General features: G+C 39.0%; 1 long non-coding RNA gene across 1 annotated transcript; it reads left to right on the forward strand.

Annotated features, from left to right (window-relative positions):
* The first annotated feature begins 4,941 nt into the window (after positions 1-4,941).
* On the forward strand, positions 4,942-55,581 carry LOC126913685 (uncharacterized). Its single transcript, XR_007709355.1, has 3 exons — positions 4,942-5,080; positions 5,178-5,240; positions 55,557-55,581. It is a non-coding gene; the product is annotated as an uncharacterized LOC126913685 (long non-coding RNA).
* Positions 55,582-72,089: the final 16,508 nt, after the last annotated feature.

A 72,089-nucleotide genomic window follows, 5' to 3' on the forward strand; every position in this document is an offset into this window, starting at 1 on the left:
CAAAACACAAGACTTCACGATGTACAATTTAATACTGTACTAAACATTGAACTGAAAGAAATGTAATGATTAGAAGTAGAAAATGTCTAGTCTTTTAATCCTATCTGTTAAACACAAATGTTATTAAATGACACTGTAGTTACCTAAATGATTTAATATCTGTCTTAGATGGCAATCAGACAATTTAATCTAATTAAAAAACAAAAATGTACCGCTTTTCCTGTTTGGAAAAACTACTATAGAATGTAATGGGAGAAAGACAAGACCTTATTTAGGTTATAAAATGCAATGAATGATATCTGACATGTAGAAGATGTTGTGCTTTCCAGTAAAAGAATAATAAGAAGTATGGCTAATCTTTCACTATTTAATGAATTGATTTATTTCTTTAAATTGTTAGAAAGTGCATGGGCATCATTTTATTACTCTGCTGTTTTAAATGAAACGTCTAGATCCTTAGGACAGGCTCTGTCTTCCAGTGATATATATATATAAAGGTTGGTCCTCTGGACTTGGACTGCAATTTCTAGGCACTGCTATGCTGCAAATTATAAACATCTACGAGAAAATGTTTCTTATAGAAGCTGTTTGGCTCTGAATCAAGAATGAATAAGTCACTTCTAAAGATTCCAGCAAATAAATTGGAACTCCAGTCGCCTCTTGTACACATGCTCAGCTTCCAGTAATCTGCTAATTACTCTTAAAATTAGCACAGTCTGCAGCCTGCAGGGAAATATGCAGTAAATCTTCAGTCACATGAACTTTTGAACCCAGACTTTTAAGAAATATAATGAGATGGTCACTTAATAAAGACTTTAATCAGAATTTTAGTGTGCTTCATTCTGCACTAAAATGCAGAGAGAATTTACAAATAAGGAAACCAAATTGTATATAATGAATTGGGAATAAAATATGGCTGATTATTCCGGCTTCAGACGGCTGGAATAGAGCTGTGAGAGAACATTCCTTACCAAAAATCCTTAAATCCCCTTATATTCTTCCTTGAAAAAGTTGAACTTCTATTTCTGAAGAAACCCCTTGAAGTCTATTAGGCGACTCCATCTTATTCCAAAAATTAACTCCAAGAAAACTGCTGACAAGACATCCAATCACCCTCTTAGAAAGAATTAAATGCACATTTTCAAGAGGGAAAAATACAGAGGAGCTTTTTCTTTCATAAGCTGGGAGAAATGGGAAGACTGCAAAGAGGCTTTTATGACGGTATGGAGTACAGCATTGGGGTGAAGTGGCTGAAAAGGATATAAGAAATTAGTGCTGTATGGACTGCCATACCACAATCTCTGATTTTTTTCTTGTGGTACCCTACTGGGATGATCCAGTTTTGAAAAGCTTTGACATGACACTTCTGTTTGTACTCACATTCTTGTTGGGGTATACTTGCATTATGCCCTGTACCACCATCCCCTTCCCTTTTCCCTCATTCTCACTTCAATGTTCCTGCTTAGTCTGGATCTACAGGACTACGCTGTCGGGAAAGAGGCATCTGGTGCTGAAGTTCTGCTAATGTGGATCTAAACCCAGCCCAGATCTTTTGTACATGGTAGTAGAAAATCAGGCTGATTCCCCGGGCACTCACACTCTCAACATTTTAGCCTGGTAAACATTTATCTAGTGTTCAGTATTTTAAAGGAAAAAAACACCAGGAAGCATTTTAAATATTGGGAATTCAAAATCTGGTGCATGGTATCTACCATGTTTGGATCTTGAGCCTGTTTCAACTGGTAGGCACGATTCCAATCAAAACAATTTGTGAGTAGAATCAACCTTTGGCAAGGTTTCAACTATTTGAAGATTTAGCTAGCTGGAACTCTATTTTTACAGCTGCTTCCATATGAATTTACGGATTTGAAATAAACCCCTTTTTGGTGTATAAGCACTGTTTGAAATGGCATCTTTTGGTCCCCAGTTCAGAGTTTCAGCTAGTCTTGAGCAATGCATCTTTTTCAACTCTGTGCAATTAGTATGTATAATTTTACAGAAGCAGCAGTCTAAAATGTAAACCGTGTCTGTGTTATCATGGCAGTAATCATTTGATCAACACTGGTCTTTTGAAAGCTTTTTAGACTTTTTCTCAAGCTACGAATACCTAAAGGATTCCTGCTTTTCCTTTTCTAAAATACAGTTTAAAAATTATTATGTTGGATTTTTTTCCTCTATTCAGCCACATATTAAAAGTATTTTTCATCAGTTCTGCTAGTGTTCACTTTAGAATTAAACCTGACATTACAAACACTGAATGTACTTGTGTTAGTAGAAGTCGACCTTTTAAGCTTTCATTTTTCAAAGTGTCTGCTTGTCAAAAAACAGAAAGAAGGCGGGGGGGGGGGGGGGGGGAGGGAACCACATATTGTATGGTAACAAACAAAAAAGCAACACAAAAGATTTTTCTTTTGAAACCTGGCATGTACTCCAGAATAGTTCTTGCCATGGGAACATTTAATTAATCTCAGCAGCTTCCACTTTTCCCAGTTGGGTACTGTCCTGTCACTTCTCCTGGTAATTGCAAATACAAAGCTGTTTTACATACAATAATGGGTGAGTGAGTTGGTGTTCCTGCTCATTTTGCTAAGCTGCAGAAGCATATTCTCAAGTATATTGCACATTCCTGGAGAGTGCATTTACCCAAGGGAAAATATGCCCCAAAATAATTTACGATCAGCCCAGTTCTAGCAAAATGCAAGGAACATATTGTCCTCTATGGAGCAGTGACGCAGTTTCACTGATATAAAATTAGATGAGGCTGAGACTGGGTGCTCTGAACGGCTGCATGATGGACATGTGGCTTTGAGTCCTGCACTGGGTTTGTGTTTTCTTTGGGTGCATTTAGCACAGCTGTGGGGTGAGGACCCAAGCCCATCATACAAACACGGGTTAGTAATGCCAGCTTCTGCAGATTTCTTATCAAAAGCAGTGGGAGGTTCATGACCTGAACGCACACAGAATGAGCCCCATAGGTCATTTGATTGAATTGGGTAATGGTCTGATTTTTGGGGTGAGGGGGAGAGAAGAGAGGTAGAGAAAAAAAGAAAGAAAGGGAGAGAAATGAAAACAATCTTCCTCTGATACCTTCAGCCTTCAGCAAGAAAGATGGGGCTACCTGTCACCTGTCTTTCAACTCTTTAAAACTGACCTCTCTAAATTCTTATATACAGTGAGGACTTAGACAAGAAATTAAACTATAAAGATATAATTACTGGGGAACAGTGTGTGTGTATACATATATATATATAATTATATATACTTGTATATAGACTACCTAGATAATACTTTTATATACAACTATAAAATAAAAGGCAGACTTCACTAATAAAAGAGAAGTGTCAAATATTTCCAGGGTTCTTCCACTATCGAAGCTACTGCGAATCAGTATACTGCTACAGAAAAGCAGGATAATTAAAGTGTTAATTATTGGGTTAATCTACCCTGAACTGCCTACTGGAGTGCAGTGTTGAGGCTTGACCATGGATGACCATTTGGAAAACACAACTGGAGTGTGAGAGCTGACCTAGCTGCCTCAATCTTAGGTGTTCCTAAGATTGGTGTTCCTGGTGTTCCCAGTTGTAATGATTTTTTTTATTCAATTTAGAACATACAAGAAACCCTCAAGTATGCTTAATTACACTTTCTTATAACACAAGAACCAGCTCTTTTCAGTTCTTTTAATTAAGAGATACTTAAGGAAGCAGAAGCCAATAATTTTATGTGTGTGCTGGGCCTGGTCTCGGAAACCGGAGCTATCAGCTGTCCACTGCGAAGAACTCCCTACTTTCTACTGCTTTCCAAACTTTCATTGTGTGGGTTGAAAGAAAGGCAGGAGCTTGCCTTAGGCTTCAATTATTATTTTTACTGTAGCGTCCCCAATAGCGTTTGTACACATCATAATATGATCTTTAGCAGTGCAGTTACTTGTTCTTCTCTTCACCGCACATCTTTGGATGGGACTTTTGGGGCAGAGGAGTGGGAGGAGAAAGGTGACAGCACACCACTGTCCTTCACCTGTCTTGGTGCTGGTGTTGGTGTTCCCAGCCTTGCCCTGTTGTCTTCTCCATGGAACTAGGAAGAAGTGATTGCTTTGCATGGGGTGGCCAGGGGTGCCGCCCACAACCCAGCTCAGGAATGCACATTCTTCACAATGGTCATAAAGTCTTTGGGTCAAACCCTCTTGTTTCTGAGCTAACCAACATCAACTTCAGGGGGCTACCCAAAAGATGAGGAGCCACTGCCAGAGGGGAGCAAGGGGAGACAGTATCTGGTGTAAAGGAATATATAATTATGGCTTGCTTGTACTTGCTTCCAAAAAAAGGTATATTAACACATGATCAATGCTGACCAGCAGAATACATTATCAGCCTCAAAAGCTGTGCATTGAAAGCTGTGCATTGAAAGCTGTGCATTGACTGTTAATGATGTTGTAAAATTCTGTGTAATATACAGTGCATAAAAAATCACCATTTGTAATAAAATACAGTAGAAAATAAAATACAGAAGCAGAAATAAACATACTTCTTTTCAAAATCCGAAAAATGTTTTTATCTTTCTTAATGCATTTTTTTCCCTCCTCTCTGCTTTCCACCCACTGATTTTCCACCAGCAAAATGACAGTTTGGGGCAAAATGTTGGGTTGACAGAAACCAGCTTTGCATTTATAAACCTCAAACCACAAAAACACCTCTGAGACTTTGCATTTATGCCCTGTAGGAAAACAGGATTTATTTTGTTTTGCCTTTTAGAGTAACAATGATAAATGTTAAAATGAAGCTGCTTTTAAGAAGATGTGCCTTCAATACACTGTTTTAGGCTATTACAGGAGTGAAATACTGCAGCCTGGCTGAAGGAGGGCTGGTCTTCATGATGCAAGAGCCCTTCCTGATTTTATCAGAAAATAATGATCTAATTGTGGTGAAACCATTGCCAGTCTGAAGTTCATTTGGATGGATTAATTGGTCTGGATTCTGACCCTAAAGATGGAAAAGTCACCTGAAACTTTGTCATTGTTTTTGAATGAAAAGTATGCTGATCCAGTCCATGAGAAAACAGAAGAGAAAATGACTGAAGAAAAGTAAGACCAGCTACACTGTTCTGTTTGTAGAGATGTGAATAGTTGTGGGGAGGGACAGGACTAACACAGCTTCACCTCCTACCTCCCTGTGCTGCAGGGTCTCTCCTCCCAGCATCTCAGCGCATGGCCACTCCAGCTCTGAAAAGTGAATGTAAATAAGGTAAGTGTTAAACAACTGAGGAAGGGGGCTTTAAAAACAAAACTTAAAGCTGTGGGTCTAAAAGTCTATGAGTAGCTTTTCATTAAAAAAAAAAAAAAAAAGACTTTTTTTTCTTTTTTTAGTGTGGCATCTTATTTGCCACTGCTGATGCAGGCCACTGCAAGTGGCATTTTGGGGATCCAGCTGGGACCAACCCCATCCCTGGAGAGATCAGGTGTTATTTTATCGTTCTGCCAAGAAAAACGTTTTCAATAACAGCCTGGCCTCTGTGGGAACATTACCGGCAGGGGCTGTCATGAAGATATTTAGATGTTGTGCATTTCATCCCCATCATGTTCATGATCTTCTTGCTGATTTGCCTTGGGCTGGTTTCTCTCTTGCAGAAGGCACCTGTTTTCCTTCATTTCAGTGCTTTCCAATTTGTTTCTGCTTGAAAGTACTAGTCTATAGTTTAGAGCAAAGTGAATAGCTAATATACATTTAGTTTTGCTGGAAGAACAAGTATTTTTTTGTTTGATTTGTACTTGACCCAAAATAAACCATTTTATTTTACTTTGGAAATATATATATTCCAAAGTGTAGCGCCTTTAAAAAAATAAATAAATAAAATGAAAGTTTTAAAAAAGTGAGAATGATTTTTTTATGATAGTCTTTCTCTCTCTCATTCTCTTTCTCTCTTTTCAGAACTATTCAATAATTCAAAATGAACTTTCACATATTATAATTAATTAAAGTCTTCATTTCTGATGAACAGAGGATCTGTCTAAAGAATGTGACCTCCTTCCATATGAAGTTTTCATGTTAGAGAGCCTGACTTGATTGATTGTTCTTTTTGATTGTCATGGTGTCTGATAACTTTGGCTAGGATTCTTTCTGCTTGCCTGAAGGGAAATAAAATGTATTGGGCTTTTGGGCCTAGAATTACTTTACATGCCAGACCTTCTGGTGTGACAGCATGCCATACTCCAGAACATATGCCTATTCTTTACTGATTTTCTTACCGGGAATGTTGGCTAATGGTAAAAAACTTTTGACCCGGGGGGTTTGCAAATTTAGACACTATTCCTAATTGCTTTATTTTATTTGTGCTTATATTCTGTAAATTTTCTGGATATTCAGATTTTCTACAGGACTTTGAATAGATATATCTTCCAAAAGATCAAGTACAGGATTTACATGTTTCCTGTTTTTTTTTTGTTTGTTTGTTTTGTTTTTGTTTTTCCCAAACCACAGCTGCACATTAACTTGGGGACTGTTCTATTTTTTTAGCAGCCAGTAGCACAGCTGTGCCCTGGGGAGTATTTAGCAAATACAGATTACCGGACAGCTCTAAATTAGTTCCCTGTGTATCACGATCTCTGCCTCGGGTTGAAATGCCCCATTATTAACTGGGACTATATTCTATTCAGATTTAATGTTTACCTTTAGAAGTAATGAATAACAAAGATAGTGTGGATTCAACAAATTATTGTTACAATCCTATTATGTAAAGTGGCTATCCTTCACATTTTTCTGAGGTCAGACCATGCGGATATTTACAGTGACACTCAAAGCCAGTCTAGCCTTCTGTACTCAGAAGTATGGCTATCGTGACCAAAACGTTGGTCATTACTTGATGGACATCTATCCAGCTTTGTGTTAGAAAATAGGGAGAGCCCAGACATACATTTCAGACCTGTCATGTAAGAGGGGTGCTTGTATTATTGTTATTTGGTGGTTACTCCATTCCATGTGACAGGAAAAAGTGCTGGAAAAAAAGCATAGTAGAAAGGGATCTCTAGGCTGAATCTCAGTTCATTCTCCTAGAATTAATTTGGACACTTGTGATGTGAAATCATTTCAATTCATCAGGCTATTTCCTATCTATTATCTATATCAGATTTGATGAGAACTTCTGTGTCAGATTCAATATCTGAGCATCCTAAGTGTACTGCCTAGAAAACAGTTTATATTTGAGATAATACATTTCAGCTGATGAAATCCAAGTGTATTTGCAATACTGTTTTTTCTGTTTCTAGGAATTTGACCTAACCTATTTGATATGTAACACGGAGTTTAATTCTACAAAGACTGAAAGCATAATCAAATCATCTTGCAAGCTCAATATCAGTTATTAGAATTTTTTAGTTAACCACAAGCATGGTAAAAAAATTCTTTGCTACTGTACCTGAACCCTAATAGTCTAATGGTTAACCAATTTTTAATTTAATTAATTAAGTTTATTTAATTTTAAACTTTGAGTTTTAGGTGTTGTGCTTGGAAACGGTGTAAAAAAATGTCCCTTAAACATACTGGCTCATCTGATGGAGTTGCCATAAGAATCCTTTAAACACTTCCAAAGTCCACTAGTATTTGCACCTTGGTGCAAATGGAGCAACACCACAGAGCAGCCCCAGTTATGGGTGCATGGGGAGAAGAAGGACAGGGCTGCTCCTTGGTGAGGCTTTTGTGGAGGCTTTACCCAGCTGGGCAGCTGAGCTCCACCACAACCACTCTCTCACTCCCCCTCCTCAAAAGGGGTAGAAAATATGACGGAAAGGGCTCAAGGGTTGAGATACGTACAGGGAGATCACTCAACAATTATCATCATGGGCAAAACAGGCTCAGAGTAGGGAAATTAATGTAATTTATTACCTATTACTAACAAGCTAGAGAAGTGCGAAATAAAGAAAACAAACTGAAAACGCCTTCCCCCATCCACCCTATTCTATATCCTCCTCCCTGAGTGGCACAGGGGAACAGGGAATGAAGGCTGCAGTCAGTCCCTAACACTTCCTCTCCACTGTTCCTTCACGGTCACTCTCTGCCCCTGCTCCACGTGGGGTCCCTCCCACAGGATGCCATCCTTCCTGAACTGAGCCTGCGGGGGCTGCCCACAGGCAGCAGCTCTTCAAGAACTGCTCCCACATGCCTCCGTACCACGGGGTCCATCCCCCAGGAGCAAACTGCTCCAGCACGGGTCCCCCACGGGCGGCAGCTCCCCCCAGACCCCCTGCTCCTGCGTGGGCTCCTCTCCACGGGCTGCAGCTCCGGCCCGGGGCCTGCTCCTGCGGGGGCTCTCCATGGGCCGCAGCCTCCTCCAGGCCACATCCACCTGCTCCACCGGGGGCTCCTCCATGGGCTGCAGCGTGGAGATCTGCTCCATGTGGGACCCATGGGCTGCAGGTGGACAGCCTGCTCCACCAGGGGCCTCTCCACAGGCCACAGGGGAACTGTTGCTGCATGCCTGGAGCACCTCCTGCCCTCCTTCTGCCCTGACCTGGGTGTCTGCAGGGCTGCTTCTCACTCCTCACTCTCCCAGCTGCTGTTGCACAGCTGTTTTCCCTTTCTTGAATCTGCTGTCCCAGAGGCACAAACAACATCACTTATTGGCATGGTTCTGGGCAGCAGCAGGTCCCTTTGAAGCCATCTGGAGCTGGCCCTTATCTAACATGGGGCAGTTTATGGATTCTTCTCACAGAGGACACCCCTGCAGCCCTGTGTTACCACAACTTTAGCACACAAACCCAATACAACTTGGGGCATGGCTCGAGGGAGAGAGAACAGCTGAGGATGACAGTCATGCAACTATTTCTAGCAGCTGGTTTGGGGGTTCACATTGCCTTTAATAGCCACCTGTACTGAATCAACTCAGATTAATACTAGTACAGGCTCTTTCAGTAGTCCTGTAGACAACAAGTCCTCTGTGGGACAGAACCTCTTTGTGTTCATGACACATCACCTAAATTCACAGTCTGCTCTCATATAGTTTACAGCAATTTCAAGCTAGACCAAATCTGGAACTGTATTTTTCTTAATCTGATATTTGTTGGGCTCTGTTTATCAGTATTTTAAACACGGGATCCTTGAATAAATGTATTGAAGCTGTTTGCATAATAGAAACTTAATTGGAGCTAATTAAAACTGACTAACATGAAAGATGAAAAATATAAAAAATATATTCTCTCAGCAGTGCCTCATTCTTCAACATTCATTGAATTTATTTGTATTTATTTATAATATATAAATGGTGCAGGACTGCCTATACAGATAAAAGTGAGGTTTTGTTAAGGGTTTCTAAATATCATGTATGGTCAAAAAAAGCTCAGATGGAAATGCATCCATGGATTTCCTATTTCTATGTCAAAGTGAGCATTCAGATATGTTCAAAAATATATTTTTTTAATTAATGCATTCATAAATGCATCACTGGATTATTCATTTCTGAATGCTACATCTGTTTTGTACAGTAAACATTCAGCTAATATGTTTTCACTTGCTAAAAACCCTCTAAAATTGTATACCCATTAGCAATTGTTTAGATAGATATGACAGTATCTGTAGCTGAAAATATTCAATAAAATTCCCTTATTTTAATCCAATACAGATATAATATGGTATGAAAATATTTGGTTGAAAAATGTGTATGATGTGGAGGCAAGCTAGACCTGTGTCATGCTTCCTTCAATGTCTGGACCACTCTGAGCTCTCTCAGTTGGATGTGTGCAGGGAAAACACAGCATTACACAAGGAGAAAAAGTCATGAAGGCATGAGGAGCTTTGGGGGCATAAATAATGTTAGCATTCTGCAGAAAGGATTAATGCAATCGTAGAATAATTTTGGCTGGAAGAGACCTGTGGAACCACTCTACCCAAAGCAGTACAAACTTCAAAGCTACACCAAGTTGCTCAGGGCTTTTTTCAACAATTTTATATCTTCAAGTGTAGAGATTGCACACCATTTCTGGACATTGGTTCCAATGCGTGGCCACCGTTATTGTGAAAGCTTTCATCTACTATGTAACTGGATTTTCTCTTTCTGTGAATCCTTGCCTAAATTTATCCATCTTGATGGCAATTGTCTAGTTTACTTTTGCAGTGAATAGAAAGAAAGAACCGCCTCCTGAGGCCTTTGGGGATAGCATTTAACACCCTCAGGAGATGTCTCCTCTTCCTCCTTGACACAGGAGACCATATAACACAGAGAAATGGTCATAAAGCCCTTCCAGGAGGTCAAAGCAGGTGAGGAGTATTGCTTCTGGTCTGTTGTAGACACCTCTGCATCTGCTGTAAGTAGACTCTCATGAAGAGTAGTATTGTAGCACCTTCTCACTGGGTCTAAAGGACTCTATCTATTACTCCAGCTAAATGCAAAAATTTCTGCTGTTTGGATTGTTTCAGTATATTGCCTTGTTTTTTTCCATCTTAGTTAGCTCCCACTGCTTGACTCATGAGCCCTCATGTAAGATGGTGGCTTCTTTTTTTCTTGGCTCTCTGACTCTGAAACCTTAGTTTTTACAGAATAAGCAGTTGATGTGTTCCTCCACAAAATAAGTCTGTAATTTGGAAGTCTCTACCTTTTCTAAGTAGCCAATTTTTAATGGGATAATTATTTCATTATACAGTCCATTTATTACTCACTGATGCTATAAATGGCTCAGTCTGTGGGTAGATACCATATATATTAGTATTCTATTGGAATACTCTCAATGCTATTTTTTGCTATTTCTTAGTGCTTAATTACATATTGTAGTCCATACTGCATGCATATTGCAAATGGGATCTTTGTTTGTTTGTTTGTTTACCATTTGTTGATTCCTTATACTTTATTGCACATTCATTTCTGTTTCATCTCAGTGTGAAATTCTCCAGTACTGACAAATGAGTGGTACAATTCGTGTCACAGGTCTGAAAGGATGAGGCTGAGTTTGGTATTCCTTCTTCTACTAGCAAAATACTTTTAGTTTTAGTCCAAATAGTCTTAAAATCTTTTTTACTTGCTTCATTTTCACACAAAGTATTTCATCTACAGAGGTTTTTAATTAGAGGAAAAAAGGTTGTTTATCAAGTAGTAAACTACTGGAGGAAAACCAGAAAAAAGTAATCAGAAAGGTAGAGGAAGAAAGAGGCACTGGAACAGCTGTTGAGGAAGAACTGGAACAGGAGAACAGTGTCATCCAAGAGCTGAAAACTCTTGCAGGAGCATGGTTGCCTCGACAGAAAAGCAGTGGTGCCTGTGTTTTCAGGGGAGCATCCCTTCTGTGGCAGATCCAGGGAGAAAGGACCATCCCTGTGAGGAACATGCTTTAGCCACAGGATATGGGCATCTTTGGTTTTCTTTTATTAGTAGGAAAAGTAGTCTCATACTGCTAAACATGGTTTGACATTTAAGGAGTTTAGGACCTATCATCAGCATGATAATAACAATAGAGTCTTTACTCAAATGTCTCAAAAAATCAAGAAAGCTAAAATCTGTGTTGGGCTGAATTATGAAGTTCAGGCTGGATTGGGTTCAAGGGCAGCAATCCAAGTTCTACTCTTTCTTCTCATTTACATATTTTATAGATTTGAGAAGGCAGTTTGTTAACCTGTTTAAGAAACAAACAAGCATCATACAAGACCGTATAGAAAATGTTGATTTTTTTTTCTTGTGTGTGTGTGTGATCTGAATCTACTTATGCAATGACAGATAGTTTAGATGAAAACTTCAGCACTGCAAATTTTAAGATGTTTGTCTTTGACTTTAATTTCTGGGTAAATGTGCTGACATTTAATTCTTTGCTTGAGAAGCCATTTGGGTTTGTTTTGTTTCATAGTTATGGTTGTTGTTTTTGTTGTTGTTGTTGTTGTTGCTTTTTTTACTATCCTCTTAGGTACCAGGAAGCTTAATTAAACAGAAACAAAGAAAATGGAAATAAAGCAAATCTGGAGTTGATAGTCCAGATGCATTTGTGTTGGAAAGGGGAGAATAAATTACATCACTTTTCCAGCACAGGGCTCTGAGGAAGGATCCATGGTGTTTCCAACAAACAGCTCTCATTACTGCTTCCACTTTTGGAGGCAGCATCTGGTTCTGGATTGCACTCTGTGTTCAGCCTGCCAAATTAATATAACGAACACATCCATTGCTCACAGCTGACATGGTCCTGGCACAAGTAGTGCAGGTGAGTGGAGGGACTGTGGCTGAAGTCAATGCATGCTTCATCTCCTCCAGGCATGTATCCTTGTTGCAAAGGGGACAGGGGGGAGAGGACATGTCCTTCTTCCTCCGTCCTTTCTGCTCAGCCTCTTCAGTGCCAGGCTTCCACTCAGCCTGGATGTATCTGTCCTCAACAATATACCCAGGATCCTTATGTTTACTCCAACTCCTTTCCCCAGTCCTTCAATGTTACTATTGTCACAGCCATTTCAGTCTTCCCTGAGCCTTCCCAGATGAACCCCTCATCCTTTTTATCACAGTCCCACAACTCCATTTTTTGTTGCTCCATGCAACAAAAATGCTTTTTGCCTTACTTATGGCAGTATTCAAACCAATATTTACAAATTACAGTGAGGGCAAAACAACTGGAAGAAGTAAAGGCTGTTGGTAATTCTAAACTGCTTGTTCAGACTGGTGTGTTGAAACATAAAACCAGTAGGAACTCCTGTAGGAGAAACTTATATTTTGTGTAAGTAAGACGTGATGGTCCGCTGTGGGAAGGTCTAATGTACTGCAGTTATAGATCTACCCTAGGCTTTCACTGTCATTATATTTTCCAGAGAACACAGTCAAGTTTCATTGGCATTACAACAGAAATCTTTTGAAGGAAAAATCAGACACTAGAGGTTGTTTTGTGGCCATCCCATATGTACCAGTCTGGAAATAGCCAGGCTCATGGACCCAGGGTCCAGAAACAAACAAAAAAAGCCAAATAAAATCAATCCTGCATCAGGAGGTACACATAAGCCAATCTATTGGTCTGTGCTCTGTTTGGAGCAGAAGATAAAATGTATTATGATAAAATTTATTATTAGTATTGATTTTTTTTATCATAAGCTTTATAGAGAATATCATCAATAATATCATCTGATAATACTGACTTTTCCCTTCTGTAACATTCAGCTTTGCATGAAGTCTCACCTCATTCCCCAAACAGTTCACATGTTACAGGAAGGTAATGGAAAAAAGATAATAGGATAGATAATGTGTTTCTCTCAGGAAAAGACATTCATAGCCATGCTTGAAAATCGTACGGTATTGCACATAGATGCACATGAGGCATCTAATATTCAAGCCCTTAAGTTAATTATATATGTTTAAGATAAGGCTAATTTAAATAATATCTTGACTTGAATATTGAAGCAATATCCAAAACTTTTATTAAATTAAAAAATAAAAGACCTTAAAAGACCCAGAGAAATTTCAAAATCCCTTATTTTTCTCAGAGAACAGCTTTGAAGAGCCTAAAGCCTACATATCTCCTTCATATTCAAAGTGATCTAAGTGTCTACATTTGAAAGACTTCAGAAAATCTTACTTTAAAGCCACATAATCAGGAACTAATGAGCTATTTCTATCCTACTATGCTGGTAGAGACAATGTTTAAATACAGCATCCCCATACCAGAATGCCAACGGGAGGGCAGTTTAAAACTTTTTGTCTTAATTCCTTGTCCTCAAAACCTTGGAGTAGAACAGGCTTTTTTTATTTATTTGCTTGTTTGCTTGGTTTTTATTACATGACCTGTAGTTCCAGGGATCGGTTGAGATTATCATAATGATTATGTTGGACCATAATGTGTGTTAATCCCATCTGAAGTCCTCTGGTGCTTGATATTTTCTTATCAGGCACTGTGCGTATGGTGTATGCTGTCAGCAGAGACAGAGCTGTAGTGGTACTCTTTAAATAGAAATGCTTACTTTGGCACATGAGCTGGTGGCTCATGTCTTCTTTCATCAGTCTTTTTTCCACTCTAAACCTTAAGGCAGTTATATATATAAAACAACATTATGTGCTTATTTAATTACTTTGCATTATTTTCATTACTTTGCTGACCATTAAGTTATTCTTGAGAAGAAACAAAACAAATAACTCCTAGAAGAAGGTGATCAGAGCAGGATTGGAATAATTCAACATTCCTTAGGAATCTGGGAAAAATCCCTCTAAGTCCAACATTAACAACATTCTGAGACAAGGTTTGTAGACTGCTGTAGCTATGGCTCTACAGCAGCCTACCAACAGATTTAACAGTACGAAGAGATGAGAAAAAAAAAAGATGTAGCTGTAGTTAATAAAATTCTTCATGCAAATAATCATTGTAATGCTAACTTCAGTGAGGAATTCTGACTTTCAGTACAAAAGCGTGTGCAATGTCTGTTGTCAAATTCTTACATGGACATGGTATGGCTGATGAAGATGGTCTAGGGTTTGTGATGACCAAGTCTTAATAATTTATCTATCAAACTCAAAATACTTTTATTATTGGGCCCACAAGATAATCCTGACTATAGAAAAATATTTTGGGCCATATGTATGTGGTACCTAAGTGAGCGTGAACTGTGAATAAACAAAGAGTTTTTATGTATAAATCCAAGGTAGCTACCAATAATATTTTTTTTCTATAAAATATTTACATTATATAAAGTTATGCATTTATCTTTTTATTCCATTTCCAATTCCATGATCTTTTTTGTGCTGTGTTCTATAAAATATTTTGAATATTGCTTGTTCAATTGCAAAAGCAATGTACAACAAAGTACAAAATAATAATGGGTCTCTACTTGGCCTAACTTTTTAGATTTTTGCCTTTTGCCATGTGTAATTCTTTATTTTATATCTGTCTTCAAATCACTCATTTCAGAGCTGAATGTCTCAGAAAATGAGTAATCATTTAAAGAGGAAATTTACTGGAAATATTTAATAGCTATTTGGGCTCTGTGCAAAAGCATCCCACTGACAGGACTGCTTGTGCATTTCTCTGTGATAATATTCATCCTCCTTCCACTCTTCCTACTTGTTTGTTACACCTAAAAACTTTTCCAGAAAAAAATAAAAAAAATCCGTGTGTTCCACATCCCATGCTATTGGAGGATTTCTTTCCATTAGATTTTTTCTTCATCATTTGTTGTGAACACCTCTAACAAGCCAGCTTCCTGCAGGAACGCATCAAAAATCTGTAACTTTCATGACATCACCCTCTATTACTGTGGCAAATGACCAACATGACATTATTACTTCAGAAAATAAATGAATTACAGAATTAATGTTATAGAGAAATAAAATTAATAATAATAAAGCAATCCTTCCTTTGAGCAGACAACTCTCTTTTAGTATGACATAAATTTTCCCCAAAGTCTACTCAATAGCAGACAATTCCCCAAATTTACCAACATTTTCCTCAGGGCATAAACAAGGACTGAAGCCAAAAACCAGTGAAATGCAAATGGATTCTGTTGATCTGTCTGTAGTCATTATCTTGGAAGTGCAATTTGCCCTGGTTCAGCCATAAATAACATTTATAAGCAGAATAGAAGAGAAAACACAGAAAAGCAGCAGCCATGGTGGCTCTGCTGTTCTTGGTGCAGATACAGGGGCAGAAGGGGAGAGATGTCTGGCCTCAAATCATGGTTCCACGCAGAAGCATCTGAGGAGAGCTGCACCTTCCATGCCAGATGCCATATCCTCCCAGAGGCCACCTGCCCATGGCTGCCTGCCTGTCCTGCTCCACAGCTCCATTCTGTGGTGTCATCTGCACAGGATCCTTCAGCTCCCGGCCTCTCCTGCTGTGAGTCCCTGCTCATCTCCTGCCAGTGTGCCATTCCAGAAAAAGGGGCTCCTTCCTATCCCAAAACTCTTCTCTCCCAATGCCATTCTGCCTCTTTTAATCACTTCTCCAGCCTTTCCTCTCCTGCCTCTTTTGCTGTTCTCAAATGATATAACTACAGGTGGAGTATTAGAGGAAGGAAGAGAGGAAGAGAGAGAGGAAGGGTTGTTCCCTTTGCTTACTTGTGTGGTGGTAAGCACATCCTCTGGGTCATGCTGTCAGCTCCAGGGCAGGCTGAGGAAGGCCATCTACATCTACTTTTCTTTTGATGTTATTCCTAGGAAGGAGAAGTTTCAGAAAGGATACATGGATAAATTTCAAGTCCCAGAAAACAACACAAATGCAAGAAAATTACTCAGTTCCATGGGTTGTTTCTAAAGTCCTGAAGAAATTCCCAAGGGGTCAATTCATGTCTGTTCATGGCTATTTTGATCAGAATGGATTTTCTGGTCACACTGATACTGACAGACTGTGCAGAGCTCATTTTGATGGGAAAGCTTTTCTTTTGATTGCTGTGTACAGTTTCTCTTCCCCTTATGTTTTTCAAGATTCTGTGTTCTTCTGCTTCCTCTGTAATGTCTTTATTTCCAAAGCAAACTCAATTTGATTGTTGGTCTCATTTGATATCTGTTCATGGTTTGATAGTAATGCAATGTTTCTTTAAACTTATTTTGGCATCTTAATTATTAGAAATGTAAGCACTTTTATCTGTAATGCAACTTCAGTGTATGGGTTCAAGTATTTCAGGGAGAACTTGCTTCACACCATGGACATCCACATGCCATTCCATGGAAAAATTGAAGAAACTAATAGTTGTTGAACCATCCCCAGAAGTACTGCAAACACTAGACAAACATTTTAAGATGAGCAATTGCCTGTTGGCAGTTGAAATTTTCAGATAAGGTGGACCATTTAGGACTTGATAGCTCTCAGCTCGGGAGTTTCCAGTTTGTTTTATTCTGAAATAAGTGATGCGAAACCACCAGTTCCTGTTCCTTTTTAACAGAAGAGCATAGCATAAGGGACCCTAGGGCTTGATTTAAGCAAAAGTTTGATTTAAGCAGGGGCTTTTTTAGCTTGAGCAGCACATCCCTGTTTCTTTGGTATAATGGTATCCACACCTGTTCTCTTATTGACACTATGCTTGAACTAATTAAGTTGTTGCTCAGTCTGAACCATCACTGAGCAAATTAATAAAAAATGCTCTTAAACATGGGCCATAAGACTCAGTTTGAGCACAGTGGTTACAAATGCTACATATTGTTTAAAGTCACCTTATCTTTTTAAGTATAATTTCCCTACGGTATTCTTTACAATTATATTGTAAATTTATATCATTTTTCTGATTTTAATTTAAATTATTATTTTTTTTGCTTTTATGTTTCATGGGAAATATCATTAAATTTTCTTATGTCTATTTGTTTATTGGAGAATTAAAAGCTAAGAGTTACAGTGAGATACAGTCTAAATGACTGAATTTTTCTGAAATTGATGGGCAAAGTTATAATTAGCCTGTCCTAAGCACACTTCCATTTGCTTCTTTGTTTCTCCAAGTTAAATATAATAGAAGTTTCAAAGTATTTACAATTAGAGAGATGAAGTTAGCCAGAAATGAAGCTCTTACTTATCTCCTATAAATTTGGTGGTGAAGATGCAAGAAGCTTGTTTAACTAATTATCAATATTTCTTCTTTGTAATTGAACAGTCTATAAATTCTAGTGACCTTTTAGACAATTTTAACTTTTTGCTTCATAAACCTCTCCAAGGAATAGATAGTTCAACGATATGATTACTTTATACAGCTGAGGATCAATAAGGGAAATAATTCTGAAACTTAACTACTAATTGATCAATGAAATAAAATATTACAGACTCATTAAACTGTTGAGATTAGGATTATATGATGGCACTATTAAAGGGTATTGCACTCAATTATTCACAAGGTCTTTTGATATCCTCTGTTTTAAATGATGTATCCAGAAGTTAGCAACTGAGAAATCTTTCCTTTAGTTGCTATTAAAAGCTCAGAAGCATGGACATCTAAGCAAATCTTTCAGCTACTTATAATGATACTTATGAGTATGAAAGGATGTCTAAAACATATCCTTATATGTCGAAAATATCCTCTCTGTGACTTTGTCATTCTTGGCTCTGTGGAAGAAAACACTCTCTTACTCCACAGTGTGATTTAATTTTTTTCAGTATCAGGAATGCTTCTGAAGCATAGTAAGTGGAACAGCTTTGAAAAATGAAACTGCTTGTAGGCAGGGCTAGCAATATCTCTGTGGTGAGACTGTATAGTACTTCCCTCATCATGTTGTTTTGAGCACCATCAAGCAATACTAACAGGAGGCTGCAGCCCTTCTCCTTCTGTCCGTATGTAAAACCACTCCAATGAGTGTCCACTTGGACTGCTTGTAAATGAACTATTTGCCCCTGAAAGTAAGTCAGTTGTTTCCTCAAACCTGCAAACACTTCTCTCTTGGTGTATTTCTGTCTGGTCAGTTCTACGTCCAATTTCTCTACTGCATGCAACTCCAAATTCAATCAAAATAATCATTGATCACAGGAAGTATGAATTAAGTAGACTGTACTGAAGAACATGGGAAAATAAGAACATAGACCTGGTCCAGAAAAGACAGTTTAGTTGTCATCCGTTAGACCTCCATCTGTGCTGTGCAATACAAGAGGTGTTTGCACTGTGGGGGCACTTAGCATCTTGATATTGCTGTTCCCCAGACCCTTCTTCAGTGCATCCTTGAAAATTAAGTAATGACATTATTAAACTTAACGATGTTAAGTAATGATGAGCTACTTGGTTTCCATCTTCTGAGCAAACTTGATAAATGATCTGGTCACACTTGCAAGAAGGAGACACAGCTTTGACACTCTGGTTTGAGAGGTTTCAAAGCCATCTTCCCATGAAGATGCTGCAGTCAGAGGATGGCAGGTGGGCTGGTTAGTAAAATCTAGATTCTTTGAATGAAATGTTTGGTCAGGAAAGCTTAGGGAATGTAGCATTAAGTGGCTAGCAAGGCAGATGTCTAAGAACTTTCCCCCAAGTACCTAGATTGTTGGCCTTATGTTAGTGGTTAGTAGATGTGCATTTATAGGCTTATGAAGGCTATGAAGTCTTTGTATAATTCAGACAAGGAGAAAAGACCTCTAGGGGCAAAGTAGAGATGTATGTTTTCCACTCCTAGAATAACTTGTATACTTGGAAATTCTCCTGCAAGAGCCAGGCTTGAACTTTCCTCAGGAACAAAATGAAATTTGGGGCCCTCAGATTCTGGTTGAGTACCAAGCCCCTTTTTCCTGTTGCACACACCACAAATACAGTCAGGTACTGTGAAAGTTGATCTTTGGTCTTGGGACATTCTGAGTTGTTTTGGAGAGGTGCTAAGGGAGATCGCTGACACAGAAGGGATCTGGGTGAAAATGTTTACCTTGGCTTGAGTAATCTCATGACAAAGATTTGATTCTGTTTTGAAAGTCAATCAACCTCTGCTTGTGAATATTAGCTGGAGAGCGTACATTAAAACATCCCAGGGGAACATTCAAACCATTTGCAGTGTTATCCCTGGCAATTTTCAGCTCAAAGTGCTTTGTAAACATTAAAGCCTAGTTTTTGTGTGAAGCATGTAGAAAGAGAGCTGGTACAAGGGTTGGATTGCAGCCGGTACTCTTGCTGTCAATGCACAGGTGGGCAAACTGAATGCTTTCACCCCAAACATCAGTGAATGGAGATTGGTGTAACAAGAGTTTCTACTCCCAGAAACTGGTTATGGCCTGCCAAGGAGGTAATATGTTATCCCACTGCCTTAGATTTTGGATTAGGCTTAGCCAAAACATGTCTTCTGAGGAATATTCCCATCCTTTCCCCACTGGGAACAGTGGTTTTCAACCATGGGTGGTTCTGAGTTATTCAACCCACATAGCCAGTACAGCGTCTCATTTTTTGTAGCTGAACCTTATCTAATCTTCCGTGTGTTTTTAGGAACGTCAGTATTTGTTCAGAACTGGAATGAAATAATATCAAAACTTCCTTAAAACCAATAATTCTAATTCTTTACTGCTGTTACAGTCCAGGAATGCTTGCTTCATCTATTATGGTTGTATCACATAAACTTTGTTTTGAAGGGGTTTTAAGTCCTGAAATCTCAGAACAGGGCTTATAGGATAGATGTGTGCTCCTCTGTGTACCTAGTTACACATTACATCCTTATGCTTTACTCTTCTTAAGATTTACTGATTTGTACTGGACAGAAACATTTGAATCCAGGCAACAGGCTTGATGACACGTTGCATGAATATGCTGCTCTTGAGAAAATACATTCACTAGCTCACCGTGTTTATAAGAATTTTCATAAAGTAGTAATGTTTTCTCCAGACTGGTAAATCCTTTTGAGTCACATTATTTTTCCTGCTGAGAGCCTCATGCTGTTAATTAGTGCTTTGTTGACCCAGCTCTCTCACAGTGTTATGGGTAAGGCTTATATTCTCTGTATATTTATTTTAATACCTTCTTAAAAAAAAAAAAAAAAAAAAAAAAGTTTAATTTTTCATTATATTGCTTAAACAAATTCATAAAATAGCCCATGAGAACTTTGTCTTGTTTTGTTGTGCTTTTCCTGTGCTTCTGGCATGATGAAATTATTCAGATTTTTTAGTGCACTTGTACAAAAGCATGAAATGATGACAGCAAAAAATATTCTCTATGTCAAAAAGTAATCTGGAAGAGGTCAAAAAGAATGGCCTTCACCCAGTGTGCAAAACACCATAAATGTCATGAGTTGAAAAGTTCCTCAGTATTTTCCAAAACCTCATCTGAGCAAAAAGTTAATAATAGAGATGTTTGACAAAATGCCATGTTCTGAAAATTAATTTGAGAAAAATACAAAATTAACAAATATTCTCCTTTGAGATTTTACAAATTCCAAGTTTTTTGGTTCACAAAGAACTTTTCAATATAAAATCTAACGAAGCCAATCTTAGAAAAAAAAAATCAATGAAAGCAAATTGCTGGACCTAAAACACATTTTTTTGGGGTGAGGGCTTCAGCCATAAACTTTTAGTGTATTTCATCTTTTTATTCCAGTTTGGGATAGGAGAAAGATGTGAAATCTCTTAAAATCTTCTGGGATAGACAAGCCTTTTCCTCTGTGTCTCAGCTGATCCACCATGGTATATCAGCTTCATTGGCATCTATATGCTGTCCTTCAATCGTACAGAAAATGGAAGAATTAAATCTTAAGAATTTTTGAGAGCACTTTTAAAGTATAATTGTAAAAATTAAAATAATGAAAATAGATATATGATACATGTTTTGATAAAATCTAACATATAAAATGTATTTGAATGTATCGAAATAACCACTGTGTTCCCAGGGAAAATGAATTTACGTAAAATACTATTTTAATGAATTGGCATTTGAGTTTCAAGCCAGTGAAGAATATGGTCCATTTACTCTGTGTGATACTGACTTTTTTGATCTTTTTGACTGTGCTGTTGTCTATTTCTTTGTTAATGGATCTTAACTTATTCTGAAAATTTGTATGGACTTAAGCATGAAAGTATCTTAAAACTTTGTCTTTTTGTTTGTTTGTTTTTTCCTCTTGACTTCCACAATACTATTTTCTTTTACTCTTTAAACTCCTGAAAATCTGAGATTGGATTTTCTTGGGAATGTCAGGTCTTAATTTTTATTTAGTTATTATCCTCAGTTGTCTGAGGTTTTAGTAAGAGAACAAGCTGCAAAACTGCAGATCCTTTTACTAAAGCCTTTCTTTTTTCATTGTTGTGCTGTCAGACTCTGCTTTCTTCCAGTGACATATATCACAAATTTATGGATAGACAAACATCTCAACTTCAGCTACAAAACAAGATGTTTATAAACCCTTTGAGGATAAATTGAGGGACAAATATGAAAGGGTTTCTGCTGCTGCTTTAGGATTACTTTAGGACTCGTTCTTATCTAGCCAAACAGAAAAGTTTTCAGCCATGGTGACTAAATGACAAAGATTGGTGCTGATGGCATTGGATACTGCTGTGTGAATAGTGCTCAGGCAGAAATGGATGGCATAGCATAAAATAAAAACTGAGTAAACATTTATGCTTTTCTTGTTTTGTCAGCCAAACTATAGAAAGGCAGGGGGAGGGAAAGAAGAGTGACTTGGCTCAAACCACATGTTTGAATTCCTCAGGATTTCTGTCCAGAGGGAGGGACTGGAAAAGAAAAAAAAAAAAAAAAAAAAAAAAAAGAAAGGTTTAGTGTTTAACAATGATCTCTATCTACAGAGGGTTGGAGGAAAGCACCAGCAGCCCCTGCCTCTCCTGGTCTCCCACAGCCAGCATGCTCAGACTGGGGAAGGTGGGCTTGAGGAAAGGGACTGCGCCCTTCTCAGATGTAGCTCCAGGCTTAGTGGCTCTCACTGCCTGAAGGGCACTTACCCCTTTACTGCCCTTCATCCAAAGTCAGGCTGAAGGCTTTCAGTTCTTTTTTTTTTTTTTTTTTTTTTTTGCATTGCTCAGCTAGGTGTTATGATGCAAAAGCTCCTTGTATTCAAGGTTAAGGTGCTGTGGCCTACCCACACTCTCCACTGGGCCAGAAAGGGAACATGGCTGTGTTGGTGAAGATGGCACTACCTAATAGAGAATAGGACATGGACTAGAAGACACCGAGAGCACCCAGAATTATCTTCATATAATAAAGATGTGGTTTCCAGGTCCTCAGCCACAGAGAGACTCAGTCTCTAGATACTTATTGAGAGGCCTAACTCCTTAGCTTTTGGCACAGTCTTTGGATCTGTCTGGAAAAGTTTTTGAGCTAAAGGGACATGAGGAATACAGCCCACTTTTGTGAGTGTCTTCAGCATCATCAGAACAGCTTTTTAGTGTATATGCTAAAAATAAAATCACTCAGCTTTAGTCTTGTGCCTTTGTTCCTTGCTGCCATCAGTTGTGGGATTGCTTCAGGGCAACCAGCAGCATTTCACCTAGTCACTAGACAAAGTGTCCTATCGTAGGAAATTTTATAAAGACTAAAATTATTTCCTATGTTAGCGAAAGGTACACTGAGCAGAGAACTGCACACTATGTAAAAGGTCCAGAGGAGTAAATCTTGTTTTTCCTTCTGATGCTGGTGACGGTCTTTGCAAAACCTACCTAATCACTTCCGTCTCAGATCATGGATGAAGTTTCAACTAAGTTCTGAACAGGGGTGAAAGCTAGTCTTCTTTCTCTGAGTCCCCAAGCTCTCCACAGGAGATGAGTAATGGTTTTGTTCTAGTAAGCTACTGTGCATATCATCTCTCACATATTCTGTTCTTTTGTTTCTGCATCATACAGAGAGAGCAAGGAGCAGTGAGAGTGGGAGGACAACTAAAATGAATGGTTTGGAGACAGTAGTCATCAAGTCTGAAATAATGGTAAAAATTATCATATTTGCTACACCAAACTTAAATATTAGGGTCAAAATCCTTGGAAGTGGAAAGGATGGCAATCTTCCCTCTTTCTTTTAGCTTCTGTCCTATGGGTAGATCTGAGGTGTGTGTGATGAGACAGAAAAACATCACAATTTAGCAAAATCATCAGCTATACTAGTGATTTCAGAACATGCATTAACCCTTCTTAGCCTGGACACTCTCCCAGACCTATTAAAACATTTCTATTAGAGGCAGTAGTGCCTCAAATGCCTCAGTAAAATTCTGCATAATTGGGGTCCTGCTTCCCTATGAGGAAGTTACTACCTCAGCCAATATTACTCAATATCCATATACAGCAACGTAAGCAAGGAACATTTATTTTCCTTAGGATGTGACTTTTCCAAGTCTCTTATATCTTTTTTAAATACTGAAATGTTTGTCTATGTAAGTCATCAGTTTATTGCTAAATGAAAACTGCCTATTAATATAAAAGAGAACTTGCTCCTGTATGCTTAATAATTTTTTTTTTTGTCATAGGCAGTGCAAGTCAGTGGAAAAACAAACAACCCCCCCCCCCCTCCCCAAAGGATACATAGAAAAGAAAAAGAAAAAAAACGGCTAACTCCATAATAAGCCAGTCTAGCTGTATGTGTATTAGGGTTTTTTTTGTGTTTGCCTCAGAATATAAATATTATAATAGGCCATGATTTGTTCTCCCAACCCTTGTCTGCAGCTAAGAAGATAGAAGCTCTGTATCTACTATGGCAACAGAAAGCTGTGTTTGCGCTGGATAATCTCCATGAAAACTCCTGCTGTTGCCTCCACAGTTTCAAGCCCAGTGTGTGGAAAGGCTGTTGCCTAATTGTAGTTCTGTCTTATCCTGTTCTGCTCAGAGCAAAGCCTGTCTCTGTGATGGGCTGGTTTAAACCCTGGCAGCTGCTATTATCTTGTGTGTGTGCAATCCAGCAGCCATGACTGCAGGAAAATTTAGGGTTTGGTAAGGAAAGTTTTATTTTTGTGATGTTTTCCAAAACAATGATCAGAAACGGTCTTGCCCTGCTGAGGGCTAGATTTTAGTATTGTTTAGGAATCCAGTGACATAAATAGTCCCCATAATCCTAAGCAGTTTATTAACTGAAAGATAGCAATATAAGCAATCAGGACATGAGTCTTATCTGCTCTTGTCTTTCCATCTCCCTTCTCTGCTGTTCCAGTCCCACAAATCTGAACTTCCTAGAAGCTTCCTCCGTATATTGTATAATCTATTCTTTCATTTGATGCTTCCAGAAACTTGATCCAAGAATAAAAGCATGAAGTGAAGATTTTCCTGTTATTTAAACACCATACCTCTCCTTCTCCCATTTCATTCCCTTTATTTTCCTTCATGACCTGTGGACAAAGTAGTTTAATTGCTTGTGTATCATTAGTTTCATTCATGGAAATATTGCAATATTTGCAGGATATATAAAAAAATCTGTCATGGAAAAGACAAATGTTCCTTGTGACTCCCTTGAATCTGGAAAGTGATAGCCTCAGGCAATAGAATGTCTTTGTTCAAGGCTTTCCTTAAGGGGGAAAAAATATCTCATAATAAAGAAAAATAATAAAATATCGTAAATTATGCCTCTCCTTTAGCATTAGGTATTAAAATTAGCCCTTCTCAATTAGGTTTTCCATCCTGGATCTTTCTCTTTCGGGGAGATATTATAACTGGAAGAAGTGGATTTCACGTAATTTTTATTTTGAAGAAATTCTAGAGAATGCATTTTCTACCTCTTAAGTTTCCTATATTCTGGTTGTAGTTCTCACTCAGGAAACTGAAGGCATCGAATCAGATCTTAGTCTATACCTACAGGAGAATTAAGTTATGATTAGACTTAGGCTGGTTTGACTGGGAGACAGTCTTCCTCCTCTCTCCTTCACCACCCACTTAATGCTGAATTTGTGCTCCTGTGCGGAAACAACTTGATTCCTGAAGAGCAAAAGAGAGACGGTAGTGGTTAAAACAACTAGCTGGAAGAGGTAAATGTTGGGGTTTAGTCTTGGTTTCTGGTATTGTTTTTTTTTAGTTTATTCACTGCAAATAAGTAGATTAGCATAAGAAAAAAAAAAAAAAAGATTATATTTCTGTTTGAATATCATCTTAGTTTCTTGTAGTATCATTCAGGGACTTGAAGAGAAATTTTGTTTGGTTTAATCTGAGCAGGAGCAACAAGTTGGTTCTCTTTGTTTAGTTCTCCCCTGACATCATGAAACGTATATTCTTGTCTCTGCCAGTCCACAGTTTCAACAGAAAGGCTGAAAGGCAAATACTAGACCTGAGAGACGGGGACATTTTCTAAAGATATTGTTTTAACCTAGGCCCAAAACTGTGTTAACTACATGCCAACCACAGATTAAGCAGCCTTTAGGATAGTCAATTGTTCAGAGGAGGGTTATGGGCCTAAAGGAGGGCACAAAGATGATCAGAGAGCTGTAACACCTCTCCTATGAGGCTGAGAGAGCTGGGGATGTTCATCCTGGAGAAGAGAAGGTGACCTTACTGCAGCTTTTCAACACTTAAAGGGAGCTTATAAAAAAAATGGAGAATAACTTTTTGCTCAGACAGACAATGACAGGACAAGGGGGGATGGTTTTAAACTAAAAGAGGGGAGATTTAGATTTGATGTTAGGAGGAAATTCTTCACTCAGAGAGTGGTGAGGCACTGTAACAGGTTGCCCAGAGAAGCTGCGGATGCCCCATCCCTGGAGGTGTTCAAGGCCAGGTTGGAGGAGGCCCTGGGCAACCTGGTCTGGTGGGAGGTGTCCCTGCCCATGGCAGGGGGGTTGGAACTGGGTGGTCTTTGAGGTCCCTTCCAACCCAGGCCGTTCTATGATTCTGTGATTGTTAGGCACCATCACATCCTGCTTATTGAGGAACTCAGGAGCCGTGTAAGAGGACAGAGTGAGCCGAAAGGCAATTCTTAATGGCAACAAGAAGAGGGGAAAATTGTTCAAGCAATCAAAGCTGAGCCTCGAGGGATCAAAACATTTTTGGTGATGTAATTCAGCTTTTTGTATTCTTTAGGAACTGTGGGGAGAGGGGTAAGGTGTATGGGGCAGAAATATTGACTTTAGAACAGTTCTTGTCCATGAGGGGTGATGCCTTGAGAATTATGGCAGGATAATTTTCTAAGGGTACATGTAGTAGCAGGTATACTTTGATTCAGAAATTGCAAATTGTAGCTATCAATCTGTGTAAGTGTAAGATTAGATACGATAGCTTTTGATAAGATCAGTATAGTTTGAGTTGGCCTTCTCAGAAACTCAGGGGCAATTGTTACCTGTACCATTTGAAACTAGCAACCACAAATAAAAATAGGAGGAGGCAGCAACATGTGCTGGCAAATGGCAAAAGGACTGGGTACAGCAAGTGCTGTAAAGTCACAAACCTTGGTAAGTAAAGATTTGGTAAAGTCTGTATCACTGTGACTTTACTATTGCTAAGAAGTTGGTTAGATTTTGCTGTGCAGTTAACATGAGCCAAGTATAAGATTAATTTGGTGAGACTCTGAAATATCATATAGTCCATTGTTCTTTTTCTTGCAACAGGCTCAATGACTCCAACACCTTTCTTGACAGGTGTTTGTCAGGTCCTGAAGACAACTTTAGGAAGTGCAATGACCACCTTAGTCAACCTACTGCAGCTCCCAACTCTCCCTGTTTTCCCTCTGAGGTTTAAGTTTCCTCTTTTACAATTTCAGACCATTACCTCTTCTTCTATGCAAGACGAACACAGAGAACAAATTACTGTAATCTTCTTTGGAACAGTCTTTTATGTATTTTTTTTTTAAAGTATTCATACATTTGAAGCCAGTCAGATTTTTATTGCTGTGAAAAATAACCCCCAATCTCTCATTCTTTCCCACTCTTCTAGAATTTGATTTCTGTTGTTGCACTTCGCTAGACTTTCTCCATTTATTCACATTTTTATTAAAAGTGTGGTGCCCCGAACTTGCCACTTATCTAGTATTGTCTTGCTAACGTTGGGCAAAGCATAATGGTCATTTAATATCTCTTTCACAATAAATAAATAAATAAATAAATAAAGCTCATAAATCTGAAAGAGTGATATTTAAAAATGTATTCAATAGAACTTAACAAATCAATATGCTGTATATATTTACTTCCTAAGAATGGTAACCTGCTTAAATGTACCATTTTTCCTATTATGCTAAAAAAGGCATTTATCTCCAAATATTACTAAATTCTGGAACTTATTTTGTTTTAAATTAGTTATGAGAGAAAGGGATAAGCTTTCTGTTGAAAACAACTCTAAACAATTTATCTTGTTCAGCATATTCTACTAAATATTCCAAGCAATTTGTAAATTGTAATCGTAATTATTGCTCTCAGAAAAGATTAACAGTGGACTAATACAATGAGAAAATCACAATCTGATTCTAAACAGGCCATATTTATCTGTTTTCTTTGAAAGGATAACAGCCGTTACAGCTCTAATTTATGGTGCTATGGCTGAAAACTTGAAACTCACTGAAGTCTTCTACTTGTATCATCAAGATGGCCACCTAAATTTAATTACATGAATTTTCCTTTTTTTTTTTTTTGCATTAAATATTCTAGAAAATTGCCATTGTAATCTTTTACTATCACACAGTAGGCAAAAAGGAAACAAAGTATCACTCGAGCTAAAAAAAACTGTTGCTTTCATGTGAAGTGGACCAACTATGGTTGAATTACCATGCTTGCTCAATTTTAAAAATAGACAAGTACCAAAACAATGTAGTAAAAGCCTAAAAATTAATCCAAGTATAAGTCACTGTGAATCAGAAACTATTAGTGAGGTGACAAGCTCCTTTAATTCTATCCACAATAGAGCAGAATGCTAAATAGGAAGTGAGACATTAGGAGGTTTACTGTATATTACAGAAAACTGTGAGTATGCTTGCACGTAACGCCAAGCTTCCCATTTCATAGAATAGATGAGACAGCAGTGATGCAGTGTTTAATTTATCTGTAACAGTATTGCTTTAATTCCTCCCTGACATCTGTAGCACTAAGTAGATACCCTGTTAAAACAACAACAACAAAATAATAATAAACAAGATCATTAACGGTTCTGTAATGGGGTAATATATACGAAAACCTACACATGCATATAAAACTGTACTCTGTATATATATAACTTTAAAGGTCTATACTTATCTACAAATAGTTCAATAAGCATATATAAAATGGTGAAATAATCCCTGAACCAGAATGATGGTGTACTTACATGACTTCATCCAGGTTTTTACAGCAAACAGCTCTTATTAGATGATCTTTTAAGGTCCCTTCTAACCCAAACCATTCTATGATTCTATGATTTAAATGCAAAATCATTATGTTTGTGGGGTATGATAGCTTCATATTCTCAGAGTGGAAAATCCTTTTTTGTTTTAAGGGAATTGCTTCACAGATCTGTTTTATGGCATAGTCTTACAAATAGGGTTAGCTCAGGAAAGAGCTGATAAACTCCAGGAGATATAGCTAACTTTTTAATTAGCTTTATTGCTGAAGAAAATTTGATGGGGAGCTGCGTCCTGCCACGAGCATTCCTCAGGAAGGAGGACAGAGGAAACTGTGCTAACTGAAAAGGCTTTGGAGGGGATGTTGTTTATTGTTTTCTCAGACAATATTGTTTAACATTTCTCAGAAGTGCAATTCTCAGGAAATTATAGCATCTAGGAATACATTTCAAGCAAGAGAGGAAAGAAGGGCAAACAGCTGACCATATAATCAAACTGGGATTTGCTGCAAGCATAAGATGGGTAAAGCATATCAAACGATTAAACTATGACTTGTACAGTGACATTGGCTTTTCTGGCTAAAGAAAATGATTTCAGTTTATAATACATTGTCCTAGAAACACTGATATAAATAACCACTAGTAATCACTTATAGTTCAGAATTCATTGTGGTATCTGTGGTATAGAGATTGTATGCAGGAATAAATGTAGGTAAGTTTGGAAGTATATGAAATCTCTAGCAAGTTCTGCTGAGAAATTAGTTTTTAGATGGGGATTCAACTAAAGCCTCTTAGTTTAAATCAGGCATAAAAGAGCTGTAAACATCAAACACTCACAGCCCAGATAAGAGCTCTGATTGTTCGGGAGTGAATTTTTCTTCACTTATACTCTTCCACTGTGAAGTTTTCCTTTGCTTCAGATGGAGAAATCTCATGCATTACCAGAAAAAAATAAAAAAAAATAAAAAAATCATGTTTGATGCAACAGCATTTTCTGACTTAATGTTTTATTGAGAAGTTCTTAATCAAGCCTATACAGCCTTTCACTTCTCTAACTCAGCTCAGCTTCCAGCTCTGCTAGCCTGTCATATACTTGTGCCTGTTTGCATCAGAGCAGCCCAAGTGAAGTCAGTGGGAATACTCTTTAACTTAAAACTACTAATTATTTACAATGTTTGAAGTGCTTGCAATAAACAAAAAGAAGATAAGATAATATCTTAATCTAAACATTATATGTGTGCATTTTATAGATGGGTACTCTCTTGCTAAATATAAATAAATTATAAGTAACTGTTTAAAGGCCATAGATAACTTTATTTTTTCATTCTGCTTTTCTTCCACTCATTCAAGTGGCATACTCCCTGGTTTCAAATAGAAGATACAATTAAAAAAGCCTTGGTAACCATTTGATAGGGGAACTAGGAAATGGCACTTCATGTGAAACAGTAAGGCTGTCTTCATGGGTGATATAATATGGTTAAAAGATTTCTGTTTCAAAACAACCTTTGGAATCTGCTCTGCCAATTCTTAAAATAGCACTAGTAATTTTTAGCTAATTGAATTATTTCCTTATTATTTATTTAATTATTTACTTTTACACATAAAATATGTTAGGAGTATAGCAATGAAATTTCATGAAGGCAATAAAGAAAAATATACAGAAAATCTGAAGTGGAAATAAATCCTATAACTTAAAAATGGTTTTATCTCTTACTCAGTAACCATCTTCTCCCAAGGGAAACCTCAGCAACTTTTCAGAACCTTTGAAAGTTCATTGTCCTCTTTCTAATACTCCTGCTAGCTTAGCTAAGATCCTCAGCGCTTGTCTTACCATTAGAGGTATAATTTCAACCCAAACAACACCCCCTAGTTTCTGAATGCTGACTTCAGATTGTCTCAGCTTTTATCTTGCTTTCCTTGAAAATGGGGTGCAGAGACAGAGTTTTGTTTCTTCTGGTATTCATGACATATCCTGGACAGTTCTTCCTCAGACTCACCTTCTTGGTAGGATGTCTTTTGCATTTCCACTTCAGCCAGTTCCTCTCTGCCTTCAATGACATCACACAAATAGTAAAATCTTCCTTTCACATTTTTCACACACCACACTACTCATCACAAAAAAAAGTGAGCGTTAGCCAACAGTTCTGCTAAGCAAATGGTATGTTGCTGGCTTTTGATCAAGACCACATATGACACATTAGCCAGACACAATGCAGGCTGAATAAGCAGGCACTCAGAGTAAGCTACATTCCCTGAAGCTATCAAGTGGCTGGATTGTTGTTGTTTCCCAATGTTTTCATGCTGACAGCAGAGCACATGGTCACAGTTTGACATTCATAATCCGGAGGTTATCAGACTCACCTTGACCCTGTTGTGTGAGTTTATTGCTGTCACTTACTAATAGAATTGAATAATTATGTGTTTAAGTCAGAAACGTGACTAGGCACCTTGCTGAACAAAGACCTGGATAGATCTGCTCTTTGAAGACAGGGTTCTTCTATAAGGTAACACTTCCTCAATACTAATAGACCATCTGTGAATTATTGAGATAAAAGCATTATTTGCACAGTGGAGGAGAAAACTTCCTTTGCTCCTAGTGCTGGCAGAGCACCAGGCTCTGGACACTATTTATATCACAATGAGCCAGAAACAGAAGTAGCTTCTCTCCCAGCTTCCTCCTTTCTGATTCATCCCTCACATATTTGCAGCCAGCATAGAAGCTTTGAAGAGAAATAGAAGGAGAGTGCTTAATACCCAGTGTTCTAAAAACTACGGACAAAAGGAGTTACACGTGATCCCCGGTGAGATTATTAACAGCTGTCTGATGGAACATCTCAGGATCATATGAAATCATGTCCTCTCAGGATGGACTTTTTTCTCTTCCACGGAGATTTTGATCTTTGTTATTTAGCTTCTATAAAGAAAAAATGCATTTTACTTTTATTAAAATACATTTAATACAAAAGTACTTCTCAATATACTTTAAAAAAAAAAAACTTAAAATTTTGCTTGGAGTTTGAAAATATTTTCTGTAGAGTACCTTTTTTAAGTTTGTAGAACAGTTCAGGAATTTGCCTTTTTTTTTTTTTTTTTTTTTTTTTTCTGAGCAGAACTGCTATTCATTGAAATAAAGCTTATTATGTTGACAATTCTTCTGAAGACCTGCAGTCCCTATTATTACAAGAAATTGCCATCAGGAAACTGAAATTCAGTAAAAATTTCTGGAGATAATAAGCTTGCAACATTAATCTAGTGCTGTCTATGTATGCTTGTATGAAATGTGTGACAGTGTCTTTCATAAATAAAGTTAATCTTGCTAATTCATTTAGCCCTTTTAATATACTTCATTTATATAGGAGTAAATCCCAAGCCCTACATTTTTGAAGAACTGAAATGTGTGAACATATCTGGTCTTACACAGTTTAATGATTCTATCTTTATATTCATTGAATGCATATGAAATAAAATAAACCAATATGAAGAAGGATAAGGAATCTGGTCAAGGACTATCTGACTTTTATTATACACAAGGTGAACGGCAAGCTTTCTGTTCCCTAGTTAGAGGACTGCAATTTTAAGCTTAGGATTCTGTTACCAATATACAGTATTAGTTTTTCTTTTCTGTGTTTATTCAGCAATGTTGATTTTACATCAGCTCTTTTGATGATGATCTTAGTATCTAGCTCTTTCATTCAGAAGTGCATTTCTGTGTGTGCTGTGTGTGAGAGGGCAGGGGGGTGATAACTGGAACAGATTTGTTGAGGATATCTAAGAAGATTCTTATTCTATAAACATTTTTTTTTCTTTGTTGTTGTTTTGTCTTTCTATTCTACTATGACAGATATGAGTGTTTTCTGTAGACAATGTATTCTATTATTATTATTATTATTGTTGTTGTTGTTATTATTATTCCTGGTTTTAATCCAAATTTAATGGAGATAAACAATGTTGATTTAAAAACAAACAAACAAACAAACAGCTAACTACATTCAAAATATCAATTCATGACGCACTCATCTACTCAAAGTAAAGTCTGCATGTTTAGCTTCTCTGAAGAACAGACTTTCCAAATACCAAAGTTATTCTGAAGAGTGATTTATGAAAAATTCTATTTTATGTATATTTATAAAGAAAATCTCTGCCCACTGTTGCATCTTCATGATACACAGAATATGACTTCATTGCTTCTCTTTGTATAATTTCTTCTGGAATTGTTAGTATTACTGACAATAAGTTTATCTAAGGATTTTGTCTGACATGCCAGAGGACTCATATGTTTAGGTGTATTAATCCTTCGGTAAAAACAGAGTCACAGAACAGATATTAGATGTGTCCTTTCTTCTGATTTGCCTGGCCTTGGAATTGAAATAGTAATTGTAGTGATGAATAGAAACACCCTCAAGTTTCTTGAACAAGGATGCCTCAGTAATATTTCCCATCTTCTTGACCAGGGTAAATATCTCAATTAAATCTGGACTCCCTTTTCTTCCCCTCTGCTCTGCTTCTCTTCCTTCAGAAGTTTTAATTTCCTTAGGAAGAAAATAGAGTTATTTTGCATTAAATGGAGCCAGGCTGTGCTATAGCTAAGCTGAGCCTCCAGGGCAAACTGTAGAGTTTACTGGTTTGATGTCCTAATGTTTCAATGTAGACATAACCTTCCAGGGTAATGAAGACCCTGAGCCTATAATACCAGAAAAAAAAATCAATAAACCCAAACCAACGGAAGTTAAATTCTATTTTTTTGCTGTTCATAAACCTGCCAAATTCTCTTAGCAAAGACTATAAAAGCCATAAAAATCATCCTCTCCTTTAATTCTCCCTTTACCCTTAAGTCTGGCAGGGAGTTTGCAGTTGTATGGTATTCTCAGATACAATTTCAGGTTGCTCACAGAGACTGTGTTAAGGTTGTCACAGCAACCCAAGGCAAGATTTACCTTGCCTTTGAAGATTCCAGATTCAAACCAAGCACTATTTTCAAATGAGGGGAGGCTAAACTTTGTGGAACTTCATAAAAGCCACATGCCTATTAATTCATTCTGTTGCTATTGACCTTCTTCACTCTAAGTGCTCAAAATCAGCAATTTCACTATAGGTAATGTAATGACTTAGTTGGTTGGCTGCAAATAATATTTACTCAGCTGGATGAAATGCACAGCTCAAAGACCAAATCAGTTTGTGAAATGTTATCTAAAGATACTTTCTTGCTCCCTAGATGTTTGATACAGAAGCAGAGACTAATGAATCCCAAAGGCCAGACTCCCAGTCTGTTATTCTTCTTTCCTACCTCAATTAATGACTTTTTCTTCCAGTTTATTTTTAGAGCTTATAAAACCCAGCGATGCACACTTTTTTTTTCATGTTCCATAGAGAACAGAAGAATAAAAACAGCATTATAGCTCCTTGTATTTCTTTTCAAATAAAACAAAACCAAAACACAGTTACTTTTAAGTTATGTTGTTAACGTCATTGAGCTTAGCTCTCTTGCTCTTTCTTAGTTATCTTTCTTTGTCTGTTCTTTAGGTACATGCTCTTAGGACTGATTTTCACCCAGTTTCAGCTAGAGTTGTTCACAGCCAGGATTAAAAATGAATGGGAAAGGTTCTTTGAGCTGTGTAATGGGGCTCTGTTGTAAATGAGAACATGATCCTCTGTTATGGTACAGATGACTTTATCTCAGAAAGAAAATCCATATCAAGAAATCCAGAATAGTACAGATGGCAGGTTTTTCAAATGAAATCTATTTTCCTCTCAGAAAGTCCTCATGGCTTTACTAGTTTAAAAACAGAAACTGTCACCACCACATTTCTTTACCCTGAAAAGCACTTTAATTTCCTTTTCTGGGGGGAGGGTGTGGTGGGGATATTGACTTTCTGCTAGACAGTGATTAAATCACTAACACGTGCAAGAGGGAAATGTATCTATACTTATGCATATCCATATATACTTTCCTTACCTCAAAGCTGGCACTTTAACATTTATTTCAGTTTTAGTAGGTTTGCTTATTGTCTGTTTTGACCTCTTCCATGTCATTTATTGCAAGTATAGCATTGTCCCCTCAATCAATCCATTGTTCAGAACAGTCAGTTGCTGATTTGAAAGAGCCTAAAGTAATTTATCTTGTGTAAACTAGCTGAGAAGAGTTATTCAATGACAGATGGTGAGTCTTTATATAAAAAAGTTATTTATTTTTTTATTTATTTATTCATTCTAGACTTTCCCTTTGCAGTTAGGTTGTAGCAGGGAACAAGAAATTTTATTTTCCTCTGAAAGTATGAAAACTGTTATTTGTCTTTCTCTTCTATTATGACAAGATATGAATATTTCGTGTAGATGATGCATTTTTTTCCCATTATCTCAGAATCTTCTCTCTAGTTATGAAATGTGCTTCCTGTGAAATTCATACACTTCAATTTTTCATGAGCTCCAGGGACCTTCTATCTAGAAGTACTGTTGCTTGGCATCTCCTCCTAGTTAATATTCTCTATGTCAGTGAGTGTAGTTTTCTTTCAAACACTTCTTCATAGAATAAATAAATTACTCAAATGTGCAGATTACTCATAAGGTCTGTCTTTTGTACACCTATGTTCTGCATCTGTTTTCCCATGTTAAGAGAAATTTAAGAGTTTTCTGTTTCATGATCAATTATACTTATACTGGAATAAGGCCACAATGGTATCTGGAGAGATACTGAGCTGTGATCTTAATGAGATATCAGAATTTGTTCTAAATAAGAAGGAATTATTCTGTTTTCTTCCCTTCAGAATAGCAAAGTATTTTTTTAAATGAAGTGTTTATGCACAGACTGGAAAGGAACGAATACAAATCCGCATTCTTCTGTCCTTTGAATTTGAATGAGAAATGAAGTTGTAATTATTGGAAATCTTCACTTGTACCATGTAATTTGCAATGTTTTAAAGAGTAAACAGATTATTGCATGCATCCAAAATCTTGATCGTAAGGATTAATGCTTGAGAAGATGAAAGGAACTGTCTAGCTATAAGACTTTGGGTTAATCTCACCTTTCGTATAAAAGGGAGAGAGCTAGTTCCTTATTTAAAGAAAAGCAAAGTAAGTAATGCAATCTATAAATGCTTTCAGTCATAACAGTACCTGAAACTTTTTTGATTACTGTTACTGCAAATAATCTCAATGTTAAATCCTATTTGTAATCTAATAAAGCCCTATATTAAAAATAGTTAGGTTTTAGACCTGCAGTTCTGACTGAAATTCTGTTTTAACATCTCACCCTTTGGTTAATTAGAAAATTTTCCTCATTTCCAGGCTGAATATATTCATGGACACTTTCTTTTTTTTTCCCCTGAGGTAATATAGTGAGTTAAATATCTCCTAATGTCAAGTTCTCCTCTCGATGCTTGCTTTGTATTTTTTGAGATCTTATTTCCTCCCTTTTTATTTTTATTTTTATTTTATTTTTATTTTTATTTTTATTTATTTTATTTTTTATATTTTATTTATCTTTATTTTTATTTTTATTGAGTTTTGTAATAAGCACACAAACTAGGCTGCTTTATGTTGTCACTATAAATGATACCCTTGTGCAAAACCTGATATCTATCTTTTTGTTGTTGTTGTGACCAAGGTGAAGAGCAGAGAGATGTGAGCATCTTTTAATTAAATAGCTTGAATGTGGGTAGCAATCTTGACAGTAATTTAGCCCGCACTGAACTGTTTATTGTTGGAGTTGGGCTGTTGACAGTATGCAGGCTTGCTAGGTTAAAGCTAGTATTTCTATGTAGCACTGTGACTGTAGTTCAGAGATATCTTTGGACTCTCTCATAAGATCACTCATAAGAGTGTTGTTCCTCTGAGCAACCTACAACCTCCTCCTTAAAACTGGTATAATTTGGGTAAAGCCTCTTGAAAATAAGTGTCCAGAGTGTCAAAAAATATTCCCCAAAAGTACAGATAAAATGAAAATAATGTGCTCATTGAAGATACTTTTGCTGTGCTTCTCCATTTTCATGGCCACATCCTTTTGTCTATCTATCACTTTGTGTCCTGGTTTCAGTTAGGATAGAGTTAATTTTCTCCTAGTAGCTGGCAGGGTGCTATGTTTTGGATTAGGATGAGAAGAGCACTGATAACACGCTGATGTTTTAATTGTTGCAGAGCAGTGCTTACACTAAGCCAAGGACTTTTCAGCTTCTTGCTCTGTCCTGCCAGCGGGCAGGCTGGGGGTGCAGCAGGAGGTGGGAGAGGACAGACCCAGGACAGCTGACCCAAACTGGCCAAAGTGGTATTCCATACCATCTGGCGTCATGCTAAACAATATATGGGGTGGCTAGCCGGGGTGGGGGGGCTGGCTGCTCGGGGATAGGCTGGGCATCGGTCAGCAGGTGGTGAGCAATTGCATTGTGCATCACTTGTTCCGTACACATTATTACTATTAGTACTATTACCATTATTATTATTATTATTGTTATTATTTTCCTGTCTTAATAAACTGTCTTTATCTCAACTCACAGGCTTCATTTTCCCGTTTCTCTCCCCCATCCCAGAGAGGACCACAACAGTCCTTTTTGGTGCCCAATGTGGGGCACGAAGGGTTGAGATAATGACAGATCTGACCAGAGTGTGTTAAACTAAAATTGGTATAAGTGTTAGACCTGCTTAATAGTTGCTAGTCACAATGTTGGTTTCTTTAATCTCCAGGACACTTTGTCATTCACCAATATTCAGCTACTGTTTAAAGCAAAAATCCTTAGCAATATATTCATGGGTTTTCATTATTGCATTAATAAATTTGATAGTACTTCTGTTGCTCATGTCCTTGAGGTTATCTAGGTCTCTCTTGCTCATTCTTACTCTACATTGGCAGGCAGCTTTCTTTTACTGGCAGATTTCATTAGCAACTTCCCAAACTTCATGTTGCAGTCAGTAATGAAAAACTAAGCTGTTGTAAGAACATAAGAAATACTGCACTGAGTCAGACCAGTCGTCCATCTAGCCCAGAGTTGTGCCTCCAGCAGTGGCAGCAGGAGATAATATTTAGGGAGCCCATGTGCCTGAACACTGCCTGTGGACCATAGAATCCTAGAATCCTAGAATGGCCTGGGATGGAAGGAACCTCAAGGATCATCTAGTTCCAACCCCCTGCCATAGGCAGGGACACCACCCACTAGATCAGGTTGCTCAGGGCCTCATCTAACCTGGTCTTGAACACCTCCAGGGATGGGACATCCACAACCTCTCTGGGCAAACTTCTGGTACTAAAACTAGTTCCTCAAGTGATCTCCTTCCAGGAAGATCCTGTTCCTATCCAATGCAGTTCAAGTCCTCTAATCTTTCAGTTCTTCCATACAGTCCATATTTATTTATTTTTTTTCCAACTAATATTTCCCATGTAACACTGTCAGCACAGTTTGAGTAAATGCTTCCATATTCCAGTTTGTTTGCATGTGCTAACATACATGCCTCTAATCCCACACAGAAATGTTTCAGTGTCCAAATTCCATGAGGAACTTTATAAATGAGTGCCTTGCTTTTACTCACACCCCAAGGCAAATATTGTGTAACCCCCTTCCCCTTTAACTCATTTAATAAAAGAAGAAGACCCCCTTTCTCTAAGAGAACTGGAATAGTAAAGTTACAAGGAGATCTGAGAGCTGCACCCTAGGGAACCACAATATATGTCTTGTGGGCCTAGCCCATTTTTAGAGGTTTAAACCAGAAATAGAGCTTGCTCTCTGGTATCTCTGTCTTTCCTGAGTAATCTTTCTTGTTACAGGATCTTTTAATCAATTTCAGTATATAGGAAATGAACAGAGGATCTCCTGTGTGGTTAAAAATCACAGCTAGTCCTTAGAGAGACGACAAAGCAGTCCAGCCTCTCAGGAGAAGATTGCCCCTTGTCACTGAGGAAATCTATGACTGTGTGAGAGTCACAGAAATCACTGACTAATTAATTTTTGTGTGTGTGTGTGTTTGCCTCATGCTTTGCTCTAGTTTATTTGGGATTATGGTATTCTTTTCTACTTTATTCACAATATTTTATGGTTAAAATTAAATTGAAGTTTCCTATAGCGGTATAGTTTTTAAGATTCTGCAAGACCAGGCCAAATGCCTGTGTCATAAACACAGCACACGGGTCAGCAGGAGGCATTCCTGTTGATCTAGCTCCAGTCCATTAATACAGTAAATTTATCCTCTTTTTTTTTTTTTTTCCACCAACTTTAACATTAAGCACATTCCTCTTACTTCAAAATATATTAACAGCTTAGTAAACTCAATCCATTTATTGTACGTTTAATCTAGAATGTTATGTAAACTTTAGTTCCAGAAGACTTCTAATTTATCAAGAATTGTTTTGCAAACTTTTATCAAAGTAAAATCTGCTTTGGCTTTCTTAACTTGGTTGCAATTTGCAGGCACTCAATTCATACTGTTTTGTAGCAAATAGTTGCCTAATTCCCCAGCTGAAGTAACATTATGCAGAATCAGATACCAGGGTTGTTGTTGTTTTTTTGGTTGGTTGTTGTGTTTTTTTGTCTGTTTGTTTGTTTTAAGTCTCTGTCCAACAGGTTTGGCATAGAAGCAGTTAATCAAATCAAAGTGACCATATCTAGATGACCTTTAATCTCATTCTTACTTCAGAGTAGCCCTGTGCAATCCTCCTTTTTCTTTTATTATTTGCTTATTACACAAATAGCTGGACACATTAGACAACATCACTCATAAAATCAATGTGATGTGATTGTTTCCAGTGCTTCACCTGGAAAGTTGCATTTGTTGAACTCACTTCTCAGATGGTTAGAAGCAATTTTAAAGTCAAATGCTGAGGCTTTAAAAACTTAAATATTTTTAATCTTTTTTTTTTTTTTAAATTGCTGATGCCTTTTAAATCATAAAGCATTTTCTCCTCCAATTTTGAATCATCTTAGTGTATTTATAAACAAACATTATATTTTTTCCTAGTCTATGTTCTGGTTAACAGAGGAAATCTCTTTTGATGTCCTCTTATGATCCTTTTTTGATTTCTTAGTCAACCTTGTAACCCTTCTCTGTTTTTTTTTAAATTAATTATTTTTACAATGGGCAGTCAGAAACATACACAGTTTCCCAGATCAGATATTTTATTTTATTTATTTTATTTTATTTTATTTTGGTAAAATGCCAATGGCAGTTGCACATCTGCAGCAAACTGGATGTATTTTAGAATTGAACTTGTTTCATGATATGTGTAGTTCAATGTTATTCCACAATCAGCTCCTAGGGTTTCAATCTTCTGTTATTTCCAGCAGAATGGAAGAAACTTCAGTTCAGTTAAGGTTTAGTAAAATAACACTATATAATTAATACAATGAAGTCATATAGTTTTTCCTGTAAAATATTCTGTGCCCCTGAAATCATGGTGATGATGTCTTCAGTTTTGACTCTGCCTGTGTGACACAAAGTGATGCCCAGAGAGTCCTGGTCTGCATAGCTGGTTTTGTTTTAAAATTCATCGAAACATTTCACTCAGTCTAGTAGTTGCCATTCATCACTATTTTTGTCTTCTTTTGAACCGTTTCCTTACTGACCTCACAATTCTCCTAATTTTCCATAGTATAAGTGATAATTCCCTATGTGAAATTTTATGTTATGCCTGGCCAAATACCAAACATAAGTGCAGTTTTCCATCTCTCACTAGTCTAGATACTCACTTATCTCTTCAAAAGCAGCAGATTGATCTGGCGTGACTGATCTCTGGTAAACCCACATAACATTTAGAGATCCCACATTTGATGCTCAGATTTCTGATTTATGGGGAGGAAGAGATTGCCATACATCAAATGATAGTGAGTAATCACAGCACACTTACAGCTGATGTGGGTGATATTGTGGTGGTAGTGTTGTCCCTACACTTGCAGAGACTTAGTTCTGGGAAGATTACTTGATGAACAGGGAACAATTTCTCTCTCACATTCGTCTTTGAGTATGAGATGAGATCACAAAGATTACATGGTAGATACTGGGATAACAGATTGACATGAGCTTAAATACATATTTAAAAGGGGTTTATAGATGAGGATTTTGCCCTGAATATCAGCCTGAAATACAATGACTCAGCATTACTTGAGAGAAGTTACATAGCCTCCAGCGCCCCTTCGTTAGTTGACATGTTTTTCTGTAGGGACAGGCTTTAGCAGCTGAATATTTCTGAATCTTGGTCTATACCATAACTGGTATGCAACAGTTGCATATATTCCTAAAAATGTCTTCTTCAATATAGTCATAGAAAACACGTCTCTTTTCATTATCCTGTAGTCTCTCCAAATTTCAGAATTTACACCCTATAATAGCAGCACATATCTTAAAAATATATTTAAAACGTAACATTTTCTTTAAAACTCAATTAATGTGTGTTTTTTTGTCTGTTCTTGCACAGTATTTCACTCACGTCAGAATATCCAGCAGCTTCATACCATTATTGTTACTATTAATCTCATTTAAAATAAGAGTTGAAAGTAACTTTTGATTCACATATCCAACCTTCTTCTAAAGAGATAACATTTATCAGTTCATATTACAGCTAGTCACTGTATATGGCCTTCTTCAATAGAATGGCATTGTGGCAGTTACTATAGTTATCTTTACACAAATGCTTTTTTTTTTTTCTTTTTCCCCTTGTGGAGTCTTGTTTTCCCTAATTAGTCTTCATTAATTTTAAAAAGGAGATTAATGCTGTGTATGTGAGGGCTCAGCTGTGGCTGCATGAGGCAGTTAGAAAAGGGTATGGTAATTGCCTGTTCTTTCTGTCTCACTGCTGCTGAAGGGGAAAAGAAATGAAACAATAACTTCTAATATCTGATTACAGGAAGTTCTTGATGCCTACATTCGATTTTGCTGCATTGAATCTTCATTAACCCAGTATCTATTCTCATACTGTGAGTCTGGCATAGAAAAAATTGAATATATTTCTTTATCAAGCAACTTGAGTTGTGCTTAAAATCCTTCCAGGGGCAGACTGAATCTCTACTGTCTCTGCTATCATCTATTTGGATTCAGATTCCTAGAAGAACCTAGGCACAGCATTTTTCAGTTTCTATATACATTTGAAAGAGCTGAAGTGCAGGTGGGGGGTATATACGTGTAGATTTAGGGTAAATTGAAAATGATCCCAAGAAGCACATCTTGTGAACTAATGGTTTTATGACAAATGCTACAGTTCTAACTAGAATATACAATGCTTATCATCTTGATTCTCCACTCTCTTGCACCTATATATATATCTATATTATTAAATGATGAAGTATCAGGCTAGCCTTTTGGCTTTTCACTGAATGCCTCGGCTTTATCTGTATGATTACATCTGTGTTAGATTTGCCATATGCACATTTGTTACTGTGTGGTTTCTCCTTATGTCATGGTAGGTTTTCTATCTCTGTTGCACCCAAATTCTGAAATGCATTACAAAGAACACCCAATTTCTGTTTTAAATGGATTACCTTTCAGCTGAACCACTCTGCAGTAAAAATGATTAAATTGTAAATTGTGATACAGTCTCTCTCTGTTATTTAGGCCAGATTTTTTCTTAGGAACTTCTAATTCTCTTTACTTTTATTTTGGAAGGGGGAGGGAAGTAGGAGGTTGCACTGCAGATTCTGTTTTGCCATGGGGTTCATCACACAAAAATCAAGTGGGTGATTTCAGTACAAAGCTATTTGATTATGCAACATGAAATCACGTAACAGCACAATTGCTTCAAATTCATGGAATTATTTTAATTATCTCAGAGTAATGTTCGCCTTTAATGCTTTTAAAAAAAAAAAGCAAATTAAAAAAAAAAACAACACATTTTTAATGTTTTCATGTATTATCTGATTATTTTCCGTAGGCACTCTGGAGTCCATTGTCACTTGAAATGGCTGTGACTACAACATTAACATCAATGAGAACTGAGGTTCAGGGTTTTCATAAGGCTCAGCCAAGGAATACAAAAGAGATGGTATTGTGATTAAACTACAAAAAAGCCACAAAATGTGACAGGAAAAAGGTTGCACAGGAGCCAGTACCAGCTTCTGCAGTATTTTCTCTGATGATTTGCTAACTGAATGAGGCTAGAAATTTAGCTAATCTATGCAAAGCTTGAATTTCAAGGAGAAACCATAAAACCTGTTTTGTTGTTGTTTTGTTTATTTTTGTTTTTTCCTTGGGAAAATAATAAAAAAGAAAAGGAAATCTCAGGAGATTAGCTAAACGAACTGTGATACACATCCTGTGGGAAGATAGAGAGAATTTAGCATACAGACAGCTGTATTTCTTTGATTTTTATGGGAAATTCCACTCTGATCTGAAGAAATATTTGGTGGAGGGAACATTTAACCAAAAAGGATTGTTCTTGTGGAAAGTTTTTACTCTAAGGGTCATTTTTTCCTCAACTCTCTCCCTCCCCAAAACCCACTCCTTCTAAAAACTATGTTCAGCATCTTCACACTTTCAGAGTGTGATGGACATTTTTTTAGAGCTCCTTGAAGCATCTTCATTAAAACATGTAAATGTATACTTCTGTGTCAGTGGTGCTATATTCTACAGCTGAACATCCTAACATGTTATAGAAGAGACTCTTATGCACAACAATGTATGGAGCTAAAACTACTAGTCATTTATAATTGATATTAATAACATAAAGCCACAATATTTCACAGAAAATAAGCCAACTGAAACTATCTGATACCCACAAGCACCACCATTTATTAAGCTGACACTTCTCCTTGACTACCCCATGTATAAAAATGCATATTTGAATGTCAAAAAAAATTCCATCTGTTATCAGGGATTTTCTTCCGAGTATTTGAAAGCCTGTGACATTACAAAAATGTATCATATTTTATCAACACTATTACTGTTTCTTGCAGATGACTGTGAAAAGGCCACTGTATAGCTAGCGGCTACCAAATATTGCTTTCTGTATCATAAGTCACAGTAATTCGAAATAATGATGACATTTGGCTTTGGAATATGTTTTCCCTTTGGTGACCTGAATTTTTATTGTGTACTTGGCAGATGCTAATTTAAGAAAAGCAAAAGCAATGATCACCATCGGATTTATTTTTGCTACAGGTGAACCCTGCAATTTAGCTCTTGTCACATGCAAATTAAAATTGTCTTACGCTATTTGGCTTGGTTAGATGACATTAATGTGATTGCTTATGCACCTTCTGTCTCATGGACTTGAAGTGCTCATTTGAGGCTCATCAGCAATGAGCTATCTTTGGTGACAGTTACTGTAAATGTACTCTGGGAAAACTGATTTAAGAAACTGGAGCTCTTCAAGGTAAATGTTTTGTGGTGTTTCATTCCAAGCCTCCATAAATTCATCAGAATCCTATTTAAAGATCACTTTCTACAAAGTTTGTGGGCTGCCACCTTGAAAGTGAATTCTCATCTTGCTGCAAGCAAATATGGCCTTAGGAAGAGTGAAAAAAAATATATGCCAGGGATTCATCCTCTAGTGGAAAATCACAACAAGGCAGTATTAAAGGAGCTTGTTTAAAGCACAGGAGAAAGCCAGCGCTTTGCACTATGAAACACACAAAACTGTCTTATTAAAAAAAAAAAAAAAAAAGTTTGATTTTGGACATTGTTAGGATTCTCTTACTGAAAGGCAATGATTTTTATTCAAACTGTAGACATTGACCCTTCTATTTAAGTAATAATAATTATTATTATTATTATGTTTAGCCACCTTTTCCTTCTTCTATTTCCTTTTATTTGTAGTTTTATGATGGAGACTGTAGAAGAGCCAGAATATCTGTTAGCTAGTATCTGGGTGGGATGGTATTCCTCTCCCTATTCTATGTGCTGCTGATGGAATGAATAGTGCTGAGCTCTCATCTCTCATTCTTTTGGTCCAAAGTCAGTAAGTAATCCGATTATATTCTTTAGGAAATTCTAAAATTCTGAATAATTCCTTTTTTTTTTTTTTTTGGTGTGTGTGTGTGCTTATTATTATTGTTGTTGTTATTATTACCTTAATGACAATATTATATTAAAACATTGAAAAGGTGAAATTGAATCTGAGTCTGCTGTGTGGAGTTTGAAGGCCAATTCTGGCACCCTATTGGTGTTGGGGAGCTGGGAGTCCTGGAGCCATGGGGAGCAATGAGTGTGCCTGTAGCTTTGCAACCAACCTGCTTAGCCCTGAGGGTGTTCAGTCTTCTGCCACTTGCTCCAGATGGAAGGGCAGTCTGGCTTGGTCTGGGGTTGGTGGGTACCCCAGACACCTTGTTACATTACCTTTCTTATCTCAGTGCTCCCACACCCTGTGGCGGATGGGCTATGTGCATGAAAACTGTGGAAGTTTGTGGTTTCCAGTGCTAGAGCATGACACATGGTAAGACTGCCCTGGGTCCAGGCAATGCTGAAACAGCCAGCATCTGTGAGACACACCAGCAGAAGCTGTGACAGATTTCCAGCCAAACTCTGCCTGTAGTTTAATGAGAATTTGTTGGGAAACTTAGTTTTCAACAAATTAACCTCTTCCATGCCTCTGAGAAGCATTCCGGAAATCCTCTACCAGCTCTGCCCGATCAGAGGCTCCCACAGGCTTGCTTTTTTCATCAGTTTTGCTCAAGACTCACATGATGCCTCAGGGTGTGTGTGGAGGGGAAAGCACTTAGCGATAGAATAGCATCAATTTGTGAGAGAGATTTTTATGGAAAAAAAAAATCAACTTCACCTAAACGACTGAGACTGAAAAAGGTATGAGTGATTAAGCATTCGAACGGGTAGGACTCTGTCATTTTGAAAATGCTGCCTTCTGCTTCATTCTCATCAGACCCAGATGGTGTGGCTAATGTTTTACAGTTTCTAGCCAAGTCAAGGGCTTAGACAGTATCAAACTGACTGATAAATCATGCAGAGGGAGCAGCACACTGAACACTTGGCAGGTGTTCCTCTGACTCTTTTGTTGGGGAATTTACTAACATGGTTTTCCCAAGAAAATCATAGTTCAGGGTGAAGTCAGGCTTTTCTTTTCTTCAAGCTACAGAAGCTCAGGGGCCAAGAGTGTCTCTTAGCTGAGATGCATACCCAAGTACGTGCTTGACCTCTTCTCTGGATGCAGTCAAAACCAGAGTGATGCTTATTTTTGATGTTCTACTGTGTTATGGCAGCAGACAGGCATGTTTGCAATGTATCTGAAAACTGTGGCTTTTTTATTTATCTACATTACTTAAAGGATTATAGATTATATTTATTTCCTCCTTCATAACATAGGGAAGTTCAGACAGCAAGATACTTCATATCTTAATTTCTCCTGATGGTAGAGTTTATCACTATCCTTATACATCAGAAGGTCAAAAGTTGTGCACAAGATAGACTTCATCATCAAATTAGTTAATCAGTAGATCTGGGACACATAGTACCCACACATACTTTATAAATGCAGGGGTAGGATCCAGATTTATGACAGTAAGTAATCAAAACTGCCTGTCCATCCTGCACAATGTGCTCTAGGTGATCCTGCTTGGCAGGGGGGTTGGACTAAATGATCTTCAGAGGTCCCTTCCAACCTCAGCCATTCTGGGACTTCTGCAAGGCTGGGGATATTTCCCATATGCTGTGGAGTTTGTTAGCTTGGCTCCAACACTTAATGCCAACTTCATGCCTTTGTGAAAGCTATGGGACAGAAGGCAATACTTAGTCTGAAATATTTTTTATAAGGTTTATAACTAAGTATGCAGTTCTCTGCCTCTGTCTAATGCAGAGCATATTTGTCTTCCTAAGTGAGTTGGTAGTAAACAAATCCCGTATCAATAACCATAGAAAATTGATTTTAGTTTATGTAGTAAGAAAACCGGGCTAATTTAACTTAGCCCATCCAGTGATAAACAAGGTTTTGGACACTTCACGTTTCTCTGGTGAGGAATCCTGATAAAAAACCTTACACCTTTTATTCTATTAAACAATCATTTTCTACGTGGTTAACTTCACATTAGCTGCTTCAGTACATCTGCACAAAGAGGTTTCCAAACAAATCACGACTCTTTAAATGGTGTGTGCAATGAAAACATCATGTAAATGGTAACCAGAGCAATTTAGAATGTTTTCTTTACTTTTTTTTTTTTAAATAGGATACTGCTAAAATCATACTGTCATGCAATTAACAAACAACTTTCTTAAAATTTAACGTTAGCAAATGGCAGCTAACATGAAACAAATAACAATGAAACTTAAACACATTCATAGAGTAATTTAAGGCCAGAAATACAAGCCATGGAAGTGACTATTTGAACATGTTTTAAAAAGTCATAAATAACACCTCAGATTTAGTTTGCTTTAAATTTGTGCTCAAATGTTATTAAAATCTCTTTAAAATTATAGTAATAATAAAACTGAAATGCTCTTTGCCTCTGGTTGCATACATTTATAGCAGAAACAAAAAAAATCATTTTTCTTAAAAATCAAGTTGAGTGCAAATCAAGGGCTCAAGCCTTGGAAATACTGTGTTTGGATGGACTTTAAAAAATGTTAAGGTTTCAGTGAGTGTTAAAAGACTGACCTTTATTGGCACTGACTCTTCCCAGTCAATCAAACTGAGGAACATGGAATTTGTTCATTTCTCAGAGGCTCGCACTCTGCTGAGAGCCCAACAGAGATGTATTGTTAGGGGAAGACCCTGGTGTCTGACCACAGGATGGGGGCAGCAAGGTTACTACACACCACATATGCCATTCCTTTTTGTGTTAGCCCAACGGGAAAATGGACAATAGCCATAAAGATGTATATGTTTACAAAATGTATTTCAAAGAAGGTCGAGCAAACGGTTAGCAGCAACCCTGCCTAAGATTTGTGGAGTCTGAAGCATGTGCAATTCTGAAGCAAAGGGCCACCCTGCAAAATCTGCAACTCCTAAAGAATACAGAAGATTTGTCTGACAGCTGGTTTGTCATCATCAGTCAAGAGGAACTGAAAAGGTGTAAAGGCTCAACAGCCAGAGCCTCTTGTCCTCTTTATTGCACACAACTGATCCTGACAGACCACCCAGGCACACACACTTTGGGGCTTGTAAGTACATGGGTGTGAGAGCATGAGGGAAAGGAGGCTACGAATTTGCCTAGAGATTTCATAAAATAAGACCATGCCCCACTTTCCTAACATTGTCCTTTAGTTTTGTTACACTGCTTTCATCCAGATCAGTTTTACAGCTGAGTTCTGTGATGTTGATGAAGAGTGAAGCCAGTATAGGTGAGCAAGTGCAGGGAGAGCTCCCACATTTTCTGCAGCAGTTTCTCTGCTCTAAGGAGACAAGGATGCTTTTCAGAAGTACCCACTGAAACTCTCCTTTGGCTGCAGTGTGCTGTCGAGCAGAGGTGAGTACAATCAGAAAGATTGATGGTGTTTTCTGAAGGGCTTCTTTAAAGCATCCTCCAACACACATCTTCATGGTTATATCACAGTGAATTTAGCTTGTGATTCCATATAAGTGGCTAAGAATAATAGAGTCTGATTTACTGCTGTATTGCTCTAACTCTGGACTCAATTGAGTTACACAGGCATAAAATTCAATAGTGAATAAATCCATAATATGTGCCTACCCATATAAGTCATTTCCCAAGAAAATGTAAGCATCCTCAATATCATCTCCTCCATAAACAACAAAACCAGAAAAATAAGTGCTGCTTATAATCTTTGTTATACACCCAGAGACACATTTTAAACTGTTTCTTCCCTGCTACATAGATTCTACTATACACCATCCATCAAGTAACTCCTGCACATGGATATTGTCTCAAAAAGAGTGATTGTAGAACTATTTCCAATACTTATCTGTTTAAAGATTTCCACCGAGCATAAAACAAACGTACCACAGCTGCTTCTCCTGTCTGTACTCATCATATTGGCTCTAAGCAGATTATGGTAATTATGATGGAAATTGCAGGAACTTGTCTTCTAATTAAAATGGAAATGGAATTTACAAAACAAATATGTAACAAACTGTGCTTTCTCCTATAGGAAAATAAACTAAAATACAATCAGCATGGTGCTTCCAGATGTGATTCAGTGCTGACATTATGGGCAGGAAGGGAAGGTTCAATCCCAGTTTGTCAGCAATGGACAAGACAAACAGCAACACAGAGCTGTCTACCTGGAAAGGAGCTTAGCCCGGGAGTAATGGCTTTTGCCTTTCTTTGAAATGAAGGTTGTGCAGCATTTCTGCTGTAAATGTATAAGCCCTGTCTGTTTGATAGGAATTAAATGGAGACAAAGCAACTGTCTTTTACCATGTATCTGAAAGGGTATTTCAGGCAATGAAAGCAGTATGGGAGAAGTCAAGAAGAGAGGGAGGAAGAGACTCTGGAGCAGGAGGAAATGACATAGGAAAGAATTTGAGGAAAGAGCTGGAGCAGAGTTGTGAACTAGGAAATATAGTGTCTGTCCTGATAAATTGTGTATGATATCAGAGAGCTTACCTTCTGTGGTGAATAGTGAATGCTATTACAAAACTGTGGAAAAGTGTTTTGTCAAATGAGTGGCACAATAAGGGTTTCACCAATTAAGAGCTGTATTGAAAAAAGTTAAACGAACAAACCTGTTAGTAGAAGATTCCTGTAGATTGTATCCAGCAGTGCAGGGAAATAGCAGCTTCCTCCTAAGTGACAATCTCTGAGGCTCACAACAGGACTGCCATGAAATGTAGCTGTGGAGCTCACTCTTCTAGCATCTTTCCTGCCTCTGAAAATTACTGTAGCCTGTTCTTGCTTTCCTACATCATTTGAAAATGCCTATATTACTGGACTGAGAACAAAGAGTGCCTTTGCTTTATACTAGAGGAGCAGATATCTGGCTCTGACCCATCTGGGTGACGATCAGAGCTTCTTGCCAAGTGTACAGGACACATACCGACAAAAGGGGGAATAAATGTACACTCTCTTTAGGAATGCAGGAAAAGGAAGGAAACTTAAAAGACAGCACCTATGAACGATAAGAAGTGAGCACACTCCTGTGTCTTGTCCAGGTGTAATATCAGGCTTTACATTGATTTAACTTCCATCTCTCTCCCCCCATATGCCTCTCCTTTGATAACAGACAGGGCTCATTGACCCAAACAAAGCAGCAGGCAAACGCAGCTGCAGGATTTCCTGCCAAAGGGGCAGCACACTGAACCTTTCACTGTCTTGAGGGTCTGTGGGCTTAGGTCTTTTATAAACAGGCAACCCAACCCTTTTCTATTAGTTCCACTAAAGAGAATGTGTGAAAAGACTCAAGGCACACTGCAATAAAACTTTCTTGCAATTAGGACTTAAACCCAGATCCATACCTGGCTTGCATTCAGCGACCCTAGATCATGTTGCCTGAGAGTTTGGTTCATCACCTCACAGACCTATTTACCATCTTCTGCCTCAGGCATGCCTTCTGTAACAGCATGAACCCCCTTCTAAAATATTACACAGAACATGTAGAAAGTGGATGTTGACTCTATTTGACCCGTCTGCAGTATGAGCTCACTAGGATTTTTTTTTCTCTCACAAAATATATTTGCTTTGTGAACTACAGACATCTGTGAAGCCATCCTGACTTAGCCCACCTTCTAGACTTGTTTTCTGCACTGAGGCCCAACTTCAGCATGAACAAGGACATCTCCAGGTGGGATAGATTACTCTCCTCCCAGCTGGAGAGCTGATAGAGAGATTTGAACTCGCATAGTAGAGAAAATAGCTTTTTCAGAAGCACCCTAACCTCTAGTTAATATGGAAAAATAAGGCACACTTTAATGTCAAGAAAATACCTCAGTTTTTATAAAGGCAGATTTTGTGCCCCAGATACAACCAAAGAAGAGATTTCTTAGGAAATCATGTGAATATTTTGAATCACACCTTCATAAAGGGCTCATTAAAGTTAAGGTCTATCCTAGTTCCTTACAACCAGCATTGCCATTTCTTCTATCATTGAAGCCCAAAATTAATGTTAGCAATGAAAATTTACCTTCTGCCTTTAGAGCACAGTGAATTACGGAGAGAATTCATTCTTGATCTCAATCTGTAACAAATTAAAAAAATTCAATGTCCTAAATTGTGGTCTTTTTGATTGCAACCAGGTACAACAGTTTGCTTAAGCTCACTGTGATGTAAATCAAATTATAATTTAGAACTTATTTTTTCTGAACATTTGTTACTTGGCAAAGTAAAATCAGATCTGTATTGATTCTACCAGCTTCTCACTAGACACAAGTGTTTGAATCTCTAAAGCTTGCACTTTTTAGGACAAAGTGGCCTGAATGTATTAAATGTATGAAACCAGGCTTTTTAGATCCAATTATTTTATTGATTATAGCTCTCAAGCTCTCTTGAAATGCTCCTAAAAATCAGGCTTGATTCAGAAAATTTGTACTCAGAATCAAAGGCCAATAGACCAATTTAGCATTGCCTGTTCTGTGGTTCCCACATTAGCTGAAAAATTACTTTTCATAGTGAGGAAAGGTGAAAAAACTATGTTACTTTTAATTATGCTGATTATAGTAATTAGGGGATGATTAACAGTGGACCAGTCAAAGTACTGTCATGCCACATATTTCTTGTTAAATCTTTCATATTCTGCTATTGTTTTCTCTCTTTTTACCTCCCCCCCCCCTTTTTTTCTTATTTTCCTGAGATTTTTCTACTTCTCACATTTATGGTTTTTACATTACAGTACTAAGGTAATACCTCTGTACAGCGGACAACAGCTTTAACCTGCCTCCATTTACTTAGCACCTCCTTCAAGAAGCTTTACTCAAGTTACTCCTTCAAGAAGCTTTACTTTAGTCTGGTATTTTGAAATATTAATAATACTGTACTCCATGACTCCATGTTGATAGTACTTCTATCTGGTTTAGCTTAAATGTATTTTAATTCTAGATTTGAATGCAACATTTCATATTACATGTACTATTCGAATGTTCTGTATCAAAGAAGAAAATAAACATGGGCTAGCAATTGTTTTTAAATGACTAATAATAGGTATTGACTTCTTATAACTTCATTTTCTTGTCCACTAAGTATTGATATGGAATGCCTGGAAATGGTAAATTAATTCTGCAAGTATCTTTCACTATGTTCTGCTCAAATGTGATGCCTCAAACTGAATGCTTTTTAATGGGGTGGTTGGATAAAAGCTTTTGTAGAGCAGCTATTAGTTTTTTCTTCTTTTTACATACCACAAAATTATGTCAGAGTCTTTTTGTAGCTACTGCCACTGTATGGCTAACTTCATCAGTCCAAGATCACTTTATATATGTATTTATTTTTTAGTATTGAATTTCTTCATTGCAGATAGCACTTCAGATTTTTCCCAAAGACCTAATCAAAGTTCACATTATTATAAGCATTAAAATAAAAAATCTTATTTTTTTCTCAAAATTTTGAATAATCTATTACTAAACAGGCCACTTTTTTTTTTTTCTGTAGTAAGGCCTAGGAAATTCAGCTCTATTGTGCATGATACAGAGGAAAAAAAAAGAAAAAAGAAAAAGAAAGGGACTTATATTTGCACTCAGCCAAAGGATAATGAGCAATGTCTTTAAATATGAATTACTGGCTATTAGAAGAATTACAGCCTCAGGAGAATGAAGAGTTTGATGCTTTTCTGGAATACCTAGAACAAATGGACAATTCCCAAGTCATGGGTCTTCCTGTGAGCTCTAAAAGCTTTCCAGATTTATTTATTTATTTATTTTCCTGTGAGGATTTGATGAGGCTCTTGCTCAACACAGTATTTCAATGTCTAAGTGCTGCCAGACTACTTGTAGCTATTCCTGTGCAGGTACCTAGCAAGAACAACTCTTCTACTGCTCAGTACTGGGAATTTCTGAGCATGTTCTCAGCAATTGCTGGGAACCTCAAGGTGTCATTGTGGAGCACTCACTCTTTCCACAACAGCTGGCTGCTCCTAGAGAACCCGGTCCTTCATCACACCAGATTTGATTGTCCTCATCACCCCTGTTATATAATATCATAAATCTCAAACCACAATGGCTGCTTTATTTATTTTAAAAATGCAAGTATTTTTCATTAAATAATGTAATAAATTAATAAAATAATGTAATAACATTAACTCTACTCCACCTCTACAAGATTCTGATTTCAACACGCATCTACATGGCAATCCAGACCTAGCTGCAAGTGATGGAGATGTAACAGGGACAACTGCGGTATGATAGCAGTGAAGCTCTGCACCTCTAAATCCCCAGGGGAGAGCTTCAGCTCCACTGGTCTTAGTATATGTCCAGGCAGCCAGGATGCTCTGAATGAGGCTGAAAATGAGGACTGTTATGACATCCTGTAGCACACAGAGGGAGATCAAGAGGGAGATCTGTTGCAGCTGCCATACACATGACATCCTAAGTACAAAGAACTGTACCTGTAAGAAATATAATTTTTGTGGATGTCAAGATGTGTCTGTTGAAATGCCAATCTCTCTTTTTTTTTTTTTTCCTTTCCCATTGGATCTTCTTTACCATAAGACAGGAATAGCAGCAGACGATGTGGAAAACTTGAAGATGAAATGTTACTGGCAGATCCTGCAGCCAAAGCAACAGCAGAAAGACAAACAGGTCTGGAAATACCCCTCATAAAATATCTTCTCAAAAGAGCGTTCTAGTAAGAAATTGTAAGAGAAAAAACTCACTTTGGCAAATAAGCTTCTGAAATGGATGTGGTCTTGCCCGATTAAACCATTGAATAGGTGTTTCTATATAAAGTAGTCATGAAAAATTATTCTTTTTCACTCTGTAAGTGTACCAGAGTTCTTTCATGGGGAAACCTTAAGGATGTTTTTTGTTTTGTTTTGTGTTTTGTTTTGGCGGAGAAGAAAGGAAAATTTTTCAATGACAGATTTGCAGCCATCCAATCTTGTGGATTCTTATTCTTCCCACTGAAAGTAATAATAGAGTCCGTAAATACTGTTAACTCATCATTTAATTTTAATCATTCACTTAAGGATAATTTCTGCTTTCATTAGAGTCAAAGCCTATGATTTTAATAACTAAAGTGATTACAGCATTGGGCCCCTTTTAAAACCTTTTAAAAATGCATTCTTGTTTTGGCCATTGAAAAAGGAGCTCAAACTATCATTCAAAACTAAGTCTCTTATGACTTTCCTGAAAATTCTTTACACGGTTGAATTGTGTCTTAGATGAGTTAGTCATGAGTATGTGAAAATACAGCATGACATGTTTGCATGCAATGGAGAGAGTTCTGTTGTCTTTGCCTTGCCTTTATTTCTAGCTTGTGCCACAATATTTAAAGGCAAAATTTTGCTGACAAATATAAACTTTTCTCTAACCTATCTTAGAGCTGGGTCTTCACTGAGATTTCCGCAGAGGCTCTCACCTTTCTTCTCACCCCTTCTTGTCTCAGTGAAGGTCCTGAACTTTGCTATGGCCCTTTCCAGTTGACTGAGACCTGCCTCCACTCCTTGTCAGGGTAGTTCCTCCCTCGCTGCTGCGTTCTGGGAGCAGAGTCAGTCAAAGCCATCCATTGTATTTTGGACAGATGAAGAAAAATTGAGTCAATTACAACATTTTCAGAGAAATGTATTTTTGCTGGAACACACCACTTAGCTAAAGCTTTTCATGAAGACGCAATGACTTCAACTTCTTTTTATCTTTCTGGCAAGAATTCTGAGACCAGCATTATGCTAGCAATTTTTATTTGAAAGGAGAGAGACAGAGATGCAGAGAGAGAAGGAGAATAATACAAAAACCTCCCTTTTTAAATACAAAGATGGATATTTCTTGAAAGCACTGAAGAGTATCAGGGTTTTGTTCTGATGTAGAAAGTAACCAGGAATGAAATGGCATTCTGCCTGCTCCTGCCTTCTTGCAAGGAATACAGCTGGTAATGGAAACAGCTAGATGCCCATCAGGACATTTCTTGTGTTACTATTAATCTCAGGATTGTTTTAATTCAGCTCCTCACCTTTGCGCCCCTGCTTGCCCATCTGTCTGCAGCCCCTAGGCATAGTGTGCTTTTCCCCATTGGAGTATGCTAAAATTGGTCATTTAATGAAGCTCATCAATCTCTACTTTGCCTACCAGATGGAGCGCCTAAAGGCTTTGTGTTTGGCCATTACTTGTATCTCTCTTTATTCGATTTATCACTCATTACTGGGAGCACGTGCTCACAACAATGCACTAGACATGTATCAGCCAAGAAAGCTTCAGGCCCTGCTGGCCCCTGCCCAGTGTCCCCACACCCCTAGACTCACCTGTGCTGCCAGATGTCTTTGGAGTGTCTCTCCCCTTCCATCTCAGGCTCCATTTTATGGTCTTTTAGGTCTTTTCAATCTTTTTCTAACAGGAGGGCCAAATTTCAACCTTTAGCTTATGTTTCTTTTACTTTGTTGCAGTATGTTTTCAGGCCCAAATTTTACAAGTACGCTTTGTCTACTAAAAAAATAAGCTGAGATTTGTATTTACATGGATTTAAAAGAAGGGATCTACTTTCACAGTTTTATGACATCTTCCTTTCACAATTACAATGCACTTTTCACAGGGCCTCCCCAAATGACCTGCTGTACGGGAGATGGCAGATACCATGAAAATGCTTCACATAGCCCACAGAGCTGTAAAATGCTGTGAAAGAGATGAATGAAAGCTGTGCTGAGTGATTTTGTGGAAGTTTTTGCCTTCTGCTCAAAAACATCATAGAAGAAGAGTCTAAAAAGTCTATTTTTATTGGTGTTGTCTCCTAAGATTTGGGATTTTTAATGAAAAACTTCCTAGGTTTCATATAATGGGAGCTGATTCAATGAACACTAAGGTAAGTAAATGAGTAACAAGGCATCATCCTGGTTGCAGACAGACATTGTACCCATTAAATAAATATTGACACAAAAAGAAACTCAGAGGTTTGTGTACAACTGAGTTGTATTTCTAGCCTGGTTGAGTAAGAAAGACGGACTAAAAGTACAGCTTATTTGTGTGTCTAGTCTTCCACCCCTATGTCAGTCCTTCCTCTAGTAGTGCTGCTTTATGGATGTCCTGAAACAGAATATAAGGCTCTTGGACTGTTGGTCTAAAACACTTGTCCATGTTTATTTAATTTTTTTCCACCCCCAGGAATGAAGCCTAAATCATCAACTCTGAGATTCTCCTCTAAGATTTTCCTTGCCAACTTGTTTCCCTCAAGCAGGTACTTCCTCAAAGAAATGTAATGTGATAAATTTAATGTGTGACTTGTAGTCTTTGTTGTCTTGAAGGCATAGAATTTGCCAGAAAATTGACTTAGTGTCCTTAGCTTTCTAAACTTAATGATTACATTTAAAATAATTACGTTGCTGGTCCTTCAGGGCTCCACAGTGTTCCCATGACACTGCAGTGCTGCCATCACTTTGAAACAGTTGTCCTCAGGAAATGCAACTGCTGTCTTTACATCGGTGGGATGCCACATAGACAAATACTTGCAACACTTTGAGGTCTGATAACTTGTTAATTATTAATTGTAACTTGTTAATTGTTCACTTCTGCTTGAATGTTCTGGCAACATATTTATTTGACAATTTGTGGCTCCTGAAGATTCCATTTGGCTTCTCTGGGGCTGCCAAAATATTCACCCTACCATATACGCTGTCTAACAGCATGCATGCTTCAGTTACCTACTTTCAATAAAGAGTGCAATGCAAACTCCCTGAAAATGTCCAAGTAAAGCAGGAAGTATGTTATACAATTAATTTACTTGTTCTTTTACCTTTTTTTTTTTTTTTTTAATGATTTGATTCACAGAGTCCTGGGTCCTTCTTATGGTTCTTCAGCAATGCCTTCTTAACCATATGATGACCCAGAACTTGACTGCAATAGATATTTAACAATTTCATATATACATAAGCATGGGATATATAAATTTGTATAAAGGAAAGATTCTTGGTCAAGGAATAGAAAAAGTATCAGAGGTGGATCCTAAATCTTTATTTTTCAAGTCCTTTTGCTCCTAGCTACATTTGCTTTCTTCCTAAATTGGCACTTGTAATGTCATAAAGGTAATTACTGCAGCAATCTGGGAGCAGTGGTATGTAGCAAGCTGATATATAAAAATGTCGATTTTGTAGCACCATACTGCTTTTGTTTTTTTCAGGAAAATTGAAAATGGATCTGAAAAAGGGTATTAAAAATAATGAAATATAGTCTTCATCTTTATAATCATGTTGAAATAACACTCCTGAGTATTGCTACTATCCTTTTTTGGAGGGAGAAGTTTATAATCTTTTCTGAGTTTACTGGCTGAGGTTTATCTCTTCTGCATCCAATAGCAGAGTGAGACTGAGCTTCCCAGTTTTTGAAAAAACAGATAGCATTTAGGTATAAAAAATCACACTTCTGTATGAAACATTTGATCCTACAACAAGAAACCTGAAGAAAGCACCTAAGCAGTAACAGTAAAAATGATTGATTGTACACTCATATAGTGCCCAAGCAATTGAGAAGATGAAAATGTCACTTTTCTAAAATGTAATGACATATTTAAAAAGTATCAGTAAGACAGTAACACTGATCTGCAAGTCAGTGTGTGATCATGTGCCCATATTGAGTGAAGAATATTTATGGGCGAGGAAGCCAAGGATGTTTGTTGCTGTTAAGAGGTGCAATCCAGCCAGCCTCTCCATCTATTCAGGAAGCTCACACATTGTTGTAAATAAAGAGAGCTCATGGTTACTGGCAAGTACTTTTAAAAATCAGGCCGTTAATCTCAACTACAAATCATTACCAGAGATGAAAGTACTCCTACTAATTTATTTTAAAGTGTATGAAGTTTAGCAAAAGGATTATCTTTATCTTCAGGGTATGAATGCAGTCAACTCTGACAGCCAGACTGCCTAGCTGGGGGATAAAGCTGTCTGTACAGGTTCTGCATGCAGTGCAGAGACACTCAGGATGGTTGTCTGAAGAACCCTGGATACACCATGGTCCCTAATTTTTGCTGTATCACTGTGTCACTGGCCCTGTGTGCTACATTTTCCGATATGATTAGCGTGGGCTTTTGTGCTACCCCCAAAGCAGCTAAATTGCTCTTAGTCCCAGTCCAGCTCAGGAAGGTCAGCAGCAATTTGCGTGCCCTCCGGAGTGCGATGCAGAAAGGTAAGGGCACTCAGAGCTGCAGGGCAGAATTTCTGTCTGCTTACAATAAACTCTTCAGAGGTTATTGGCAGCTTTCTACAAGCATCAGAGCCGAGGGGCTCTGATCAGTGACTATTTCAGAGTGGTGTTGAGCTTACTGCTCTGGGAAACTACAGAGAAGAAAGAGAAAAACAATGGAAACCCTGTTACAAAGAATCAGGCCTTGGCTTATTTAAGCTGATGCTGTTCCACTGCCTCCTACACAGCCCATCATGGTCTGCATTCTCTTGGGAAGGAGCATAACATTTCAGGAGATACCTCATATCAGAGGATTCTTAAGGGACAACTGAAGCTTACTTGACTTTCCTATGAAACTGCAATGTCTTCAGGCTGTTTCTGGGATTGGCAGACAGCTCAGTGACATCTGAGGTCCTCATGTTGGAGGGGCCATGCTGAAGGCTAGAGGACACCTCTTAGTGAGCTTGGAAATCAAAGATGCTGATTGAAAGCAAAGTATTAGCTTTGTTTTATAGCTGGGGACTAAAGTCAAAGAATTTCATAACACATTGGAGAGACTGTGGTGACTCACACTAAGACTGTGTATTTGTGCCTAAATTACGTAAACATGGTAGGATGTCCATATGGCTGAGTGGAAGGAGCTATTTAGCAATTGAATGCACAAATGAGGTACCCCTGATGGTAATCTTTGCTGAATATTGTACTAATGTGCTGCCTAATGGTTTAGCCAGATATACCCTACTGTGGCAAGACCAAAAGTGAAAAGTTACTTTCAGTCTTTTCTTTCTTACTTCTACCTCCAAGCTGCGGACCTAAAAATGTTAACATTTTCTATAGGAACAACACTGTTTTCCACAGGTTTGACTTTTCTTCAACATGCTCCCTGGCCAATGGATGTGCTTTTCATTACTTATGGGATCATAAGGTGTTTGGAGGGCAAACTGGTGGAGAAATCAGTGCTGGGAACCTGTGAAATTTGCAGATCTCAGGAAAAGGTTTTCCAAGGTGCATTGTGCTCTTTTCCTTGCACATCTCAGGTTTCTAGCCTGATTTGCGATGCCTGTAAAGCATTACATACTAATGTCTCATCAACATAATGAATGCATGACTAGTGTTAGGACCGTGACACTGATGCCTGGGGGCATTACCTCCTCACCTTCCTGTCTCAGGCACTGATGAACATTAGTGTTTACATAGCACTAGGGTATCAATTTTATGTTACATGTGGGTAGTCATTTATCCTAATGATGTTTAATCTTTTAAAAGTCTGTTCTAAATAGATTACCCTTTTTTTTTGCCAGTAAAAAATAATATTGAATTCAGTGTAAAAGTACCATGAGAATTTTAAGCTCCAAATAGTTCACCTTCCTCTTCCAAATGAGTAATGGCCACTTGCAAACACAAGACTATATCCAGATGTTGAGGGTCTGCATTTTGCATTTTTGGTTTTGTTCAACTTTGTTGTTGTTGTTGTTTTTATATAGAAGTATAGTTTCATCTCTGACTTTAATCTTCACTTCTTTGCAAAACAAGGTTTGTATTAGCTTAATTTTTTCCCATTGAAGTTGGATTCTTTCAGTGTGTCGATATCTGGGGCATGTGGAGAAAGATGGTTACAGGGTTGTTTTGGTGTTGCCTCTGTAATGAATGAATGCCCAGGAGTCAATTACCATAGCACAGAATCATTTAGGTTGGAAAGATCATCAGGTTCGACCTTCAACTTAGCACTGACAAGTTCACCATTAAACCATGTCACTACATCTACATGTTTTTTGAAGATCTCCAGAGACGGTGACTCAACCACTTCCCTGGGCAACCTGTTCCAATGCTTCACAATTCTTTCAGTGAAGAATTTTCTCCTAATATCAAACCTAAACCTCTCCTAGTGCAACTTAAGGCCATTTCCCCTTATCGTATCACTTGGTGCTTGGGAGAAGAGCCTGATCCCCACCTCGTGATAGCCTCCTTTAAGGTAATTGTAGGGTACAATAAGGTCTCCCCTTAGCCTTCTTTTCTCCATGCTAAACAAGCCCTGCTCCCTCAGCTGCTCCTCATAAGACTTGTGTTCCAGACCCTTCACCAGCTTCATTGCCCTTCTTTGGACACGCTCCAGCACCTCGATGTCCTTCTTGCAGTGAAGGGCCCAAAACTGAACACAGTACTCGAGGTGCGGCCTCACTAGGGAGGAGTACAGAGGGACAATCACTTGCCTGGTCATGCTGGTCACACTATGTCTGATACAAGCCAGGGTGCTGTTGGCCTTCTTGGCCACCTGAGCACACTGCTGGCTCATATTCAGCTGACTATTGACAAATACCCCCAGGTCCCTTTCCGCCAGGCAGCTTTTCAGCCACTCTTCCCCCAGCCTGTAGTGTTGCATGGGGTTATTGTGCCCCAAGTGCAGGACCTGGCACTTAGCCATGTTGAATCTCATACAGATGGCCTTGGCCCATCAGTCCAGCCTATCCAGATCCCTCTGTAGAGACTTTCTACCCTTGAACAGATCAACACTTGTGCCTAACTTGGTGTTTTCTGCAAACTTACTAAGGATGTACTCAATCACCTCATCCAGATCATTGATAAAGACATTGAAGAGAATTGGCCCCAGTACTGAGACCTGGGGACACCACTAGTGACCGGCCTGCACCTGGATTTATCTCCATTCACCAAGTGTCTTTGGGCCCAGCCACCCACACATTTTTTTACACAACAAAGCATACGTCCATCCAAGCCAAGAACAGACAGCCTCATCAGGAGAATGTTGTGGGAAACAGTGTGAAAAGCCTTACTGAAGCCTAGGTAGACCACACCCACAGCATTTCCCTCATACAGTCAGCGTGTCACCTTGTCACAGAAAGAAATCAGGTTCATTAAGCAGGACCTGCTTTTCATAAACCTATGCTGACTGGACCCAATCACATGGTTGTCCTGTAGGTGCCACGTGATGGCACTCAGTCTGCTCCATGAGCTTCCTGAAGTCAGAATGACAGGCCGCCATTCAACTGGGACCTCCTCTGATAGTCAGGACTGCTGATAAATGATGGAAAACAGCTTAGTGAGGACTTCCACCAAATCCCTCAGTACACTCATAAGGATCCCATCTGGCCCCATAAACATGCTTACATCTAAGTGGTTTAGCAGATCACTAACCATTTCCTCATTGATTATGAGGGCTTCATTCTGCTCCCCTGATCTACCAGCTTTGGGGGCTAGTTGTACCTGGAGAACAACTGGTCTTGCTGCTAAAGACTGAGGCAAAGAAGGCACTAAGTACCTTAGCCTTTTCATCATCTCTTGTCACTGTGTTTCCCCTCACATCCAATAAAGGATGGAGATTCTCCCTAGATCTCATCATCTTGTTTATGTATTTATAAAAACATTTTTTATTATCTTTAACCGCAGTAGCCAGTTAGAGCTCCAGCTTGGCTTTGGTCCTTCTAATTTTCTTCCTGCACAGCCTCACACGACAACTCTGTAGTCTTCCTGAGTGACTTGCCCCTTCTTCCAAACGTCATAAACCTTCTTTTTCTTCCTGAGCTCTAGACAAAGCTCTCCTCAACCATGCCAGTTTTCTTCGTCATGGGCGTGGTACATGGGGACAGCCTGCTTTTTTGCCTTTAGGATTTCTTTCTTAAAGAGTGTCCAGAGACTTCCTGGACTCCTTTGCCCTTCAGGACTGACTCCCAAAGGACTCCACCAATCAGTCTCGTAAACAGGCCAAAGTCTGTCCTCCAGAAGTCCAGGGTGGCAGTTCTGTTAACCCCTCTCCTTGCTTTTCCAAGAATTAAATACTCTATTAATTCATGATGTATCCACATTAATTCATAATAGTACCCACATACCATATCATTAATTCATGATAGTTCCCACATACCACCTGTTAGGAGATAACACAGCCCTGTCAGCTTTTCAGAGGAGTCACAGTCAGACATTCTTCATTGTTAAAAATATGGTCCTGTATTTGAGGGGATGAATTTACGCTCTGAGTGGTAGGATTGTTTGTAAAGTACACTCAAAAAGACTGAAAAGTAAAGAATGTACTCCTAATTCCTGACTTTCCAAGTATGAAAGTGTTTTTAAAATGGGATTTTTCCAGATTTTACATAGTTACTGCAGCAACAGTCCCCACATCACTTCACCACTCCTTTAAAGTCACTGCAGCAAATGCTTGTGTGGAAAAGTGTCCTTGAAGGCAATTTAACAGCTGGAATCACAGAGGAAGAACCAGTCCCTTGTGAGCAATAAGCTCTCAGCAAAGCAAATTTAAAGCAATTTGCCAGTTCCTCAATGGTTCAGCTATGAGCATGTTCTGGGGGAGTAATGGGATAGTTATATTTGTGTTATCTAAATGACACTCATAATGCCAGAGAAAATAACTGCTGCAGTTGCAGGGAGCCTTGCTGGTCACTTCATGCTGCCACTCATCTCTCTCTCTGCAGGGAATATTGCCTGTTTTGGGGTCGGCTTTCCCCTTGACGACTGGACAGTTGTGCACTACCTCTCCTTGTGGAAACCTACCAGCTACACCATGTATTTACTGCGTAAAGGATTCTGAAATCATTTTGCCTGTTAATAATCTGGGTTCCTTTTTATTTTTCTTGGAAAGTGCTGTTGAGTATTGCTTTTTTTTTTTTTTTTGTAGGTGTATTTGTAACCTGGTCATTGATCTAGCAATTTCCAGCTAATAAAATGCTTTTTTGTTGTTGTTTTGGACTAGAAGTACTTGCATTTTCTGTTAATGAAATATTTTCATTTTCATAAATAATAGGCTTCTATTTAAAAAGATTGAACATAAAACCAGGGAGGTCTAAGTCTACGTTTCAATTCCCTTACACAATTAAAGTGTTCCGTTTGTCTGTACGACACAGACAGGGAAGTTGTTTAGTTGCCAAATTTAGGAGCATGGCAGGATTATAATATGAGAAGTCTTGCTGAGCATGGAATTTTTCTGTTAAATGTGAGGAGTCACTGATAAAGTATTTTGACTAATCTGGCAATTAGTGAAAATAACTCCAGTCTTTCAGAGTGGTTGGTGTTTTTGATGTGGGAAGCTCTGCACACCGTGCCCTGAGTCATTGTCTGTGGTACAACTCGTTCATACTGTTTAAAAGGGTTGCACTTCAGGTACTGGGACTCAGACGCAAGGAATTATTACAAGTACACTCCACAGAACAACTCCAATTATATCATCTGGAAATATGACGTAATGAAACTGTGTAACAATGGTTTGTGTATAGTTTGAAGTTTAGAAAGTCTGAAAAAAAGAGCAGGTCTAAAAGAAAGACTTCATGATCTGGGGTGGAATTTAGGATATTTTCTATGTTAAATGAGTTTCAGGCAGGACAATGACAACAAGGCCTGTGCCAAATTAATGGACCTGTTTCAGAGAATGGTGCAATTGAAGCACCATCTGAGCCTCACCGAGTGGATTTACTGTCTGACTTGGTGCTCTGATTAAGTGAACCTGCAGTGCTAGGATGTTCCTGGTTCACGTTGACAATAAAACCATATGGTGACCTCTAGATTACCTTTCCTACCAGATCACAGGTGAAGGAGGTCACACTGATGTTCTCTGTTTGGGTTACTGGGAACATTTGGTTAAGAAGCAAGAAAGTTGGATCCCAGTTCAGTTCTGGAGGAGGGAGGAAGAGAAAATTGATGAACTTGTAGATCGTACCACGAGCTGAAGCTGGGAGGCTTCGCAGTGTTCTGGCAGGAGGCACCTTCTGTCTCTCTCTGCAAAACTTGCTCAGTATAAACAGGAAGAGGAGTCCTGGGGAAAGGGGTATGAGGGGCTTCTAGTACCTGTTCTACTTGTTTGTTTGTTTTTATATCATTATATTATATTTATATTTCCATTGGTAAAACCACAGAAGTACCATGGAGGACAGGAACCATTCTTCTCCAAGAGCTCATCTGCCAAGGTATGAAATGATGCTTCTGCAGATATCTCCTTTCTGATTTTGGATTTCTCTGCATCCCTGTCTGTAGAATTGTGCAGCTGCAGCAAAGAACAGTAGAAAGGTCTCCCTCTGTCTAGTGTATCACTGGCTGATTAGGACAGTATCCCACAAACTGACAGGTCAGAGGAACTAAATCACACTTTACGTCTGAAACCATTAAACATCATCCCTCATCTACTGTTTGCTTTAAATGATAGTGAGCAGGACTGCTGACTCCTCTGCTGTCAGAATTGGCACCCAGAATGCAGCAAATTCCTGATGTTCAAGGGATGTAACTGTAAGAATCACCTAGTTTTCAAATCACAAAACTGTAAGCAGGAGATAGGTTTCATCAGCCTAAGCAACAGATTCTTTTGGTGTGTGCAAAGCCCAGCTTTGCAGACACAAAGCAGGTTTCACCGAAAAAATGCAGGTACATGAGTTGATTCAAGATGTGGAAGAGCAAAGTAAGTGTTTTCTAATTTGATTCTCTGAGTTTAGATGTCTAGGTGGAAATTAGGCCCATATGTAGTATTTTGGATCTTGTAATGTGGTTTTAGATTCTTTTTATTAAAAAATTATTTGACATCACTTAAAAAATTATCCACCTGCAATGAATTACATTTGCTGACTACAGTTCTTGAACTGTCCTCAAGATGAACAAGCAGCAGACAGCTTTATGTTGTTCATTAATACACTCTCCATGTTACTGTTCAGAGTACATTATTGTTTGGTGTACATGCAAATAGTAAGGAAATAAGGAAATCAGTTATTGCAAAACTAAGAAACATGGTGGTACAGATAATCTGAGATGGTCTTCTGGCATCAGCAATTGCACAATTTAAAATTATTTCCAGAACAAGCAACAGCTTACAGAATAATTCACAGTATTGAGTGTACTTTGTGTCGTACTCTCATTTCTTACTTGCTTTTGAGATTTTAGTCATTAGAACTAGGTAAGAAATGATACTACCATTCATTAAAGTACTTCTATTAAGGGACAGACATGAGAAAGATAACATTTTAAAATTATAGTTTAAAAATATTCAAGGGCATTTTAGAATAATGTTTATTTTATGATTATAAGTAGTAACTATAATGAGGTGACAGAAATATCTTGCTTTTGATTAGATAAACATATCAAAGTCATGTTTAATTTGGTATGTACTTTACAGACCCAAAGACTTTTTCTGGGAACAATTTATTATTATTATTTTTTATATATATACATTCATACTAATTTTAGGGTTTTAAGGGTGACAAAGTGCCTTAAAAATAAGCATTCATTGTTACTAAATGGCAGTTGAGAAGAAAATAATTGGTGTCATAGTTTTGTGCTTTGCTTTTTTAGTTTGCGTTGATGTGATGTGACTTGAAATAAAAGTCAGATGGGTTTGGAAGGAACAAATATGAAAGATAGAAAAATATTTCAGGGACCGTGGACCTACAAAATTTAGCTTATAAGAAAAAACTCTGCATGCAAGAGTTAATTTAATAAGTGCATAATTTTCTTTAATCCACAACTTGTTTAGTGGTCATATGGAAATAGTTACAATTAGACTTGTCTTTGTTGTTAAAATTTCTGTTGATATTTAGGGTTGAATAATTTCAACAACAAGTCTAGCGGCATATTTTACAAGTTATGAAAAATATTCACTAATAATTAAGCAAAACTTGTTTACATAACTGTAGAGAATGAATTCAGCAATTCTTATATTTCTTAGTATTTATGATGTAGTAGCTTATAAAACTGTAAAAGAGAAAAAATGTAAAAACTGTTAAAAAAAAAAAACAACATATTAACCATAAATAACTTTGTATGTTCCTGAAAACCAGTGAGATGAAGGTAAGCCCTGAATTTTAGACAGCCAGGCTATCTTCCTTTCATGGTTACTTTAGGGTTTTAGAATTTTTTCCACGACAGTTAAGCAACTAAATATTAGGGTCATATAAAATCAAGACACTTTTTGTATTATCACTATTTTTGGAAATACTCATGAATTTCACATCAAAGAAAAGAGCTGCCCTCATTTGTCTTATAAATCTAGAATACAAGAAAAAGTGACCAAAACAAAGTTAAAGAATAATTTTACATGGGAAAAGTCCTACCAAAGGAAAATGTTTGTATTCTCTTTAAGCATTGGGATATATATTACAGACACAGACACAGATTTCTAGGTTGGAAGAGACCTCAAGATCATCGAGTCCAACCTCCGACCTAACACTAAGTACTCCACTAAACCATATCGCTAAGCTCTACATCTAAACATCTTTTAAAGACCTCCAGGGATGGTGACTCCACCACCTCCCTGGGCAGCCCGTTCCAATGCTTAATAACCCTTTCGGTAAAGAAGTACTTCCTAACATCCAACCTAAAACTCCCCTGTCGCAACTTTCGCCCATTCCCCCTCGTCCTGTCACCAGGCACGTGGGAGAACAGACCAACCCCCACCTCTCTACAGCCTCCTTTAAGGTAACTGTAGAGAGCGATAAGGTCGCCCCTGAGCCTCCTCTTCTCCAGACTGAAAAACCCCAGCTCCCTCAGCCGCTCCTCGTAAGACTTGTTCTCCAGACCCCTCACCAGCTTCGTCGCCCTTCTCTGGACTCGCTCGAGCACGTCCATGTCCTTCCTGTAGCGAGGGGCCCAAAACTGAACACAGTACGCGAGGTGCGGCCTCACCAGAGCTGAGTACAGGGGGACAATCACTTCCCTAGACCTGCTGGCCACACTGCTTCTTATACAGGCCAGGATGCTGTTGGCCTTCTTGGCCACCTGAGCACACTGCTGGCTCATATTCAGCCGACTATCAACCAATACTCCCAGGTCCTTCTCAGCCAGGCAGCTTTCCAACCACTCATCTCCCAGCCTGTAGCTCTGCTTGGGGTTGTCGCGCCCCAGGTGCAGGACCCGGCACTTGGCCTTGTTGAACTTCATACAGTTGGCCTCAGCCCATCGCTCCAGCCTATCCAGATCCTCCTGCAGAGCCTTCCTGCCCTCGAGCAGATCGACACACGCACTTAGCTTGGTGTCATCTGCAAACTTACTGAGGGTGCACTGGACGCCCTCATCCAGATCATTGATAAAGATATTAAAGAGGACCGGCCCCAGTACCGAGCCCTGGGGGACACCACTTGTGACCAGCCTCCAACTGGATTTGACTCCATTCACCACAACTCTCTGGGCCCGGCTATCCAGCCAGTTTCTAACCCAGCGAAGCGTACGCCAGTCCAAGCCCCGAGCAGCCAGTTTCTTGAGGAGAATGTTGTGGGGAACGGTGTCAAAAGCCTTACTGAGGTCAAGGTAAACCACATCCACAGCCCTTCCCTCATCCACCAAGCGCGTCACTTTGTCATAGAAGGAGATCAGGTTCGTCAAGCAGGACCTGCCTTTCACAAACCCATGCTGACTGGGCCTGATCGCCTGCTTGCCCTGCAAGTGCCGCGTGATGACCCTCAAGATAATCTGCTCCATGAGCTTTCCTGGCACTGAGGTCAAACTGACAGGCCTATAGTTCCCCGGGTCTGCCCTCCGGCCCTTCTTATAGATGGGCGTCACATTGGCTAGCCGCCAGTCAACTGGGACCTCCCCCGATAGCCAGGACTGCCGATAAATGATGGAAAGCGGCTCGGCCAGCTCCTCCGCCAGTTCTTTCAGTACCCTCGGGTGCATCCCATCCGGCCCCATCGACTTGCGCACATCCAAGCTCCTTAGCAGGTCGCCAACCATTTCCTCATGAATAGCGAAGGCCACATCCTGCTCCCCATCCCCTTCCGCCATCTCAGGGCACTGGGTATCCAGAGAACAACCGGTATTGCCGCTAAAGACTGAGGCAAAGGCGGCATTAAGCACCTCAGCCTTTTCCTCATCCTTAGTAACTAGGTTTCCCCTCGCATCCAGTAAAGGATGGAGATTCTCCTTAGTCCTCCGTTTCGCGTTGATATATTTGTAAAAGGATTTTTTGTTGTCTTTAACGGCAGTAGCCAGGTTGAGCTCCAGATGAGCTTTGGCCTTTCTAATTTTCTCCCTGCACAGCCTCGCTACATCCTTGTAGTCCTCCTCAGCGGCCCGCCCTTTTTTCCAAAGATTATAAACCCTCTTTTTTCTGCTAAGCACAAGCCGCAACTCTCTGTTGAGCCAGGCCGGTCTTCTTCCACGCCGGCTCGTCTTTGGGCACGTGGGGACGGACCGCTCCTGTGCCGTTAAGATTTCCTTCTTGAGGAGCGCCCAGCCTTCCTGGACTCCTCTGCCCTTCAGAACCGCCTCCCAAGGGACTCGGCCAACCAGCGTCCTGAGCAGCTCAAAGTCAGCCCTCCGGAAGTCCAATACAGCAGTTTTACTGGTCCCCTTCCTGGCCTCGCCAAGAATAGAGAACTCTACCATTTCGTGGTCACTCTGTCCAAGACAGTTTCCGACCACCACATCTCCCACCAGTCCTTCTCTGTTTGTGAAGAGAAGGTCTAGCGGGGCACCACCCCTGGTAGGTTCACTGACCAGCTGCGTCAGGAAGCTATCTCCCACGCTCTCCAGAAACCTCCTAGACTGCTTTCTCTGTGCCGTGTTGTGTTTCCAGGATATATCCGGGAAGTTGAAGTCCCCCACGAGGACAAGCGCCGACGATTTTGCAACTTCTGTCAGTTGCCTATAAAACTCCTCATCCGTCTCCTCATCCTGGTTCGGCGGTCTATAACAGACCCCGACCAGGACGCTAGCCTTGCCGGCCTTCCCGCGGATCCTAACTCACAGGGATTCAACCTTATCATTCCCAGCCTGGAGTTCCACAACATCAAAAGATTCTCTAATGTAGAGAGCCACGCCACCACCCCCTCTGTGCTGTCTGTCTCTCCTGAAGAGCCGATAGCCAGGCATTGCAGCACTCCAGTCGTGGGAGCGGTCCCACCACGTCTCCGTGATGGCAACCAAGTCGTAGCCTTCCTGCTGCACGATGGCTTCCAGCTCCTCCTGTCTGTTACCCATGCTGCGTGCATTAGTGTAGATGCACTTCAGCTGGGCCATCGCCTTCTTCCCCAGCCTAGCCATTGTTTCCCCCGGCACGGCTCCAACAAGCCTTGTTTGAGCCCCGTCCCCCTTCTTGCCTAGTTTAAAGCTCTCTCTATGAGCACCGCCAGCTCCTGGCCTAGCATCCGTTTTCCCCTTGGAGATAGGGACCCGTCTGGGGCCATCAGGCCGGGTGCCGAGTAAAGCTCCCCATGGTGAAAAAAAACAAAATTTCTGTGCTGGCACCAGCCTCTGAGCCACCTATTAACCACGTGAGCTTTCCACGTCCTCTCCGTGCCTCTCCCTTCCCCCGTAGGGATAGACGAAAACACCACCTGCACTCCCGCTCCCTCCACCAATCGTCCCAGCCCCCTATAGTCCTGTTTGATAGCCTTCAGGCTTCTCTTTTCAACATCATCACTGCCAGCCTGGACTATCAAAAGCGGGTAATAGTCAGAGGGGCGAACCAGGTTTGGAAGCTTCCTGGTAACGTCTCTGACCCTGGCCCCAGGGAGGCAGCAGACTTCCCTATGCGTGGGGTCAGGCCGACAAATAGGGCCCTCCGTTCCCCTGAGTAGGGAGTCGCCCACAACAATCACCCTTCTTTTTTTCTTGGTGGAGGCAGTCCTGAGGCGTGGAGTCAACTTCCTCACCTCAGGCATCCTCCTGGGTAGGCTTCCTTCCTCGTCCTCACCCACCGGTCTCTCAAGCTCCAGGGCCTCAAACCTATTGTTCAAGGGCACCTGGGAAGGCAGCGCCGGAAGGGGCGGGCATCTCCTGCGAGGTCGAGAAGGGACCTGTCTCCATTCCTCCTCAACTAGCAGGTCCCCTCCCTCTGCCCGATGGCAACAGGGCAGGGGGTCCACCCCCCTTTGGGGCGTCTCACCCCGGTCCCTCTCCCTCCGGTCCTGCAGGGAGTCGCTCCACCAGTCTATCTCCCGCTCGCACTCCCTGATATCCCTCAACCTCTGCACCTCCTCCTTGAGTTCCGCCACCATGCGGACCAGGTCGTCCACCTGCTCGCACCTCACGCAAGCAGTCCCTCTGCCTCCCGCCGATGGCAGCAAGAGGCTCAGACACTCCCCGCATCCGGAGACCTGAACTGCCGCATGTTTGGACGGGCAGTCGGTCTGGGTGTGTACTGACTTCCTAGAGAAAGCACCGTGCCTGGTGGAGACCATTTCAGCCCAGCTGACGGGAGAGTGCCGTTAGAGGAGGTGTCCCTATGGGCGGGTGTGAGCGCTCCGCCCTTCCTGCCCGCCCTAACTGCCTCGCTAACTGCCGCGTCACTCCCCCCGCGTCACTCCCTGTTAGCCGCGCTCCTGGTCGCTCGCGCTCCCTAAGGGCTGCCTTTGAACGGCCGGAGGGAGGAGCTGTCGCTGACGCTGCTGGCTCCGCCTACGCCTCGTCAGCCTCCCTCACGAGGGCTGCCGGTGCCTGGCGGCTCCCTCACGTAGGCTCGATGCCCGAAAAATAGCCCTGCCTGTCCCGATCCCGCGCTCCGCTGCAGCACGCATCTGCCCCGGAGCCGGTCGCCTCGGCAAGTGGACATATTTACATATATAGATCAAAAATAAACCAAAATTAATGTATGAGAGCTGCTCTTAAAATATACAGTTAAAACCAAACTAGAATAAAGTAAAATTTCTGTAGACCATTTAGTTTTCTCTCTTGGTTTCTCAGTTTCCTGTGCTGTAGCTGAATATGGAAAAAAAGCTAGAAATCCGTATTTCAGCTTTCCATCCAGAACCTGATAGAGTGCATGTCTGTTATTTAAATATCTCCAATACATGCTGCCAGTGGGAAGAAATTAATCTTTTAGACAGCATTGTGTAGCAGAACTAGGCACTGAAGGGGGAGGCAAGGACTTCACTTGGAAGACGCTTGTTAGTAATATAGCACTGCAGGTGCATATGGTGTTATGCACTAAATCAGCAACACCAGCTAGATGTGCTTCTTGCTTCAAAGGGCTGCTAAGACGATGTGCATCTCCAGCCACTACCTAGTTCATGGAAGGGAAGTTCATCACTGTCTGCAGGGAGGCAGGAAATCTCCTATTGGGGTGGCAGAAGCAGCAGAACGGAGGGTACAGGACGTGCTGATCAGAGAAATGCCCAAACACAGCTCCTGCTGCAGCTTTTAAGGAACAGGATTATACATCTGTGATGAAATCTGGAGGAAGCTTGAAAGGGAGAGGATTTCCACTCACATCTAATTACCCCCTGGGGCTATTGCTGGTTTGCTATTAATTAACTTAAACCATGACAGCAGCCTGGCTTGAACTGTGGTTAAAAATATGCATCTACACATGTCCTGGTAAGGGCATGGCTAAGAGCTAAATAATGAATTAGTCATGTTGTTGTCAATAGAGCAGGGCAATGGTAAGGTCATCTGACTGTGCTCAAGGGAGTGTTTCAGCTACCCAGCAGCTTCCCAGCTACCCAGCAGCTTCCCAGCTTCCAGCAGATTCCCAGTCTCTGTGAGTGATGAAGCTTCACATGAAGCTCCTTGAAGCTTCATCCTTTGCACAAGTTCCCCTCATTCAGCAGATTTTGATGTGGCATAGATGTGGCTTCTTGTAGTGAATTTGGAGACTATTTCTTCCACTTGCAAATTTTCCCTAGATCAAATGCTACTAAGTGATGATGGATGTAAGTATGTAGACATAAGTAGATATGATGAAGATTTAGTTGCAAATGTCCCCACAGTAGGATAAAATGTGCAGGTGTATACTGTTTAGCTGTCTTGTATTCCATCTGTAATCATTCAAATTAATTTTTCAAGTTAGTAATTTAGAATAATCAAAAGCCTGTGAACTAGAAGCCACAAATGTCTGAATGCTAAACATGACTTAGTGGCTGATTTTATGCAAGGTATCTGGAAAATCACCAGAGGTTGGATTTTTAGAGGTGCTTAACTGCCTATAATCCTCAGAAGTCTGATTGCGTAGTATTGAATTTGCAAACGTGGTTGCTTCCTTCCAAATCTGTACACAGTAACTGAAGTAGGTCAGCGTACAGCTATACTAACATTTCTCAGATCGTTATTAACAAATGGATAGGTTCCGTAACAGAAGCTACATGTTCTTTACATTTCATCCATCATTTTAAGTCATCACTATAGGTGTATATGCCCAATTTTAGAAGGGCTAATGACCAGCAACTCCACCTAAAGTCAAAAACTACATAATCCTGTACTTTTTGAAACAGGCTTGAGCTATTCTATATTGCACAAGAAAACTCAGCCACTCTGAAAATACATTTTTGCAGCTTTTTTCTTCTCCATAAATAAATATACCTGAATTATCTCATAGATGTACTGCAGGACTTTGTTTTCCACTGCACATAAATCTCTCTGAAAAACTCAGTGTTAGTATTGGAAGTGTAGTTATACAGTGACTGCTTTGATAGTTTAGTTGGCTGTAAATATCAGTAATCTGACATAATTTAACAGGATGATGATAACATTCTCTGTTATTTATCATTCTGAGCACCATTTGCCTGTCTGGGTGTGCATGGTAGCTGTAGTAGCTTCTACATTGCTCACAGCATCTTCCTGTGAGCTCAGAGCTGAATTTTTCATTAT

Source organism: Cygnus atratus, chromosome 1 (genome assembly GCF_013377495.2).
Source record: "Cygnus atratus isolate AKBS03 ecotype Queensland, Australia chromosome 1, CAtr_DNAZoo_HiC_assembly, whole genome shotgun sequence".
NCBI classification, from domain to species: domain Eukaryota; kingdom Metazoa; phylum Chordata; class Aves; order Anseriformes; family Anatidae; genus Cygnus; species Cygnus atratus.